Source organism: Xenopus laevis, chromosome 3S, assembly GCF_017654675.1.
Source record: "Xenopus laevis strain J_2021 chromosome 3S, Xenopus_laevis_v10.1, whole genome shotgun sequence".
Lineage (NCBI taxonomy): Eukaryota > Metazoa > Chordata > Amphibia > Anura > Pipidae > Xenopus > Xenopus laevis.
This window is the reverse complement of record NC_054376.1, coordinates 76793115-76865203: the sequence shown is the minus strand read 5'-3', so window position 1 is coordinate 76865203 and position 72089 is coordinate 76793115. Positions and strand designations below refer to the sequence as shown.

Here is a 72089-nt window from a genome sequence, read left to right as displayed (position 1 = left end):
AAAATAAATTTTTTTTTGAAAAAAAAAAAAACTGGTGGCAGGGGCCCCCTTACAAGTTAAAAAAATTTGGGGCCACCAAAAAGAAAATTAATTTTTTTTTTAAAAAAAAAAACCAAAAAAAAACAATGGTGGCAAGGGGCCCCTTACGAGTTAAAAAACAATTTGGGGCCCCAAAAACAAAAGTTTTAAAAAAAAGATTGGTGGCAGGGGCCTATAGAATATTAAAATAATACATTGGTGGCCAGGGGATTAAAAAAAAAAAAAACACAAACTGGTGTTCAGTAGAATTGAACTCATGGCTTCAGTACTTCAACTTCGCCTCCTTTCGTGACTTCGGGTCTTTTCACCGCTTCAGGACTTCGGCTTCGGCTGTTTTCGTGACTTCGGGTCTTTGCGCTGCTTCAGGACTTCGGCTTCGGCTGTTTTCGTGACTTCGGGTCTTTTCGTCGCTTCGTGACTTCGGGACTTCGGCTTCGGCTGTTTTCGTGACTTCGGGTCTTTGCGCTGCTTCAGGACTTCGGCTTCGGCTGTTTCCGTGACTTCGGGTCTTTTCGTCGCATCGGCTTCGGCTTTTCGGCACTTCCGCATTCGGCACTGAAGAGGCAAGACGTACGGCTCGGGCGCTCGTAAGGGGGGCCCGGATCTTCAAAAAAATGCAGCGCTGCCGGGCCCCCCTTCATGCCCGGGCCCGGTACGCTTGTCCCCCCTGTCCCCCCCTGATGGCGGCCCTGCTACTAGGGGTAATAGGGGTAGGGCCTAGGGGTACATAGAAAAGCAATTTACTTTACATTCACATTTTTAGGTTAACCTGATTGGACACAGATGCAGTATATTCAGATAGTTCAAGGCTGATGAACTTGGATTGCAAAATGCTGTGCCCTAGTTTTACATACATGCCTTATACATGTTCTTTAGATTTGGTGGTTTTGTACAAGGTCGTTCAGCACATGGGAGAGGAGAAAACTCAGGGGTGTTTCTGCTATGAGACAAGTTGAGCACCTTTCCTCAGGCAGCAGTTCCCCAGAAGTTACTGTACCTCTTCTGGTAACTTTAAGAGCTGAATTTCCGATTATTAAACCGTAAATTTGGCTTATCTGCCAGCTATTTCTGGCAAGAAATTAGCCATTTATATAGAAACTGTTGATTTCTTGACATTCTTAAAAAACTTTCACAAAAACTTTACTGTTTAAAGTCACACTTTTTGTAGACTTGCACTGTTGGCAATGGAAAACAGCCATTTTGAAAGTAATCAGTATTAGCAACCATGACCACTCTCTTGGGCAGTCCCATTCACTGTGTGTTTTTTAAAGCAATGTAAAACCCAAAATTGTCTTCACAGATTCTAGACAAATACGCAACATGGAAAATCATTTTAGTTCTCTCTTTATGGCCGTGTGAATGCAAAGAACAAATTTAATGTTTCCCAAATAGCAAAGTTGGTACTTTGAAGAAAACTTTAGAATGTTTGTATTGAAGTAAGTAACATTAATTGCCTAGCAACTGTTCCAGAACCTTAGCTCCCATTAATCTCCAAAATAAAGAGATATACTGAGGATAAATGCAGTTATACACTTATTTGAGACCCACATTTTCCATCTTTGTCCAACTCAACTATTAAAAAGCAAAGGCAGAGTGCTAAACAAAAATAAAAACGTGTAAAGTAGAAAGCACCCACAGCTACCATATTTGAAAAAAAAATCACCAATCTTCATTTGTATTGAGTATGAAGAAATAAAGATTGATGATTTTTTTAAATATTTTAGCCATGAGTGCTTGATACTGTGCTTGTATACATTATCAAGCAGTATAGTAGTTTAACAGATTAACAAGTTACAGGTTGGCATGTTGCAGAGAGAAAATGATATAGAGAGAGAGAATGAATAGATTATGTATTATCTGGTCAGCATAGGCTACAACAGATCAGTGTAAAGTATTACCTAGATGGTAATGGCCCCATATTACCTAGTCCCACCAAGTTGATTTATAGCCTTTAAATTTTCCAACTCACATTGTAGCAACATCACAAATGATATAATGAGTGTCTTATTATATATATTGTATTTGTTTTACTGTATTGTATCATGCTCATAGTAATAATACCAAACATTGCATCGTAGCAAAATAAACCCTGGTGTTTTATTTAAATACATAGTAATATACCTGTATCATTCTGGCCATGTCTTCTATAGGACATATATTATTCTGGTATAATACAACAGCATACTGTATATTTACAGCAGTGTAAACGCTTCAAAACCGTTCTCTAACATAAACCTCTGTGTATTACCCATGAGAAAATTATATAGAAGGACAAACCTACTTAGACATGAGATTACCCTTATTCTTGTCAGTAAGAAAAGATACATAAAATTATTTTTTAGTTTTCATATTCAATATTCATAATTGAACATATTTTTTAATGTGACTTGTTTTGATAGCTGTGTACTTGCTTTTGAAAAGTGGGTGCTAGAAGGAATTTGCATTATTTTTAATACAGTAAATTAACGTATGCTAAAGAATAAGGTTAAATTAGGGTGAATGGAAGCCATTAATTCGACTAAGAAGCCCAGGGGAGGACAAAATCGCTACAAATATCACTCTGAAGAATGGGTTGCTGGGAAAAAGAAATCAATGAAAAGGGTTAATAAAATAAATAAAACTAAGAGGCTTAATAAAATAGAGAAAAGCACAGAGGGGGGGGAAATAGATAATTTTTATAGAACATAGAAGACAATAGGTGAGGGTTAACCTGAAAATGCTTCAAATTAAGAAAACCTTCAGCAACAATGTATCCTTTCACGCACTAATAATAAGCTAGGTAACCGAGAAATAAATATAAAATAATACAGATAAATTAAAAATTAAACAACAAGTTGGCTATTTATTGAATTTTAGTGTTTTTAGAGGTTTTTAAAACTACGATTAATCTCTATCAAGTCCATCAAGTTCAAACTTTTAGTTTTTTTTTTTTTCATCTGCCTAACTACCAGTTGATCCAGAGGAAAAAACCCATCTGAAGCCTCTCCAATTTGCCTCAGATGGGGAAAAATTCCTTCCTGACTCCAAAATGGCAATCTGACTAGTCCCTGGATCATTTTATTGCAAAAAGTTCACAAAGTCCATTGCAAATATTAGCAACCATGGGGGGAATGTAATTAAAGTCGCAAAGAGATAAACAATTCGCACCGATAAGAATAAAAATCCACATCTTGCAATGTAATGTAATATTGTTCCATTACATTGCGAATTTTAATTGAGCACTCTTAAAAAGAGCTTGAAGGTGTCGTACTCTTTTGGAGCAAACATTAACGACTTTTTCAGTAAGAAGTTTTAAAACATTTACTGCGCATTGGCGCAAACTATAAAATTCGCAAACGGTCTTCAGCTGTCGGAAGTTGTCGCTAAACAGTTTCTGGGTTCGCAAAAGCTATATTAAATTTGTGCAAAGCAAAATTTGTTCGCGCAAAGGGATAACTTTTCGCATTGCGAATAGTTTTTCTGTTACTGACTTATTGCATTTCCCCCGCATGTCTGCTACCTTTTAACCGATTACAGACCTCAACGACTTCCTCACAAAGTTTGACACCAAGTGGCTTCTGCAAATATTAGCAGTGTATGTAATAAAATTTCAGAAGACCAGGTGTGAACACTATTTTTTGCTTAGCGATGTAATATTCGCCAGCCAATGATTTTACATTGCGAGAAGCGCTAAAAATTTGCATAAACATTTAACATTTTAAATATCTCTTGCGATTTTAAAACCACGACTGCCATGAAAGTTATTAAAAGATCCAAATACAAATTATACAAAAGAAAACAGCCCCCTTAAAACAAAAGCCACGCATTTTTCGAGAAAGAATGAGATTTTTTTAAGACAATGAACGTTTTGATCTCTGAAAACTTCTAAAACCATGAACCAAAGGCTGCTCTTTGCAAGAAAAGAAAGGGAACTTCCTTTGACCTTAATATGATTCAGTGACCTCAAAGTATGAATCAGACGTTCTTCGAACTTTCATAAAATCGGCCCCATATTGTGAAATGCATGCTGTCAACTGAATTATAAAACCAAAACACTCATAAACTAAGCATAATAAGTGTAACATGGTTATCAAGGATTTACTAAGATGTAGAAAAAGGGTTGATTTTGGAAAGGAAAAACTTGAAATTTCTATACATTTATGACACTTTATTGTTAACATTTCTATAAAAGATGAGGCCCATGAACAAATACTGCAGATTTTTCTATTTTTATACTGTATTTTGAGGACAGGACATGCCTTTGGGATTAAATGAATACTTGGAGAACCACAAGAGCCCAGGGCACCAAGTGAATATATCCTGTCTGGTTTGATCTATTTTATCAGCCTGCAAATGTTATTGCTCTCGCAGTCCATCTTCACATAAAAAACACAAATAAAAAGAATAGCAGCTTAAATATGTACTATTTAATTGAGTAACATTAGTCATGCAGAATATACGCAGGAATGCATAAGAATAAAATAAAGGATAGTGCAGAACTTAAGTGAGGCAGGGGTGATGGAGAGGTTAGGTACAATGGCTGAAAATGGAACAGTCACAGTTAACAAAATAAAAAAAAAGCGTTAAAATAATACCACCATGCATATATATTCTAAGGAGGTTATTTACTAAACTCTGAATGCAAAAATCACGAAAAATCTGTGATTTTTTTTAATAAAATCAGACTTGTAAAAAATCAAATCAAATTTTTCTGAATTTATTAAACCCTAAGGATGGAAAAGTCTGAATCTGAAAATCCGGCATCTCAGCCCTGTCGAGGCAGCATATAAGTAAATGGGAGAAGTCCCAATGATTTTTTGATGTGCGCTGGGTTTCGTGCAATACCCCGAAAATTCCAAAAAAAATAGAAATTCGTGAAAATCGGATGAAAAAATTGTGAAAATCAAAGCAGATTCTTGGGAAAATTTTATAATAAATAAGCATAAAAAACCCGAGCGGATTTGATCGGAGTTTGTAGCTGACAATATCAAGATCAATTCGGACTTTGATAAATAACCCCCTTAGTGTATAATAAATGAATATCACTGAAACTGTGCCACAAGCCCAATCCAGTAGTTAAACAAATAAATGAGACCAAAATATATGCTGAGTTTTAAATAGAGCAAATATATCAGTGCCTATATATTTTTAATACTGCAGGAAAAAGAGAAAACCTTTTTTCCAATGCCTATAGGAAGTAACCAGTAATAAAGCATATATAAATTAATTGTCAGAACAAGAAGATTTTACAACTGCGAGTCAATAGAAATATAGGTTTTCCGTTAAAAGGTGAAATTGCCCTTCAGTAACATAATACAGTTAATTTTTTTTGCTTCGTTAATGTTCTTGAGAATAGCACTGCTTAAAAGTCCAGTTTTCCGCAAAGCAATTTAGTAACTTCGCTGCAATGCTAAATAAATGTCAGAAAACCTGAGGCAGTGATACATTCTGGCATTCTGCCATCACCACCAACTTGGTTTAATGGAACAAAAGGTTTATGAGCAGTCCCCTGGCACAATGACAGATTCCTTTTCAGCTTGGAAAAAAACAATATAAATACAACTCACATGAACTGAGCTAAGACTACAAGTGCAGCATAGATCAGAAAACAACTTTCCTTTCCTAGAGATTCAGAAATAACTGATAACATATCAATGCATGTTATGTATATTTGTTGTTTAATTTAAACACTGACAACATGCAGGTACTGTACTTCATTTATTACGCTCTTTCAGTGAATGATTCTGTGAGCAATTTGCACAATATTTTATGGCCTGACAATTTTTAGTAAGAAAAAACGGGAATCAATTGTAAAAATGAACTTTCTAAAATAATAAAATTAAAAAGTATGTACTGTGGTCGTCATTCTTCACTATCCTCTTTTCAGCAATTTCTCTCTCATCAGGCAGGAGTTGGAATCAGATTGCTAGTGATAGGTGAAATGATGTGTGCGCCCACTGTATTAGAGCTAATTGTATCTTAAAATAACCAACTCTGAAACAAAGCTGCATGTAGAGAGACCGAGAGGGGTTGTAAAGATTAACTTGATTATTTTAGAAACAATACAGGTATAGGGCCTGTTGTCCAGAATGCTCAGGACCTGGGGTTTTCTGGATAACAGATCTTTCTGTAATTTGGATTGCCATTCCTTAAGTCTACCAGAAAGTCATGTAAACATTAAATAAACCCACTAGGCTAATTCTGCTTTCAATAAGGATCAAATTATTAGTGGATCACGTAAAATGTACTGTTTTATTATTACAGGGAAAAAGGAAATCTCTATTAAAAATTTGGATGATTTACTTAAAATTGAGTCTATGGGAGGCTGCCTTTCTGTAAATAATGGATTTCTGGATAACAGATCCCATCCCTGTACTGAATTTTTAATTGAATCTATGTAGCTATTTATACATGTCATATTTACCACACAGCTCATGTGATGTGGGGATTGGGAGCCAATTCACAAGAACAGCTTTTCCTTGTTAACATGACGTTTTATAAGGCTTACAAAAATCTTTAAAAAAGTCAAAAATGTTATATCTTTAGTTGCAAAAACTCACTTTTCAGTTCTAATTAATGTCCATAAAAAGAAACTGTTTCCATAAACTGGAAATGATGCAATTCATCTGTCCCCAGTCATACGGATTTGCTGCTTTTTTTTTGTATTGTAGCATAATATCAATCTATTTTGTACATTGAGGTCTATTCATCACAATGCAAAACTAAATTAAAAGAGAAACTTTCATTATCAAGCTTTTATTATTCATTTTAATACTACTGAAAATCAGACCTTTGGGTTTTCTGAAGATTGCTCCAGCAAATAATGATGAGATTTAATTTAAAAAAAAAGCTTTCCCAGAGTATATTTACAGTATCAGCTTAATATTCTTGTGGATGGGTTTCCTGGAATGTTTAATGTGTAGGCGTACTAAATGCTCTTACGTAAGCAAGAGCTGTAAGGTCTACCTCCTCTGCCTACACAGCCAGGGCACGTCACTGGGATCTCCTTTTACTCCTGTACGCACATTTATTCATCTTCTGCTGCAGTTTTTCATAATAGAAAATTATTTAAAGAAGGCGACTTTATTATCCATCCGTGCATGGCGCTTTTTTTTCCCCTTTTGTTATTATATAATATTCTACAAAAAACTTTTTTTCTCAATGATGGAAAATTAGGTACTTCATAATTAAATTTGATGGTAAGAAAGGGTGACAGAGGGAGATTAAGACGTGTCGTAGAGGCACAATGCATGACTTCAGGCACTTTTGCATTAAATTCCAATCATTGCACATCATTTTTTTTTTCAGAGAGATAAAGATGTTTCATTTCCTTCAAAGGGAATTCACATGTGATATCTGAAAGTGCTTTGTGTGCTGAAGATGCTGCATTAGGAACATTGTGTTCTGATAACAACGGAAAACGACAGTGAATGATAATCAGCTCTCAAGTGCTCCAAAGTGTTCTTGTTAATAATAGAAGGTAGAATATAAATGGCACTAAAGGACTGGTTCTTATATTATTAGAACAATGTAACTTTCAATCTAGCATTACAATAGATAGAAAATATTGCTTAAGCTCCATGTGACCCACAGGTTATCCTATTGAAAATGAAATTTCACTTCACTTCACTTTATCTTTTACAATGCACAATTTACTTGTATATTCTTACAATGAATACTAACTATTCTGTCAGACATACACAAATACAATATGAACCCCCTCTCCTCTGTGTAAGCTTGAAGTCCCCATAAATCCCATTCATCTATTAAATCAACTAATGCTTTTGGCAATGCATTACTAAAATAGCTGTGCTATATTATCAAGGTCTTGGATTATGATGCTTTTCTGAACAAGGGGATCTAAGGGACACATGTACTATTGGTTGTTAATTAAGCCTCGATATTCGACCCCCGAAGTTAAATCCTTCGACTTCGAATATCGAAGTCGAAGGATTTAGCGCAATTCATTCGATCAAAGTTTCGGTAGGTTTTAGGTGGCGAAGTAGGTGGTCGAAGTTTTTTTTAAAGAGACAGTACTTCGACTGTTGAATGGTCGAATAGTCGAACGATTTTTAGTTCGAATCGTTCGATTCGAAGTCGAAGGTCGAAGTAGCCAAAAAAATACTTTGAAATTCAAAGTGTTTTTTATTCTAATCCTTCACTCGAGTTTAGTAAATGTGCCCCTAAGAGTCTTTCATTGTTCTGTAGTGAGACAAGGGGTACTTAAAGGGATTTTTTCATGATTTTTATGGTGTAGTTTTTATTTCTAAATTACACTGTTTGCACTGTTAATAATTCACTCTACAATATAAAATTTAATTCCTGAACCAGCAAGTTGTAATATTGGTGTGTAGGCAGCCATCTTCTGTCAATTTGCCTGGTCTTGTGCTTTTAGAAAGAGTTAGCACTTTAGGATGGAACTGCTTTCTGGCAGGCTGTTGTTTCTCTTACTCAATGTAACTGAATGTGTCACAGTGGGACCTGGATTTTACTTTTGAGTGCTGTTCTTATATCAACCAGGGAGCTGTTACCTTGTGTTAGGGAGCTGCTATCTGGTTACCTTCCCATTGTTCTGTTGTTAGGCTGCTGGGGGGGGTGAGTTGGTTAATATCACTCCAACTTGCAGTGTAGCAGTAAAGAGTGACTGGGGAGCACATGTCATGACTGGGGGCAGCTGGGAAACTGGCAATATGTCAAGCCCCTTGTCAGATTTTAAAATCAAATATAAAAAAATCAGTTTGCTCTTTTGAAAAACAGATTTCAGTGCAGAAGTCTGATGGAGCAGCACTATTAACTGATGCATTTGAAAAAAAAATTCCCATGACGGTATCCCTTTAAAGGAAACAGTAACACCAAAATACAAAAGTGGTTTAAATTAATAAAATATAAGTTCATGTTGCCCTGCACTGGTAAAACTGTTGTGTTTGGTTCAAAAACACTGCTATAGTTGATATAAACATGCTGCTGTGTAACCATGGGGGCCCCATTCAAAGCTGAAAAATGAGAAAAGGCACAGGATACAGATAACAGATACATTCTGTAGTAGTACAAGGGTATTCTTCAGAATCTACTGTGCATCCTGTGCTTGAATGGCTGCCCCCATGGCTACAAAGCAGCTTGTTTATATAAACTATAGTTGTGTTTCTGAAGCAAACATGCCAGTTTTACCAGTGCAGGGCAACTGTACATTATATTGTCATTCCTTTAAAACACTTTAATTTTTTTATGTTACCGTTCCTTTAACTGGCAGGTGATGGTTTCCCTGAGATATGTGATATTGGCAAAACATTGGATTAGAGCCTATTTGGAAGTGACTGGATTGGGCAAAAAACACATTATGTAGGATGCTTCTGATTGAAAATGTCTCCTTGATAAAGAGTTTGCCCTGAGTCACAGGTCCTGCAGTAACTGAGCTTATAACCAATGTTCCCAATGTTGTGTATGCTGGCCTCAAAATTGTCTTGCGCACAAACGTGTGAAAACATAAATTTTGACTTGAGCACACAGCTTTTAAAAACTGCACACAAAGGTTTGAAATGTGCACACAAAATATTTTTGAAAATCTGATTTTTTCCTGCAAATTTTCAGGAAAATGTAATAATAAATAAGCGTAAAAACCCCAAGCGGATTTGATTGGATTTTGTAGCAGAAAATATTGAGATAAATTCGAACTTCAAATACATGCACAAAACTTTTACCCGCGGCTTTATTCTAGAAACATAGTGGTAAAATTATAGTAGTGGGTGTGCTACAATGCCAACGCGTTTCGTGCCTCTACAACCGGGCACTTGGTTTTGTAGCACACCCACTACTATAATTTTACCACTATGTATGTCTAGAATAAAGCCGCATTGTTATTAAAAACACTTGCCTCCCATGGATATATTGATCAGCACTGATAGCGGGTAAAAGTTTTGTGCTTTTATAAATAACCCCATTAAAGTTCATAGTTATTCTAAAAATGTCTTGTAAAATACTCAGGAAAGGTTCCTAATGAAATGCAGATGATTAGGTTTTCTCCATTTGTTGAGGCTACGGTGTATGGGAATATTTAATCACTCCAGTTTCCTTGGAAAATTATTTTCAGCACACCAATTAAATGCATATTTTGTTTGGCCCCGTTGGCCTCCTATTTGAGTAAATTTTTAGTATTGGCAAGTCAGCGAATTCTTTTCTGTAGCTTCCAGCAACCCATATATAGGGTGGGGAACTAGGGGTAGGCAGAAGAGGCACGTGCCTAGGGCGCAAAATTGGAGGGGCGGCAGGCACGGTACCTCTTCTGCCGAATTCCGGACCCTTGTGCCCCTACCTGCCGCAGTAATTCCAGCCACTCGCATTCCTCCATGCATGTGTATGCACGCACGTACGCATCTCCGGCGTGTGCGCTGGTCCGCACATGTGCACACACTTGTTTGTGCGCACGCTTGTGGAGGGGGGCAACATAGTTGGCTGCGTTACTTAGAGCGCCCAGCCGACTCGGCCCTGCTATCTATCCGTCTGTCTGTCTGTCTATCTATCTATCTATCTATCTATCTATCTGACAGTCTGTGTATCTATCTTCCAGCCCCATGGTTTTTATCTACAGTATTCTGTGACATGGGCACAATTTCATATCAATACTATCATATCAGCAGAGCTCTTCACAGTTCAGTATTATCATTTATAAGGAAAAAAAACAAAGACCTGTAGGGGGCTCTCACAGTCCATTTAAAAACGAATCATAATACAGTATTTCTTAACCTAGTTTCACAAGGCTCAGCTGGAGGTTGAATAAGGTCACCTAGTTGCCGCTATAAAATAAATATTGCGGTATTCTGTCCAATAGTTAGTAGTGATGAGCGAATTTGTCCTGAAAAAATTGCGAAACTGGAAAAAATTAGTCAAACAGTGAAAAATTTGCGAAATGCATTAGAGTCAATGGGCGTCAAAAGAATTTTCCACAGTTTTTTGATATGCGCGTCAATATTTTTCGCTCCAAAGGCATTCAAGTCAATGGGTATTTTTTTCTTAAGGTGACTTTTTTGTCCAAATGCATTAAAGTCAATGCCATGATTTTTTTGTTGCAGCAAATTTTTCACTGCAAATCTTTGCCACAGTTTTGAAAAAAGGTCTTTTTTCTTTTGTAAAGTTGTTACACAAACTAGTGTTGTTTAGAAGGAATTGTAAAGTAAGTAACTCTGATACCATTTTTTAAAAAAATAATGACCACATATATTGTATTGCATCCTAATGTTGAAATTTAATCTCTTCCCATGATGGAACCTTATAATCTTGTTGCAGCATGAATTGTCAGGAAACATGTGACCTGGCAAAGATAAAAAAAGAATTCTAGAGATATCAAATCTAGGAGTCTGCTACATTCATTGCAGCACTGGAGATTCTCCATTGCATGGCAGATTAAGGGTTAAAGGGGAGAATGTGCTCATTAAAATACAGATTTCAGATTTTACAGGCTCTATTAAATTCAATTAAAACATAAATGTGGTCTTTGGCAAAATAGTGACTAAAAGGTGATTTGCTAAAATGCTTTAATTTATAGCTTCTAATACTTTTGAAGTATTTCAATGATTGTAACCCTGGGTTCCACAATTCAAATTCTAATCCAGGTTGGGGGTGAGTGCTTCTGTTTATACGAGAACAACGTATATATGTGTGTTCGTCTGTCACAGCTGAAAGAAGCAAAGGAACATTGCACAGAGGGAGATTGTCATGATACAACATATCCATTCATGGCATTGTTGCTTTATTCAGTGGCTGCAGCTAAAAGGGCTATGGATTTGATTTTATTGTAGCAAAGTAAATGTCATCTTATTGACACTACTTAAATTATTAGACAATAATTGTGAGCTATTGTTACCAGTTTATCTAGTAGTAATAATAAATGATCTAGCCTTTTCCCTAATCATTAAGTTAATGTTTGTAACCTTTTTAAAAATGACAACACACTGTTCTTCAGGTAGAAATGTTAATATTTCCCAGGAGCTAAAGTCTAAAACAGCTGGGGGGCAGCCAATATGACCCCTGGGCATCATATCCCTTAACTCCACAGGTACACAATTCCCTCAATGCTAATTAACTAGCCAAAGGCCATGAAACTTCCAAATACCCTTTAAATGCATCAAATAGCTGAGGTGTGGTACTTACAATTGAAATCTTCTAGCAATACAGTCCTGGGGTCATTTTGAATCAGTGTGCTATTAGCAAGGAGTTTTTATGTTCGCCCTGTACCTGCACAGGGGGCTCAGGTTTTCGCCCACATACACACTGAAACTGATTATGGTAGAGACTTTAAACCAGTGACCCCCAACCAGTGGCTTTGAGCAACATGTTGTTCTCCACTCCCACTGATGTTGCTTCCAGTGGCCTCATGATAAATGCCCATTTTAAAACTATTGACCTAAATTCAAATTTTGGCGCCATGAAGAGTCTCAACAACTGGAAAGAGTCCCAAATATGAATACCATTCATGGAAAGGGGCAGTAGACATGAAGAAAGGAAAACACAGAAAGAAATTGTCAGCGCTCGGTCTAACTCACACTGTGGCGTTGGCCAGCTGCCGTAGACAACATTGTCCCAGCGCTCGGACTAACCCACATTCTGCAGTTGACCAGCTGCCGAAAACGTTAAAAGCCAATATTTGTACACAAAGAGAAAATTTGCCAGCACTCGATTTGCCTTTAAAAAATAATTACTACAAATGAGGTAGCAATACATTCAAATGGACAATCATTTAATTGAAAAGTCACAATAACAAACGTAAACTCATCTTAGCAGTGACAACACAAGTTCATCCAAAGAATACATACTGTATAGAAAAACATATAATTCATGAGTATACACAGCAGCACAATAATAATTAATAACATTTAAAAAAGACATATATATATATATATGGACAAACAATCCCTGTTTTGTTTAAAGGGTAAGGCATTTTTCAGTAGCAGTATGCACAAAATGTCGCTGTCTTAAATATATTGATAATGGGTTGAGTGCAGAGGAATCTTGTATTTGTCTATATATATATATATATATGTAAAAAAAGTATTTTCTTACAAAATACAATTATATAAAGCAATTCAATTCCGATTCTCTATTAAGACCCTTCAGTGTTATTGTATCCAGCATAAATATCCAACATGCCTCCCTTTTCACTCTACACTCACACCTCCACCTGTGATTTCTCAGGTATGGAATGTACAAAAAATGTATAAGTGACAGGGTAAATTTGAACATGACCATGGCAAAAGAAAGACTACATTCTTTTTAAAGTGCTTAGTGCTTTATCTGCTAAAAGTAAATTATCGTTTTTTCCTACAGTATAAAAATTTAGCATGATTATATTTTTGCAAAATCTGTTCTTACAGTATATCATCAACATTCATTTTGCACAATCGACAGAAGGTGTCTCCTGCATTACCCACAGAATAATAAATTCTGGTGCTGACCCCTGTCATCAGTCTTATGCTGCATCGATTTTGCTGTAGCTGCTGAAATAGTTTCTTGCTGAAGAAAACAGTAGTTCTCAAGCGTTATTAAGTCACATGTCATGCAAGGTTTCTGCTAGTCTTCATGAGCATAATATAATATATACAGGAATAGGATCCCTTATCCGGAAACTCGATATCCAGAAAGCTCCGAATTACAGAACGGCTGTCTCCCATAGACTCCATTTTATCCAAATAATCCAAATTTTTTAAAATGATTTCCTTTTTCTCTGTAATAATAAAATAGTAGCTTGTACTTGATCTCAGCTAAGGTATAATTAATCCTTATTGGAAGCAAAACCAGATAATTGAGTTTATTTAATGTTTAAATGAATTTCTAGTAGACTTAAGGCATGAAGACTACGGAAAGATCCCTTATCCGGAAAACCCCAGGTCCCGAACATTCTGGATAACAGGTCCCATACCTGTATATATAACGGCACATCCACAGGAAAAAACACATACCCCATAAAAATAAAATAGTAGCTTGTACTTGATCTCAGCTAAGGTATAATTAATCCTTATTGGAAGCAAAACCAGACAATTGAGTTTATTTAATGTTTAAATGAATTTCTAGTAGACTTAAGGCATGAAGACTACGGAAAGATCCCTTATCCGGAAAACCCCAGGTCCCGAACATTCTGGATAACAGGTCCCATACCTGTATATATAACGGCACATCCACAGGAAAAAACACATACCCCATAGGATACAACAATTATTAGTTTTAGTATTTATAAGGTTACCCTGCATAAAATTGACACAGCACAATTCCCTTCTGCTAGAATATCACAGAGCTAAATATTTGTATTGGTTTGTCAGACATTATGTTTATGTGCATACAACACCCTCCCGTATACGTATGTGATTATTTAAACATGTATTAAATATATATTAAATGAAACATTTGGTGACAGTGTTTTATTACAGTACTTTCTCTATGTGTTTTTTTGTCAGCAAGCGGTTTAAATAAAGTCTTGAAATGGCCAGTGGTATCTTTATTTCCTCTTTCAGGAAGAATGAAATGCATTAAAAGAGAGCAGAAATTGGTGTATATAGCCTCAATAGTCTCATTGTAGGGAAAAGAAAATAAATAATTAAACAAGGCTTCATTATCAAGAACAAGATTGCTTTCCTTGAGCCCACTGTGATTTGTGAGACAAAATGTCTCCATGTTTAGTTTACAAATCAGTATACTTGTCACATTTAGGTCTTGAATTCATTGAAAGGAAAAAAATGGCTCAGATAACTGGGAATTATTCTTTAAAATTATGTCACCATTACCTAAGAGTAAATGTCTGCAGTGTTTTGTTGTTTTGCTAAATAGCTTTTTGTGTTGCCCGAGTTTAAGCCTTGCTGGAACTCTGTCAATTCCTGACACTATTTTTTTATTATTCATTTGTAAGTAAAGGGAAATTCACAGCTGATTGTAAGAGCTCCTTGTTACCATCACAATAGAGCCCCTTTCTTTAAGGAAAAAAAACAAATTTCCGTTATGAGATCATCAGATTTAAGTAAAGCAGTTTTTTTTACAGCAGACAGTGGAACTAACAACTGGTCATTTTTTGGCATCTAGTCAGTGTGTCATTCATAGCAAAGCTCTAGTAAACCTGCTGCTGTACAGCAGCTTAAAGGGATATTGTCAAAAGCATTAGTTAATAGTGCTGCTCCAGCAGAATTCAGCATTGTAATCAATTTCTCAAAAGAGCAAACAGATTTTTTTATATTTAATTTAATCTGAAATGAGGCTAGGCATATTGTTAGTTTCCCAGCTGCCCCAGACATGTGACTTATTGTCAAACTTACCGAACAGGAGGGAACCACTGGCGTTGAGGAAGACAACCCTTACAGCCCCTCCTCCAACACACCCTCAACTAGGTACAGAGGGAAGTTAGTGAAGGTGAGGTATGGGAGCTCGTAAGTCTTTAAGAGAGAACACCGACCTCGTGAAGTACTTCCAGTGTTGAGTCTTGTGGCTGCAAATGAGTACAGGAAAAGGGTGAATTAATGGTGTAAACAGCTACGGCAAGAAACTGTAGAACTGTACGTGGATTTCGGCAATCCTGTCGGTCGCAGGCAGGTATAAACTTAATGGAGTGAAGACCAGTGCAGACAGACAGGAATGGTCACAATCACAGCAACACACACGAGCCAGATGGGTGTCCCAGTAGACGACAGAAGATATTCAGGAACAGGATCCACAAGGGTTAATCTGAAACGTAGTCGGTAGGCAAGCAGGATTGGCAGCAATAATCAAGTCCATGCAAAGTTTCAGGGGTTAATGCAGTAGAGAGTAACAGTGACAAGCAGAATCGGCAACAGGGAATCAAATCCAGGCAGAGGTTTCAAGGGTTAATACAGGAGAGTAGTCAAGGCAATAGCAGGGTCGGCAACAGGGAATCAAAGTCCAAGCAAGGGTTCCAAGGATTAGGATGAGGAGAAGTCGAGGCAATAGCTGAGTCAAAACCAGTATATCAATAGGAAATAAGTTACTCACTCAGAGTTTAAGCCAAGGAAACGATGTTCGAGCACTGGGGAGATCTCTGCACCGAAAGAAGTAGGATCGCCTACGTCATCACGCTGCGTCAATCGAAACCCCTGCGCCAGCGTCATGACGCACACGTCGTGACGTTACTGAACCGCATCAGTGGAGCGCATAGTGCAGAAGACCAACATCGCACGGATTTCAGGCAGCGGTGAGCTCCTGACATTTATACTCTGATAAAATTCAGTCACTCTTTACTCTTTATCGCTACTGTTGGAGTGATATTACCCTACTCACCCCCACCCAGCAGCCTAACAATAGAACAATTGAAAGATAATTTAGATAGCAGATCCCTAACACAAGATAACAGCTGCCTGATAGATCTAAGAACAGCACTCAATAGTAAAATCCAGGTCCCACTGTGACACTTTAAGTTACATTGAGTAGGAGAAACAACAGCCTGCCAGAAAGCAGTTCCATGCTGGCTGTTTCTGAAAGCACATGACCAGGCAAAATTACCTGAGATTGCTGCCTACACACCAATATTACAACTAAAAAAATACACTTGCTGGTTCAGGAATGAAATGTTATATTGTAGAGTGAATTATTTGGAGTGTCAACAGTGTCATTTAGGAATATAGTCTACATCTTAAAAATCATGACAGAAGTGTGCAATTTAATAGTGAGCACATATTCACATATTCATAGCCAGATGCCTTACCAAAGGGTAAAGGATAACATTTAGATTGCAAAATAAAAGGGGACAATTTTTTTTTTTTGATTCTATATTTTTAAACAGGTATATAATCCTTTATCTGGAAAGCCTTTATCCAAAAAAACTCCAAATTATGGGAAAGCCATCTCCCATAGATTCTATTTAAAGGTAATACACGATTCTACTTTTTAAAAGTGATTTCCTTTTTCTTTGTACAAACATATTGGTGGCAAAACAAAACTATTAATTTTATGTAATGTTCAAATGATTTCTACCAGGCTTAAAGTATGGAAATCTAAATTACAGAAAGATCCCTTATCTGGAATACCCCAGGTCCCCAGCATTCTACTGTATATAATCCTATACCTGTACTGACAAGATTATAGGGGTCATTTATGGGGATGCACCGAATCCACGATTCGGGTTCGGGATTCGGCCTTTTTCAGCAGGATTCGGATTCAGACAAATACTTCTGCTAGGCCAAACCGAATCAAAACTCTAATTTGCATATGCAAATTATGGGCGGGTAGGGAAATCAAGTGACTTTTTGTCACAAAACAAGGAAGTAAAAAATGTTTCCCCTTCCCACCCCTAATTTGCATATGCAAATTAGGATTCGGTTTGGTATTCGGGCGAATCTTTTACAAAGGATTCGGGGGTTCGGCCAAATCTAAAATAGTGGATTCGTTGCATCCCTAGTCATTTATGACCCTCAAGTGCAGTTGTAGTCCTGCACGTTTGCAACAGTTCAATTTTCATTCTGCAAAGGTACTTGCATCTAAAGCCATTCCTTGTACCTTTTTTTGCTAGTGCCTTCATCACCCATGGGAACCCTGAAGTTATCACCAACTGTGAAGGTGTGAAAGCTCCAGAATTCCCACAGTGACCTGTGACAGTAGTACACCAAAGGAATTGGGCCCACAGATCATCTTTACAGCAAGCATTGGAAGGGACACCATCCAGACATCTGATCTGTATTTAATGTCATCATGTGCATCTCCCCTTGGCAGGCATAATGATGGGAAAACTGCATTGCTGATAAAAATTGCACTTTCAATACTGAACTTGCAGGTCATAAATGACCCTATGTTGTAATACTGTTCCATTTATAGGACACTACTATACAATTCTGAATTCTGACCAAAGAAATGTATAACTGCTGTCTGTATAAACAGGTTTGAACTTGGTCAGTATTGTTGTACTTCATATACAGTATTTAGTATATTACTGAGTAGAGGTTTATAGCACAAACTGCATTTTCATTGCTGCTAATTATGGTAATGATCAAACACTGCCACTTACTCCTTACTGCTTCCCATTAACTTGAATGAGAAGAGACTACTAGATTTACTCAATCAAGTAATGGTAATGAGAACACTGCATGAGCTATAGACCTTAGGCTTGCACACCAGTGAATTCTCTGCTGGTGTATTTCCAAAGGCAGAAACAAGGCTGTCAGTGGGTTGCCTGCTATTTACCCGAATTGAAACTGCCATTAACCAACTGTAATATTGACCTAAAAAACCCCAAATGCAGATTATTGAGTCAAAATATACCTGTTGTCGCTGGTGACGAGTGGTTGTCATAATTATTATACAATAACAGGCAGCATGGGCATGACAGGAATTTCTCTGATGGCAGAAATAAGCCAGCAGAGCAAACACTACATGTGCCATTAACCTAGTTGATGTTGAATAAGAAGATTATGCCTATTTTGTATCAGTTCTCTCTGTATGCAGCTTTAACAAGACTATCTTTCACTGCTGCTAAAAAAGTTTTAATCAATTAGTGATGGATTGAAAGCATAGAGCAATTCCTAAAGAACAATTAGCTGATGGCAGAAACTACTGGTGTCCTAACAGGCCCATCTGCCCGAAGTGATATTAATTCATGAATTAACTGAAAATAAGTATGAGAAATGTCTGAGTTCCTTATTACAACAGACCATGTAAATTCTTACTTTTTCCACATACTCAGACTTCTAGTGATGTCCAGAGATTCTCAACTTTTTCCATACACATATGGGGGAATGTAACATTTGCAAACACATTTGCAAATGTTAGTGAAAATTTGCGTCCTTTTTGACCGATGACAGACCTCAACAACTTCCTTGCAATGTTTAAGAACAAATGGATTTTGTGAACAGGCTCAGTGTATGTGATAAAATTTCAGCATTGCAAATGGAATTTTTTTTGCGGCAAATTATTTATCGAAACGTCAGAGCCCGTGTTAATGCTAACCTTTGCTTAGCGATAATGTTGTAATATTTGCCAGTGAATGATTTTACATTGAAACCAGTGATAAACATTCAGAATTTTTAAATAACACTTGCGAGTTCAACTGATGTCCAGAGAGTCTTAAACACCTTCACTAAGCTGGAGTCCCTTGTGTCTATTGCTTATCCATAAATACCTTATTGTACTGTGCTCCTCACAGAGCCAACACATTCCATATCAGCCACTAATAACTCTGGAATACTGTAACCACACATTTAATTACTTAAAGGAAAAGGTCCAATCAATGGGGGTGCCAAATGTAAGGGCAACCCCAGGGGTTGTAATAACTTACCTGATACCATGGGTGGTGCACCTGTTAGCAGAAAACTTCATTGTCCCAGGGTTTTTGTGTGGGTGCACATGCACAGTAGAGTGAAAAGCTGAACCAAGAGAGGTGTAGAGTGCTTATGTTAAAAGTAATGGAGCTGAAGTATAAGTTGCTAGTCCAACCTGTGATTACCAGATCCACTAAATAGAGCCATAAATATCAATCAATATTAATATATTTGGCTATTTGCAACACCTGGAAGGCTTTAGTAGAATCTAAGTAGATCACATTGACTGCAACTCCAAGGTTTAGTTTACGCTCACCTTTTCATAGTTAACAACAGTCCAAGATCTGGTATAATTCCTTCCAAATTGGGAAAAAAATTGTCCAGATCATGAAGCACTTGATTTTGATAGGTGTTAATATAGTGATATACCTGTATGTACTATGGCCCAAAGCAGTCAGACCCCTTGTCAGGTATCAACATTCAATGATGTATCAATTTATTAACACTTTCCTGAAGTCAGAAAATTGTTCTTGACCACCAGAAAGGTATTGGTAAATTGTAAAATTGATCAAATTGAAGGAAAACCTTCACTTTATAATATAGCATCCACATAGTATTGTGATCTGAAAAGTATTCCACTACAGTGAAACCTCAATTTTACATCCCTTGATTTTAAGTTTTCCCTCATTTTACATTGTTGTGTTGTGGTCCCACTTTTAAATTATGCTTAATACATTTTCCTGATTTTACATTTTCCTGGATTTTACACCATTTTTTTCTGGTCCCCTGAAAAACTTAAAATGGGGGTTCAACTGTATTTTATACCTTAATACCACTCCAAAATCTTTCCTACAACAGATGTTAAACTAACAGACCTATAGTTATCAGGCTGAGAAAGGGATCTTTTTTGAATAATTGCCACATAATGACAAAGTAACAATTCACCAATCTCTTGCACCATGCAAACCAATGATCATACAATGATGAAAGAATAGATTTAAAAAGGTGTTGGCAACCACAGAGCTACGCCAATCTAGTACCCTTAGGTGCATACCATCTGGTACTGGACTGTTTATTTTCACATGTTTAAGTGTATGTATTATAAACTTCTGCCTGAGTCACCCAGTAACCTTGACTTAAATGTATTGGGTTATTTTTAAAATGAAACATTTATTTACTGGTTTCTCAACAGTGTAAACAAAAGACCTATACCCCCTACTTTATTTTTTCTTATTTATATATTTAAAACATAATATAAGATTTGTTTTGCTTCTCAGGGATGTCCTTTCTTTTTATATTTTTGCTTGCCTGATTGCTTTTTTACATGCTTCATTGGTCTCTCTGTATGAACATTTTTTGCTAATAAACTGTAAAGGGTTTTTTTTATATGCAAGGCTTTGTATTTTCTTGTTTCTATGGGGAATATACAGACATGTATATTTGTCAAGTAGCATTTTGCATCTTTTATTTTGGATTGTAAGGACCACTGGGGTGGATATTGATACGAATTGTGTAAAAACACTACAGAATATGTTGTAAAAATAAAGGATAATGCTAGTTAGCATATTGACAAATCCATGTGATTGTTCTTGCTTGGCTAGCCCATTACTCCATTGCCTATAATTACAAGCAGACCTATTTGAGAAACTTTTGTAAATTTATAATTATTGCCGAGCCTCATCCTAGTCATTTATAATTTGAGATTTGTAGCATATACCAATACCAATCATTTTTTAAATCAATCCTAAATCCAGCTGAAATCTCCCTACACAACCCCAGTACTATCCTTGCTGATTTCTTAAGTGCATAGCTGTCATTCTAGTATTAAGTAAAAACAACCAATTCCACCATTAGTAATCCCTTGCTGAGACCTACAAGCAACAGTATACTTTATTTTTAGTTTTTATTTCACCATTGCACGGGAAAATAAACTACTAGAAAAATTAACTATTTATTCTGTACTAAGCAATTGGGATGTTCAGTAAGCCAAGCCCAAGAACTTCAGGAAGGAAACCTTTATCAAAGCTTTAAAAAAAATCAGTTTAACATTTTAATGTTCCATTTATATCAGATTTGATCAACTATTCATCATTTACTACTTAACTGCAATTAGCAATTAATATTGGAAGCTGTATATCTTCTACATTTCTACAGATTTCAAAAGGCTAGCAGTCATCTGCTGCTTCTTCATTAAAAACACAAACACCGGCAGCTACAATAAAACACCCTGTTCTTTGACCCCCATCTGTTCCCTGCTGACAATAAAATCCTTTTTCATATAAACTGGCATCAAATTCTTCATATATAAAAAGGCATCTGTTAACACTATTTGGAAAACAAACACTCAACTTACTTTGTGTATTCTGTTTAGCATTTTAAACAGCTATATTTCTTCCTTGATAAATTATGAGAGAAAAATGTAAGCACCATCCTCTATTGATTAATAGAATTCTGCATTTTATAAAACAGGAAATTACTGATTTTTAATAGAAAAAAAATTCAGGTTTTTTTTTTCCCTTTTAACTGCAACAGGAAAAAGGAAGATCGACAGATACTGTATCCAAATGAGCTTTTCAACCAGCTGTCATTTCCTTGTTTCCTTATGACCCCATGCTCAGCAGTACTTGTATTGTTTACATATGATGGAAAGCTAAATCGAATCATTAGCTTAATCATTTATTAGATTTTCTCACCATAGTTTTTAAGATCTGCTTCAAACAAAACAACATACAAACCTGAACGTTGTTACTGCCTTCCCAAGAAAAATTACATATATGAAATGCTTTATTAAAGTATTAATTAAAACCAGTATATCAACTGAGCAAGATTACATGATTTGATATAGAGTTCTGCATATATTAAATTCAATAGATCAATAAGTTGTTTCTATTATAGTATATTGCAGTGAATCTATAAGAGAATTGTATAACTAACGGCACAAAGGTGATGTGTTATTTTATGGTTTATCACTTGAAAATTTATGGGCAAGATTCTATTTGAGGAGAAAAACCACTGATACAATGTTAACTGTTTGTATTCCCACAGTGAAAACAATGCACTGGTATGCTAGCACATTGTCTGGAAAGGCATTTGTCTCATAGAATGCTCTGTGAGACACAACTGATTGAGAAAAATAACAGGGAATGTGTTCAGTCAGGTTGGGGGAGCCAGTGTTAGCGCTGTAATTTGCTGTAATTAATGGGGGGAAAGTGGACTGAATGTTTAACTGTAGTTTTAAAGAGCAATAGTATCTTGGCTGCTGAGGTCATTGATGACCCTCACTTACATCTGTAAAGAGAAAAGGAGAAAAATAATTTAAAAACTATAAAAAAAATAACTATAAAGAAATATAAAAAATTAAAGGGCACCAATCATAACAAATCATTTACAAGAAATCTGATTTTTAAAACAGTTAGAATTTTTTGTATTATGTAAATCATCAGCTCACTATACCTTCTGCAAGATCTCCCCTATTTCCACTGCAGTTCTAGTTAAGGCAGGCATCTTGGATTTCATTGCCTCCTCCTACCTATATCTTAGCCAACTGCAGCTCTGAAATCTTGTACATACTCAGTTGAAATTCCTTGGTTGCGTAGCAACCCTTCTAAGCTATTTTCAAATGAGCCAAACCTCTGTGTTAGCTGCTGTTCAGTAGTGCTGCCACCTCTGGACGTTAGTGTGTGCCCTTCATTTGCATGATGACATCACCAGCAGGGGACAAAATAGGGAAATCTTGTGATACTTATAGTGGAGGAGTTTACTAAAGCTGGCATTCTGGGTAGAATACTCAGCACAGTGCTACAATCTGAGCATGCTCGTGAGCTCATTTGCATGTTATAGTCACAGTATGGACTCATACCCATTTGACAAAAATTTAGGTTGTAGTGGTCAGATTGTTTATATGTGTTTGATTTTGGCTGTGATAGGTGCCCTTTAAGACTATACTTGCTACAGATAGTACATTATATAATAATAAGCAAATTAATATACATGATAAAGTGCATTTAAGCCACAGATCATCTCACTCAAGGTTTGTGGGGTCTTAAATGGTTTTGTTGTTGGTCCCAGAAACTCCAGTTATGCTACGAGCCTGGAGTTTGACTAGTTTCTCACCAGGATTCCCCATATGAACCCAAAAATTAACAAAAGCCTGGACCTGCTATTAATTCCTGGGTTTCCTTGTATCCATAACCAAAAATGATTTGCTTTGAGTGAGTGATACCACCAGAAATCATACCATTTGCACACATGGAGTTAAAAAAACATTGCAGCAAAATGAATGCTAATTTGTGGGCCTATTGGTACAGCATGTACAAGCAGCAAATGGTAATTAGAGGGCATCTGCTATTATGAGGAGAAATGCTGCGTTGTGGCAGAAAACATGGCAACTTCAGGCTGAGGTGAGCCCTATAATGTAATGAATTCCATGCTTAGCCTTTTTTAAACATTATTTCTATTTTGACATGTTGGTAAATTTGTGCAACCTATTGGCTCATGTATATGATCATTGACTAATATTTGACCTGGTTTGGTTGTTCAGAAATAGCTGAAATATTGCTGTGTTTGTATTGCTCGGCTCCACAATTTTTTTCAAACTGTTTAAAGAACTGCATAGGATAAGTAGAAGCAGGGCTGATCGGCACTCAAATGGATCCACAGGGCCAGAGAGGATTAGTTAAAAAATATTTTTATGTATACAAATTTAAAAAATGTGTATCACCTCCATCCGCCCTACGAGTTTCGCACCCACTTAGGGCACTTAGTCATGGGCTCTGTCAGCCACAGGATATGAGCATTTATATAGGGGACAACCAATCAAAACACAAATAAGGAAAAAGAGAAAAAAAACAAAACAATCCATAAAAAACAATATATGAACATGTATAATAGCAATATAGAATGCGCCAGATGTAAATAGATGAAGTATATATGTACCTAATCGATCAAAAGAGTTTTTCTTTATATCATTAAGTCATATTTTAAAAAAACCTCTTTTGATCGATTAGGTACATATGTACTTCATCTATTTACATTTGGTGCATTATATATTGCTATTATACATGTTTATATATTGTTTTTTTATGGATTATTTTGTGCCTTCGCCACCTCAGACCATGCAAAGTGCTATAAAGCAGCAAGATCTTCCTCAATCTTCTGACACATACATCATATTCTATGTGCTGAAAATGCATTAAAGTTCAAAAAAGCTGGCAACTTTCCTTTTTTTAAGCGAGATTGGCTGCAAAAGTCCTAACTTAATTTTTTGGGTAAGCAGTTTTCTCAACACATTATTATTTATGCAACATTAATTTTACATAATCCTACATGTGTAGGACATTATATTAACTCTCTTGTCTTTATTAAGGTTCCCGGGACATGTGTAATATAAAACGGTAACTCAACCATTTGCAGTAACATTTATAATAAATTTATAATAAAGACCTCCATACACTAGCGAAGAATGCTAGTGCATCTTCGATATGAAATGCTCGCACAGCCGAAGTAACACTAGTAAAAGTCGCCAGCGTTCAAAGCCCGGGACGAAACGTCACATTTAAGTTAATTAGTGTATTTGCGCCTGGTGCGATGGGTGCGAAGCTGATGCTGCCGAAAATTCGCCCGTTAGTGAATCTGCCCCCACCTGTTTGTGAAACACCAAAGCACCAGACTTAATTCTGAATGTAGGAACTAGAACTACTACAATCAAAACAACTTCATAGGAAATATTGTGGAAATAAAGCTGCTAGAATCAGGAAAAACAAACCATAACACAAGTGTAAACAGCATGCAGTCAGCTTCCTGTCATTAAAATACTGGGGTCCCAATGTCCCATAGGAAATAAATTAGGAAAACAGAATTTTTAATCAAGGCAATCTCTTCCTGTTTTTTTTTATTATTAGGTTCACTGACAAATAATATGGTCATATTATGAATGAACAAAACATTTCTCTTTTGCCAAAACAGTAACTGTGTATCCTTATATGGAACTGTGTAGTGAGTCCTCAAAACAGAAATTTAACACAATAAGGATTTGCTCTCTCAAGGGACTTCTATTAACTACGCTGAACTATAAGGATTCCAGAAGTCCCATTTACTGTACATGCACTGTAAGTGTAATTTCCTCAATTTCAGCCCATAGTATATGATCAGTATGAGGGTGCAAATAATGTTGGGAAAGGTGGGAAGAAATATCACCCCTTGAAGTCATTTAGGGCAGTAATCAATTACATGTAAATAGGTACTGACAGTACGACAGCCTGACGACTAAAGTTCTTCAAGCAGCCAAACAGTTTCACGTATTCATTCATCCATTCATATTTAGTCAATTGGCAGGTATCATGATGACACACAATGAACATTGTTCTGGTTATCAAACCACCCATGTACCCTTTTACCATATCTGTAGATGGCCAAAAATAATCTATTTAATCAAGCAATGGCCAGACTGAATGGGACACAACAGAAATGTTAGAAGATTGCGGTCCCTGTCTCTTATCAGTCTACCTACGGTAACACCATAACACACGACATTTCTCTCCCAAGATATAGACTGTGATAACATCAAATCAGAGGATGGAATATTGCTTAAGCAAAAATAATTTTTTTGGCACTTGGCCAATAATGCATAAAATTGTGGCATGAATAGCTAGTTTGGTTTCTGCAAATGGCACTGATCTATTCATATTTCTGAGATAAATACAGGCAGTCCCGGTTTATGTACGAGATAGGGTCTGTAGGTTTGTTCTTAAGTTGAATATGTATGTAAATTACAACATTGACATTTACACGGGAGATCCTCCAGTGCTCTTACCTCCTGGCGCGTTTCTTCCGGGTTGCGGCGAAGTGTCCGGCGCTGACATCACGAATCTTCCAACTGTCGCCGGCATCACGCTTGCGTCATGACATCATTCGGACCAAAATTCGAATTTTGGTACCAAAGATTCCCTTTAAAAAGACAAATTGCCATTTTAACAGTGCCCAAGCTGGCTTCTGTTTTCAGATCCTGCCTAAGCGTTATTCTGTGTTTGAATTCCTGGTTTTGACTCCTGCCTGACTTTTTGACTTTGAATCCTGCCACCTGCTTTGACCGGTTTTACATGTTCTTTGACTACATCTTGCCTAAATCCTTGCCGGTATCGTGTTTTCGGACTTATTACTTTATTACGCACTACTCCTTGTAGATTCCACAGCAGAAAGCCCGGGCCCCAAAAGGGCATCAGTGAACACCGGAATTCACAGGGGTGCCCTGTGCATCTGAGTGTACCCAACACTGTTCAAGGTTCCAAATAACGTGATCTTTTCAGCAACTTAGACAGACGTTTGTCTTAATATAATATTTATTTTTACCTTTCTGTGAATATTTATTTGTACCTTTCTGTGCTCTGCAGTAGACAACACACACCAGAAGGGGTTGGGCTAGGTGGTTTATTAAAGCTAAATGCTAATAAAGTCCAAGCAAACCACAGTACATTACTGTAATAGCCTCTGTTTGTAAGTATGAGTTCTATGTAAGTTGGATGTTTGTAACCCGGAGACTCCCTTTACACTGTTATTTTAAAGTCAGAAAGAAAAGATGGGAAAAAAATTCTTGGTACTTAGAATGATAAATATTTCCTTCCACTGATTAGGTAAAATAAATGAATAGAAGTAGTCATGAATACCAGCACGAGTACATCAGTTCTCAAACATACTGTAAATTCTACCTGACTATAATGATGAACCTTACAAAGTAACTACCATTATACTGATGGGTTTACATAAGGAATGCTTAATTAGCTGCATGGAAGTGAATGCTAAGCACAGTTTCATGGAAAAAGCCCTGTTGCCAGCATAATCCAAAATCAATTATTTAAGCCGCCAAAGAATATTGAGATATATGAAGATGTGGTACAGTGTATGGAGTATGTTCATTAAACAGCACATATTAGAGGCTTTGAGGTTGGAATGTATAATGGAGCTAGATGTAAAAATCTCTGCAACCACAGCATATCACTCTGTGGTACATTCAGAAGGGTTGGGGGTATGGGTACTCAGCATATTATAAATATTCCAATGAGCAACCAGGTCCCAGCTACCCCTTTAGTAGTAGTTGAATAATGCACCACCTATTTTACTAGGTATGCAACATATAATATCCGTTTACAACGTTTGGCATGTATCCCAGCAAGTGTTCCAGCATAAAAATACCTATACTTGCTGTCACATATGGGATCTGCTGAGCAGGCTGTCACATAGACAGTGGCAACTTATTGCCTTGAAAATATTTGTAACTGAATACATTTCCAGCGAACTTGAAAAATATGTTTTTCTATGGAAATACCTTGACAAATATTCAGAATGGTTAAAATAGATTTTACCCTCTGCTTAAGCATCCTTTTTCCTTGCAAAACAAAAGCAGCATTAACAATACAGTCCACTGGTGAGCATTATTCAGCAAACATTGTTAGAACATTGAGAACTTTGATCATTTTTCCTGTTTTTAATAGAGAATACCATTTCAGAGCCTATTATTTTCTAGCTGTCAAATAGGCTTCCCTGAAAGCTGACACAATCTTGTTTTTTGCATTCACAGGAATTGAAAGTATTCACTTTGCCTATTTCTAATAGAAAAAAAACATCAGGATTCCACAAATATACACAAAAGACTTTCTTTAATTCTAAAATTGCATTAGGTTAAAAATACAATAGATATATTAGATTTTACACATTTTTATCATAGAATACTTGCGTTTGTATTATCTAAATATGTACAATAATAATGTTATTATCTGCTTTAATGCAAATTGGTTGCAGTAGCAACAAATAATACAAGTAGGGGACAAAATCCTGTTAACAGAACAAATATTTTATTTTAATATTTTAATTTGCAAAATTAGTAAGTAGAAGGTAAACCAAATTCACTAAAGCATCTAAAACCTCCAGTGGTGATTTAAAAATAAAAAATGTAAAATAAAAGATTGGTTTTATTTTATTGGTTTATTTTTTTCAATACATAGGTGTAAAGCTACAACTAAGCAGTAACTCATAACCATTATTCAAACAATTTTATTACACTTTCATTAACTTAACTTCACTAGAATGATGATTAGTATGTAGTTGTAAGGCATCAGATCATTTCAAACAGGGGCACTTCTATAAAAAGCTTTTCACTGGAGTGAAGTGATTGCAATACATTTAAATGCAATTCACTTGAAATTGCACAGCCCAACAAGCAGCATTGTTTGCAATGTCCATGATTATTAAATCATTATACTAGTAGTTTACAAATACGTGGCCTTACCCTACTTTGGGACCTAGAGCAGTGGCAGAGGCAGCTCAGCAAGAAGGTGCATTTGGTTTCAAAAATGCCAGCTTGGGGGTTCAGTTTGGGTAATATGAACTTTTTAGACCTCCATGGGAGACTTGAATCAAAAAGTCAGTCAACCATTGCCTATACCAGTGATCCCCAACTAGTGGCTCACAAGCAACATGTTGCTCACCATCCGCTTGATGTTGCTCTCAGTTGTCTCAAAGCAGGTGCTTATTTATGAATTCCAGGCTTGGAAATAAGTTTGAATTGCATAAAAACGAAATGTACTGACAAATAGAGCCTCCTGTATGCTGGCAGTCCACACAGGGGCTACCAAATAACTAATCGCAGCCCTTATTTGACATCCCCAGGGACTTTTTTCATGCTTGTGTTGTCCCCATTTCTTTTAACATTTGAATGTGGGTCACAAATAAAAAAGGTTGAAGACCCCTGGTCAGTACTATGGATTATTAAAACTGAGGATCAAATTGCACCTGTTAGCAAATAAGGCTAGATGAAACTAGGATGTGCCCCATGATTTACAATGACAAATGACAAAATGATGACAATTGTTTTTCATATAGTACAAATCAAGCAATAAGAAAACAGCAGGAAACACACAACCTGAAAGTACGTGTTGCAAAATGTTCTAATTTTCTATATAAGTATCTGTTTAATCAATATATGCTGGCAAAACCACCAAGCCATTCAGCAGATGCTACAAGTAAGTAATTAGTGACATTAATAAGCTAAAGGAAACTAGGTCATGTGACCCGAGTATTCTTTAATACAGATGTGCTTGTTGTCATGACAGCACAATTAAGAACATTATTGAATCTGCTTGGTATTGCATTTCCTACAACTGAAAATGCACAAAATTATACAGCAGTGTCCTCCTTGCAAAGCAACCAATTGCTGATATCAAGTAAACATAATAGTAGATCCAGTGTTCCTTTTAGGACTCATTATTTTACTTATTGATCTTTATATATCTGACTTCCCGTTAACCCAGCTGGAATGATGATCAGTATAACATCCAGTCATTTTAGTGATGATGACAAACTTCTGGCAGAATGTGACCTTGCATTTTTTTTAATTTACTTATTTTACATAACTTCATGCAATCAGACTTAGTATTAGTTAGTTGTTGTTAGTATTCCCCACTGACCCGCTGGCCCAGTCTGACACTGTATTTCTAATAAAGGTTTGTTGAGTAGGGATGGGCGAATTTGACCCGTTTTGTTTCGCCAAAAATTTGCCGCCGGCAAAATGTCACAGATACCCATTAAAGTCTATGGGCGTCAAAAAAAATTGTCACGCGGCGAAATTTCTTTGTCTTTTTTTTTTTTAACGCACGCCATACAAGTCTATGGGCGTCATTTCCGTGGCAAAACAAGGTGAAAAAATTTGCCCATCCCTATTGCTGAGCATTACCAGCTGAATTGTGCTCATAAATGGGCTGAACCCTCCACAAAGTGTAAATGAACATTTATAATTATACTTGCACTTATACTTATCAACAGCAAATTTATAAAGATAAGTGCAAATTTGCACAACTGCAATAACCATTGGTAATAAAAAATTTACATTCATTTTCTTCTAGACCAGGTAAATCGTATTGCTTATAAACTATTACCCTATTGCACAGATATTGTAGGATATAGTTAATTTTAAACTGTCTTTCTTTTTCACCTTGGAATAGTTTGTAGATGAAACTGAAAGATGATTATTCTAAAAAATTATTACAGTAATTATAATTTATTATTATAATAGGATTCTAGGATTTTATTCAGTCTCCACAAAATGTGATAATGTAACCAGATGGCCTGGCCAAGAATGAATTCAGCAAGGTTGTAAAGGCAAATTATTTAATATATTGTACAGGTGTGTTTATGGGTTTCTGAGGTTTTGATCTGACAAAATAAAATGGAGACAACAGAATGGCGATTGTATGAAACTGCCATGTTAAAAAAACAGTCTAAATTGCGGCGTCATTTGCGAAGAGAAGATTGATAACCGTTTTTGCTCAAAACGAAAACCAAGAAAATACAATGCTGCTAAGTTAAATGCTTCTCACATTCACTAAATTCCATATCGCAATCAATTGAATTAGGAACAATATCACATTTTTTATCGCAGATGAACATATCTTTTCTCTCACATTTTCTTTTTACATTTAGTGCATTGAATCAAGCCCATTAAAATTCCATATAAATATTAAATTGCAGTGGAGATTGGAAGGTTCTTTTTTTGTAGATACAGTGATCTGTAGCCATGAATGGGTTCCTAATCTATACTCAAAACTATTTATTTTTTGCCTTAGTGTGATACATTCATAAACTAAATCTGGATATGTAAGTGATTTGCAATATTTCTTAACACTTTTATTTCTTATCCATACAAAACTTTACAGATAACACATTGCATATAAGAATTGCAAATTAACTACAGCAAATTTCTTAAACAGATAATATATAGAGCAGAGTAGTCAGTGTTGGACTGGGCCGGTTGGACATGGAAAAAAAACCTGGAGGTTCTTCATGGACCCCGCCAGATCAGACCTGCTCCCCTGCCCAGAACATCCCCTCTCTTCTCACCTGGCTGCCCAAGATGGTAGGAGGGAAGAACGCGGCATGCAAGGGGGAGGGGCTGAGATTGATGCAAGGTTGGGTGCCCGGAGGATGACCCTTTAGTTCTCATAGAGGGCCTGACAGTCACACTGCTGGTGGGCCCAAGACGCAACAGTCCAACTCTTAAAGTACAGGTATGGGACCTGGTGTTTTCTGGATAATGGATCTTCTGTAATTTGGATCTTTATACCTTAAACCTACTAAAAAAAACAACCCCAATAATCCAATAGGCTCATTTTGCCCCCAAACCAAGCAAACCATGCATTTTACTGTAGGTCAAATGAGCCAATTAACAGCACAGAGCCCATCACAATATGGTGGTTCAAGGCAAGAGATGTAAAAGGGCAATATTTACTTAAATATATATACCAGTTTGGGAAGATTCTTTAAAGGGGTTGTTCACCTTCCAAACACTTTTTTCAATTTAGTTGTTTTTAGATTGTTCCCTAGAAAATGACTTTTTTCCAATTACTTTCCATAATTAATTTTTTACGTTTTTTCCAAAATCTAAGTTTAAAGTTGAATGTTCGTGTCTCTGGTGTTTGAGTCTGGCAGCTCAGTAATTCAGGTGCAGACTCTAAACTGTTACAATTTTGCAACATTTAGTTGATACATTTCTCAGCAGCATCTCTGGAGTATTAGCAACAATTGTATCAATTCTAACAGCTGCCTGTAATGTAACCCAGAGATTCTGCTCAGCAGGGACAAAGATAAGAAATGTATCAACTAAATGTGTCCATTTAGAACAGTTTACAGGATCGGCGACCCCCCCTCCCAGAGCTGCTTCAGAAGGAGAGAAATGACACTTTACACTTCAATATTAGAAAAACCATGACACATAGAAAATAGAAAGTCATTGGAAAAAGTCGTTATTTCTGGTGATCTATCTAATAACAACTAGTTGTTTGAAGGTGAACAACCCCTTTAATTTGATTTAAACTATATGTTGCTTAAGTATTCATTCTGGTGGTATAATTTTCCTTTATGGTATGAGTTAGTACTGTACCTGGTAGAAAAGGAAAACTGCCAGCCAGGCGTAGTTTCGCCAGCGCTTCTCAAATTCACTAAAATCCGAAGTTGCGCTCAGGGGTAGCGTAAGGTTGCGAAGTTGCGCTAGCGTTGATTCGCTAAGTAAAGCGAAGTTACGCTAACGAAGGCTAATTTGCATACGGCACCAAATTCAAATTTCAATGGAGGAATACGTATCAGCACTACAAATGGCTAGAAAAGCTTCAAAACATCAAATAAAAATTTTATTTTGCCCTACACATGTGCCCACTGTCTAGGTAAGTTGCCATGAGTCAGGAAATGTAGGGGGGAAGGAGGGGAGCCCCAAAAAAATTTTGATCTTTTTCAGCCTATCACCCATAATGTAGAAAACACGCCAGCGTTTTTTGGGACTTAGAAAAAATTTTAACTTTTTTTGAAGCAATCCCTATGTACTCTATTGCGCTTCGCCTGGTCTGAGGTAGCGAAGGAAGTCTGGCGTAAAAGGTAGCGTTCACTGCGCGCGTTAGTGAATTTGCGTAGTTACGTCCGTAGCGAAAATTCGCCAGGCGTAAGGGTGCGAAGTAACACTAGCGAAAATACGCCAGCGTTCGTTAGTGAATTTGCGCAGTAACTCTAGCGTTCGGCGCTTAGTGAATTTGCCCCTAGAGTCATCTTGCATTAGCACCTTATTCAGCAGCTCTCTAGTTTGCAGTTTTGGTAATCTGGTTGCTAGGGTCCAAATTACCCTAGCGTTGCAATATTGTCTCTAAGCTATGTGCTTGGTCGTGTGCACACAAATTTTAAGGCCAATGCACACAATAAATGATGGTACGCATAAAGAATTTAGTGTGATAACACATAATTGTTGACCTGCGCACACTATTTTTTTAAAGGTGGCGTGGAATTGGCCATTCTATAACACGCCAAAAGTTAACGTAAAGGTGAACCACCCCTTTAATTGTCCAAATTGGAAAATACGACCATTTGGTCAATCAGCAAGATTTTCACTAATCCACACACAAAATTTCCTGCAGTTGGCGAGCTTACCCCTTTTATTATATCAGCAAATTTACCTGCAGTAAAAACAAAATTTCAATTGGAAAAATAATTAGGGGCAGATTTATCAAAGGTCAAAGTGAAAATTCGAAATTTTGAATTTTCGAGTTTATTTTAAGTGTAATTTGACTAGGGAGTTTAAAAAATTTAAATTCTGTACTGGCCCTTTAAGAATTCAAATTAGACTATACGCCACCGTAAACCTGCCGAATTGCTGTTTTAGCCTATGGGGAGGGGCGTCCTGGAATCAATTTGGAGTTGTTTGGAGACATCCTGAAAATCTTGTTTTTTTTTTGGTGAAAAAACTTGAATCGAATTTGATTCAAAATCAATTAAAGTTGAAAAAAAAAGTTGAAAAAAGAAAGTCGAACTTTCGAGTTCATGGGAGTTTTTACAAACTCCCATGAACTCGAAATTCAGTCCTTGATAAATCTGCCCCTTAGTCTAACACTGTGCATTAATACTTTGAACAAACTAATACTTTTTCTATCTTTCTATACCTATGTCTTATTAGTTTTGTAATGTCTGCAGTATAGTACCATTTTACATAAGATGACTTTGCATTTGCTAGTAGCAAAATCTTGGTAAGCTGCCAGCCTTCTTCGTGGTCATGCTGCCCTGCAAATGCTTTTCCATTACATGATACCCATTTTTCTGACAGCTTTAGGAATATATGTATTGCCAAGTTGTTCTGCACTGCATACTTTAATGAAAGAAAGTGTCAAGATATCCCTGACTAAAGTAAATAGAATAGAACACTAATTTTCTTTAAAACAGGATCAGCCAGAATATCTCCTTCTATAGTAACCGAGTGGTATTCAATAAAAGCATTCAGATTTCAGCTAAACTGATATTATTACAAACTCTTGCCATTATACACTCATACTATAGAGAAGGACAGAACTTTTCTTTCTCATTAAGCGGCAAGACTGTTCCATCTTGATGGAGTTGATGACTTATACAACTTTGCCTCACTGAATTTGTGTTGTGTCTTTTTTAGATTGGGGTAATAAACTTTAAATAAACTGAGATAATTAGACAAAGGGATTCGATCTATGTTTTAAATGAACACAGTGTGAAGAGAACTTTCCTACTGCTATACTGTATTTCTTCTGCAGATTATATCTGCAAATGTGGGAATATAATGCTGAGCCCTCATTCAGGTAAAATATTGTCAAAGAACTTGGATACCTGATGGGGTAGAATATATTTTCTTTACTCTTTTAGCTACCAGAAACCCCAAACCAACTGTTTTGCTTTCATATAACTAATTAAACAGATAATAAAGAACATGTTGAAATAGCTTGTCCAGGGACACCACACTCTATGGGGTTAATTAATCAAATCCAAATTTATCTACTATTTTTGGAAAGCCACTCCGACCAAATCTGCACATACTCCCCCCCCAATTAATCATTAAATTTCCCCAAAAAATTCTTGTAAGGGAAAAGTCTCGATAAGATTGTAAAAAAAAAAAAATCAGAATCTGCAACTTTTTTGCATTTGACGCCTGAATACTGCAACCTTTTCGGACTTAATACCTGAATACCTCTACTTTTTTGGAAACCCAGTGCAAATCAGGATATCTTCGGGACGTCTGTCATTGACTTCTACATGATCTCGGCAGGTGTAAGTTGGCGTACTTTTTTATTTGGACTTTTAACACCATCGGACTTAAAAGATAGAGTTTTTTTTCTCCAAAAAATTGTGTTTTCCCCTTTAATAAATAACCCACTAAGAGGCTGATTTATTAAACGCTGACTTTTTCTGGTTGGGCTTTTTGACATCAAAAATCTGAAAAGTTGTGGGGAAAAGTTATTTATCGTGCAACAAAACTGAGACAATTCTGAATCTGAAAATACTCTAACAAAAACTGAAAGCATGTAGAAATCAATGGCAGATGTCCATTTTACAACTGGAAGATCTTTCTTTGATTTGTGGTTTTAGAGGTTTTTGGGTGTTTTTGACTCCGGCTTTTGTGTTTTTGTGACTTTTCTCGTTCGTACTTTTTCAGTCTGAATATTTTAATAAATTTCATGACATCTGTAGTTTTATAGAAAGTGAGTTTAGTCATGGTTTCTAAAACCACTAAAATTTTCAGATTTCAGCACATAAATGGAGACTGACCACCTTAAAGAGTTCAAATTGCCGCTTTGCTGGCTTTTATTTGCAAGAAACACAAACTCTTCAGCCCACTGGCTTCACATGGGGAATCATCACATATGCTTCACATCATAGCAATAACAGTCCCGCTTCACACCCTCACTGGGGTTCACCTTACTTACAGTGGAGTTTAGCCCTCAATGGCTTTCAGCAGACCACAAATCCCAGAATCCTCTCTGGGCACACTCTGGGAGTGGTTTCTCTGGTCCTCTCTCCAGCTCAGGGGAATCACTCTTGTTCCCTGGTGCTCACAAGCACATGTAGCCCCTCACCCTCTTTCACTCCAGGAGGTCTCTATCAGGAAGCAGCAGCAGCAGCTCTGAAGTGTTGCTCCACACCTCCTTTTAACTATCCTTAATTAACACTAACTGCCTTTAGCTTGGCAGCTGCAAAACCCTTACATGGAGCAAGGGATGGAAGCCCACCCTGCTCTCTTCCATCCACTCCAGGGACCCTTAATCCAGCTTTTACCAAGCTGGTGCAGAATTAAGCAGCATTACATGCTGCAGCAACACAGTTTTCCCTGGAGTTTTGATTTCACCAGCTTAATGCTGGTGAAATACACACAATATCGTGTCCTTTAGACACCCATATCTTACAATATATATATATATATATATATATATATATATATATATATATATATATATATATATATATATATATATATATATATATATATATATATATATATATATATATAGTCAAACACAAGAGTCCTCTGCACTCAACCCATTATCAATATATTTAAGACAGCGACATTTTGTGCATACTGCTACTAAAAAATGCCTTACCCTTTAAACAAAACAGGGATTGTTTGTCCATATATTGCAATATATTTAAGCTGGCCAACTACGTCAAAGTCATCCTATATCTGGCCAGTCCTACGCTTAATTTTCATCTGATTCATTAAGAATTCTATTGCTTCATTATACATTTTACAAAGGGACTAGGTTTTACCTGCAACTTACTAGCTGCTTTCAAAGTAAACCTCCATACTTGGCTGCCCTTTTATTAGACACCAGTGGGATCACCTGACTATAGCTGGGAAGGGTGGGAGCTACAACATGGAGCTGGTCACTGCTCCTGTATAAACTATAACAAACAAAGGAAAGTTGTGCTCACCACTATTTTTTAAAACCCTTCCCAGCTATAGTCAGGAAATAGTGGTGAGCACAACTTTCCTTTGTTTGTATATATATATATATATATATATATATATATATATTCCCAAAAAGCAAGAGGCCCTTCAACAATAAAAGTTGAAGTTATTTTCATTCCAAGAACTAAACAACAATTGGAAGCATTAATATTCTGCCAGATAGAAAACAGATACTGAGAAATGTCATATATGTTCTTTTTTTATTCCCTCAGTAAATTGGTTCAGTGTTGTAAAGACAGAACACAAAGAACATCATGTAAAGAGGCACATTTAGCCCTGGACAGCTTCCTTTGATCTTTTCTTTCTTAGAATTAAGAAAGGAGCATCGTGACATTCTGTAAGAAGGCAGAATAACATGGTAAAAGTATTTTATAATGTATTGTATCCCATTCCAAGTGAAAGATGAGACTGCACTGTTCTATAATGAGGGTCAGGTTCTAAAGAAATAGTTATTAATTATGTGGTTATATTTTGTTTCGTTATATCTTTGTCACGGTGCTTCTTCAATATATATACTCAGACATTCCAGTATAAGTGATAAATACCTTTACATTATGAGTGTGAAGATTCTCATTCATCCAGGTCATGGTATATCTGTAGAAATAAGTCAAATTAACTGGACTTGCTGTGTTTTCCTTGAAGACGTTTCACCAGTCATCCAACTGGCTTTCATAACTCAGAAGTTCATTTACTGAATAAAAAAGCCAGTTGGATGACTGGTTTAATGTCTTCAAGAAAAACACAGCAAGTCCAGTTTATTTGACTTATTTCTACCGATATACCTTTATATTATTTCTAACGTTATAAATAAGCAACAGCTTAGAGTTTTTGCGGTAGTGGCTTTATCACTGTTCTGGACCGAATTTAGCTAAACCTCAGGCAGATTTTCTCAAGGTTTTTAAAATTTAAATTATGTTTGAGCACCACAGTTTTTCAATAGTGTCACAGATTCTCAGTTAGATTGATATCAGGGCTTTAGCTAACCCACTGAACTTTTTGTTGAGTGGCTCCACCACTGACCTATTGTTTGGGATAATTGTCCTGCTGAAAGAAGAACATTAGCCCAAGCTTGGTTTATTTTGAACAGACTGAAACAGGTGATGCATAGTGATGGGCGAATTTGCGCCGTTTCGCTTCGCCGAAAAATTCGCGAATTTCGCGCGAAATTCGCGAAACGGCGAAAAATTCGCGAAACGACGCCGGCGCCCGTTTTTGACGCCGGCGCCCGTTTTTCCGACGCCGGCGCCCGTTTTTTACGCCGGCGTCCGTTTTTCGAAAAAAAAAATTTTGACGCCGGCGAATTTTTTCCGCGAATTTTCGCGGGAGTTTTGCGAATTTATTCGCTGGCGGCGAATCGCGCAAATTCGCCCATCACTAGTGATGCAAAAACCATGTTTTATTGTAAGTATGGTGTACTTTGAGGTGTGGAAAGTGTTAGCTTTGCACCACACTTACAGCAATAAACCTTAACCAACACTGGCCAAAAAGCCCTATCTAGACAAAATTTGGCCAGAAAATTTGTCACCACTTTGCATACTGGTAAGTGTGATTCTACATGATTCGTTTTCAGCAAAGACTTTTATTACTGAACGTTGTCACTCCTTCAAAGTGATTGTTGGTCTCTTTGAGGAACAATATTTTGTAAGCAGTGTCTGATAGGTTTAAGGAAGCCACCACTTTATTTACAACTGTGCCCAGTGGAATATGCAAATACTTTAGGGCAAAAAAACCCATAAAACTGTGACAAAACTCGATCATGGTTCTTACTATTGCTATTTGATAATCCTAGGAAAAACATCTTTCCACATAACTTTGATGTAACATATACAAAGGGCTTCTCAGACACAGCTGATTTGTATTGACTATGATTGCCCTGTTTAGTGCAATAATTAACAATAGGTAAAAACTATATTCAGTAGAAGCCCTATTTTATTGCAATTATGTCGAAAGGGGGCTATAATTCCTGGGGGGTAGTGCTGGGTGAAAAAATTCACCTTAGTTAAATTTGCGGCAAATCCTTGGGTTTCGCCGCAGACTAAATTTTTTGTGAATCTGCATCAAAAATTTGCCACGCAACTGTCATATAACTGCAGAGAACAAGTCAATTTGGTTAACTGTCCTCCATCACTGATACACCTCAGTGAAGTGTGGTCTCACACGGTCTCTCCTGCCCACTGATACTCCTCACTGGGAATTTATTGGGAACTTTAACATGTCCAACTTGGCCCAATAAACAAACAGGCACTTTTACGGCCTTAACCAGGTAGCCCATTTTGTAGTGGTAACAAAGAGTCTTGGCAGTCTCTAGATCATCTTATGAAACCACACTTTGGTGTCTCTGAAGGAGTCATAATACTCGGGGTCCAGTTTTTCTGTTTTCCTTCCCCCATCCAGCCTGACGTCCACGCTGAAAAAGCGTAGTGTGGCTCTCTTTCCGACACTCTTAACTAAGTGTCGCAAAATGGTGCGACCCCCACCACCACGTCGGGAGTGCTTCACTCACTTTTTGCTGGGCCCACTGCCGCCTATCCTTTGCAGAATGCTGTAACACGAACCAGGTTTTGGTCACCCAAAATGTCCTTCTGGATCCAGGCGTCTAGATGATAATCCACCTCCTGGTAAATCCAGAGAGGGGCGTACGGCATATAGTATCCATACTCCTTGAACACTTCCCTATTGATGACCTTTTGCTCCCCGACTCCACAGCTTCCTCACGGGGCTCCTTGGGTACTCTCCCTGCTGCTGATGTCCCTGGTACCACAGTCTCCCTTTGTGCAGGGGTCGGGCTAGCTGGCTTTACTACTTCCTCCTTCAGCTGAGGGGCCTCCGTCACCGTCATGACCTCCCTGCCTGGTTCCTCCTGGCCGTCTACAACCACCATGCGGTTGGTTTTCTGGTAGGGAATAATGGACCCGCAGCTTCGCCTATACCACTGGGTCTTGCTGAAGCCCTTTTAACACGGCCTCCACCTCTGGCAGTATTATGCCACGGTACTCCATAGTCTGCAGTGCCTCCACGCACTTTACCCAGGTCTCGGGGGCAGAAAATCCACCAGGCGTTTATGAAAAGGTCCCTAATAGCACGGCTGGTGGCACTTAACACAACTTGCGTTGTAATACTGCAGTGCCCATCCAACTGGTAGGGTCTGAAGAATTGGCAATCATGGGCGCTCTGCTCATTGCGTTCCTGATGTCTCCCTACTCTTGCCCTTTGCACTTAATAACCTGACATGTTGTTAACTGCAGGTCTCTCCATGCAGCTCTGTGTCACCGTGGCAGCCCTCACACTGGTGTATCGCAGCAGGGCTATTGTCCACAATAACTCTCCCTCTGATTCACTGCTGCTCAAAATGGCTGCCGCGGATCCTGTTCAGGGCGTAGACTGCTTTCTGTGAAAGACCCTCCTCCTGACCTGCCCCTCTGCTGGGATGAGCTGTCCCACTGGAGCAGTCTGCCCATATTGCTGCACACTTCCTGTAGTCTAACTTTTTGGCCTCACAGGGTCCTAGCCACTCTGACAGGGACTCCTCGCTCTCACCGTCTCCCCTTTCTGCTTCTAGTGGCAGTCAGCCCGCACACGGTGCCTCACACTAGTTGTTACTCCAGGGCATCAGCAGCTCAGCCCGGTTTCCACAGCCCGTCTTGGGATGTACTCCCTTTCAACCATCAGAGCCTCCCTCAGTATTGATTGGTAAGATCCTGACGACTTCACCAAGTGTGGTAGTGGTAACCGACCTTTAGAGTGAGGGAGCCCTTCCAGTAATGATGCAGGATACAGAGAGAGAAAGTTATCATTGAACAGTGTTGAAAAGTACACATCTTCTTTATTTTATCAAAGCCTGTGTCAATTATGCATCAAAATTATTTAGACGTGCAATGAAATCGCAGCGTGCATCAAAAGCTTTTCGCAATTTTTTTTTCCGGCAAATTGAAACGCCACAGATGCGACCATCACTACTGGGGGAGCTATAACAGTTGGTACCTGGGTAAAAATGTGAAAGGATATATATGTTACCTTAGTTTCTCTCCTACTTACTTGTGTATTAATGATAGAAAGAGGGTTAATTCTCCTGTATTCCCTCACCTAGGGGATGGTTAGTAGGTAGTGATCTAACAAGTCTAGAGAGAGTGGGAGCAGAGAGCTGTGAGGAAAGGAATAGGCTAGAATGCTGCTGACTTTCCAGAAAAAGACTCTGAAAAATATATATTTTTGTCTAGCAATGGTACATTGACCATTGTAGTTGTATTTTGGTTTTCCAGCCATGAATCCCAGTAAGGGGTCAGTTCTAGAAAGGGTCAAGTGTTTTGTTTATTTTTGCAAAAGATACTGGAACATTATGCAATAAAGTAGACATTTTAATTTCAAAGAGCTTTCTCCTCACAGTTGGTTGAGGTATGCCATAGGCAAATAGTTCATATGTAAATAGTGAATACAAAGAGGCAGACATAATGTTAAAGGTGAAGTCTGTCACAACAGGTAAAAATGTAGGAAATGGTAAAAGTCATGCTGCAAACCCAGCAGTAAACCACCAAGAAGCAATGAGAGCCCAGCAACAAATCCACCAAGAGGCCATGAGAATTCAACACCAGGCTTCTAATTACACAAATCACAGAAAGAAGCCAGTAAGGCTGCTTTGGGGCAACATCTTCAAATAAGCTTGCAGTTACAGCAAGCAATCCAGGCTGTAGCAGAGAAACTAAAGAGTATTTTGCATTAGAGCAATTGAGTATAGGTCTGGAGCATTGCAAGGAACGCGGATACCCTCTTAGAGGCTCTTTGTCAGGTGGCACATTGTGCTCACTCCTATGGGCTGAAACAGAGGGGAGTATGTGAGATGGTAATTGTGGAATAATCTAAAAAGAAATCTATTTGACCCTGGTGTCTCAGCTACTCCCTCATCAATTATGATTCTAACAAGGTTCATTCTCCTGGACAGTCTCACCTGGAGGTTGATTAGGAGGCAGTGCTTTGCTAGCAAGTCCAGAGAAGATGGGAGTTAAGAACTATGTGGAAAGTGAGCAGCATTGTGCTAGTTGAAAAGTAATATGAAAAGGGAACATTGAGTCTAGCAAAGGTACAGAGTCCCTTGTTCTACAACTGTGAATTATAGTAGGAGACCAGTTCTAGAGAGGGTCATATCTTGTGTTATAGTTATAGCCGAAGTGTGGAAAGAGTTTTGTTTTGATTTACTCATTGTCATTTTGCTAGAGATTTGAACATTATGTAATGAAAAGAACAATTTAATTCCAAAGAGCTTTCTGTCCATCTGGTCCTCTTCGCAGCCTAAAGAGGACTCTGCATCATTAAAGATAAACACAATGCTATTCACAGTGATGAGTTTAAACACAGAAGGAAAAAGATATTTAGGAAACATCATACTTGGCTGACTTTTCTCTTGGCCAACAAAAGTAAAAATCATCCAGTAGTGGAATAAAAAGATTGACTGCTCTTCAATTCCACTGTAAAGGACTGACAAAGAAGAGGTTGGTTTACTACGCAAAATTTTCATATAGATTGATTTTAGTAATATTCAGACAGATGAACAATAACAAACAAAGTTCTGAATTCTAATGAGGATCACATATGAGAGATGCTTGTTATATTGTTAACCCTAAAGAGCATTCTTAATATGAAGGCTTAAATTGATTTGTGTGCAACATACTGTTGCCCTGTACTGTTAACAATGTTGTATTTGCTTCAGAAAGACTACTATAGTTTATATAAACAAGTTGTTGTGTAGCTATGGGGGGTAGCCATTCAAGCTGCAAAAAGAAGAAAAGGCACAGGTTACACAGCAGAAAAGAGATTAGCACTGCAGAATACAATGGGATTCCACAGAACTATTCTGCTATCTGTCCGTTTTTTTAGATTGAATGGCTGCCTCCATGGCTACACAGCAGCTTGTTTATATAAACTATAGTAGTCTATCTGAAGCAAACACACCAATTTTACCAGTGCAGGGCAACAGTAAATTATATTTTATTTACTTTAACACATTTTCAGTTTTTGGTGTTACCGTTCCTTTAAGTCAGTCCGGGGCAGGGAACAGGCCCGTGACATCATTGTGCTTGCTCAATGATGTTGTGGGATGGGTTGAAGACATGACAATTGGAAATTGGTCAATCTCCATGTCAATCTAGGACAATCCTAGACAGGCAGTGTTGGCCCAGGCAGCCTGGGTCAAAACCAGACAAATGGCAGCCCTAGTTAGGTCACATGAGCCAGTTAACAGACAAAGTTCTGTCTTTTGCTTCCACACTTCTTCCTGTTACAATTAGAGATGCAGTATTTCTGATCAGGTGATCTCTGAGGCAGTATACAGCATATCCTAAAATGGTGTCTCAAAGGGAAAAGATATAAAAAGGCAAAAGAGGAATAAAGCTTAGAGCCCCCCCTTTCCTTTTTTTAGGCTAGGGAACCCTGGCAGGTATCCAAAACACCTCCTCCTAACATTTTCACCTTTTGGTTTATAGCACAATTGTTGCTTCTTTTTTAACAATTATGCTAATACCTATATGTATTATTCCTACTCAATGAATTTTTTTGTCCAGCACAAGAGGTCAGAATATAGTTTGCATATGCAAATGTTACAAGTGCTAGCTACTGAGCCTTAGCCTACATTGAGTATGAATACAATGCTATTTATAATGCCACATTGAAAACAATGAAACCTAATTATAGCCACAATTAACATTTACTAATTTCCCAGTCAAGCACTTTTACTAACATTTGGCAAATTGACCCTAGTCCAGTAACCCAAAGCAACCCAATATTTAAAGCAAACTGCTAACTGGGTGCTATGGGTTAGTAAACTGGGGTAGATGAGCCTCAGTGGTCTATAGAATTGTTTTGCATAATAAAATCATCCTGACAAAAAAAAATGCAGCTTACTGTAAATAAAGATGAGTCCTCGTGAGTCAAGTAATTCTCTACTAAATATTTATAGGTTTTACAGTTAAAATAATAATTATAGATCTCAGCAACGGAACAAGTTATCTAATTGTATTAGAAGCACCAAAAATCAATGTTGATTACACTGATTTCACAAAATGATAAGTGCTTTGTATATCTCAAGAGTCTAATACAAGAAGGCATTTTATATAGAGTAAAATATTGTTTGGTCTAGAAAAATAACAATTCATAAAATGTGTGTATTCATCTTGTGATATACTGTACATTTTTATCACTTTGTATTATAAGCGATATAGAAAGATGATCAAAATTTTAAACATGATTTAATACATTATGCTAGATAGTAGGTATCTGTAGTTTACTTATACATTCTCTCAAGGCGATGTATGAACAAGCATATGTTAGGGTTTGTAGTTAAATTTGATCATTTGCTGCCAAGTATGTTTCCAGGTTCTACACAGTGCAAAAAAATAAATGTTGCCTAGCAACATGTGGTTTTAAAAGAACTGTGGCTATCTGACAAGGAAAAGGTTAAATGGGGGAGCATTTATTTGCAATCTAACATTACATTAGGGACCACTGATCTCTTTGTGGTTCCGTACAGAAGAAGATGCTTCTGCAGGGCAAATATGTAATAGAATGAAAGACAACTTGATGAAGCTTGATGACAGCCATCAAGAGATGGAAAAAAAACCTGAAGTAAAGTTCTCTGCAGTAATTTATAGAGAAAGTACCTTTCACAGGTAAATGGGCCCAGATAATCCACAGTGAACTTCTCCTAATACTGGTACATATTTTAAATGCAGAGTTTTACTGCTTTGCAATACTGATGAACTCAAAACTGATTCTAAACACAGAATTGCACAAAGTGAGTATAATTGACCACCATTTCTGTGGGTTTCCACTGCTAGAAACTGATTGGTTTAGTGATATGTGGGCAGACCCAAAACCCCAGGGATCAGCGGGTTGGGCAGTTTGGCCTGAATTCCGCACAAGATTGCCAGGTAGTGAGTGGTTTTCAGATGAGCTTTTCCTTTCTCTCTCCTCGCTCGCAACCATTCTCTGTCAGCTACTGTCGCCTCGATTTATAGGCGTATGCCTGCCCCCTCCCCTTTTGTGACATCAGAGATGGGCTGGTCAGGTGTGGGTCTATAAACAGAGCGGCCATGTTGGGTCTGAATCGTGGGCTTGGGTTAGTGCCTGGTGATGGTCAATTATTTGTCGACCCACTCATCTCTAGACTGGACTTTTTAGAGATTTTCCTGACACAGATGGAGCAAACATTTCCTAGGTATTTGACTTTGATAACTCACCAGTTTCAACCGAATCACTAAATTTTAATAAATCATTGTTAGACATTTTTTCCTTGGAAATGCTTAGGCATGTTATACCACAGTACGCCATGTGTTTTGTCTGATGTCAGAACAAAGTTTGCTCCATCTGTATGTTGGAGTTATCTAATCTAAGAATGGAAGCTCACCTTAAAAAGGAAACCAATATATGCATTGTGAATGCAAACAGATATTAATGCAAATAGTGCTTGATTTCAGTGTGACTTCATGCAGAACTCTGTCTGAGACCAAGCCAACTGGGCACCCAATCTGGCAGGCCAACATGACCCCCCCCCACTGTGTGCTTGCAACCACACAATCGCTGTGGCAGAGGGGAAGGAGGGGGGAGTGACAGATGGGAGGGAAAGTTAGGGGAGCAAACATGCACTAGGTGTAGGCAGAAGACACTTTAACAGGTACCTGCCAAGCTTCCCCCTATCATTGCGCCCTAGGCAGGTGCCTCTTCTGCCTACTCCTAGTTTCGACCCTGCCCATACTGTTGCCCAGTTGCTAGGGCCAGAAACCCCCAAAGCATTTTTTCAAAGCATTTGTCATAAAATAATGATTATATTAGTCTCTAGATGCGGGTGTTTTCTTTACTGCTAGAGGACGTTTAGAAATAAGTATTTGTGTATCCTATATCAAAGTTTACAATTGTGTCTGTTTTATCTGCAATGTTCACTGATCAAAACAATTAATGTACATAATAAAAATTGGGAACACTTGCTTTTTTGCCATTGATAATAGATTTCTTCTGTTTCCTAGCTTGTCCACAGAGAGCAGGTAAGTCAAGTGCAATTGCTTGAGGTTAACATTTGATGCTCATTGATTTTATGAACAGCTCAGAGTGCTGATCCAGAGTAGGTTTGTCTGACATGCTCAGAGCTTTGATCAAAACTGACAGGGCTGAATGACTCCTTGTTGCTTCAATGTAAAGGAAAATTGGAGAATTGATGCACTAATAAATACTGACCTACAAGATTAAAATGCATTTCTCAGCTACTTCCAACCATTGCTCGGAGACCAAAACACCATTATTATTACTATCACAATTACTTATTTGTAGAACAAAGGCCTGGATTTTATCACTGTGTCAATAGCAAGCAGTGAACGTTCAGATTTTAAAGATCTGATATACAATTATATTAATGACAATGTAAGGTGTGATTTGTATATAAGGCATTCCCAAATGACAGTTCAGCAACTCTGGTACAGGTGTTTATTTTAATATGCAAATTCTGTGTATAACTTCCCATTTGTTTGTACAGCTTTGGGATCCATTATCCGGAAACTGGTTATCCAAAAAGATCCGAATTTCGGGAAGGCCATCTCAAATAGAACTCCATTATAATCAAACAAAACAGTACCTTGTACTTGATCCAAACTAAGATATATTTACTCCTTACTGGAAGCTAAACGAGATAATTGTGTTTATTTAATGTTTACATGATTTTCTAGTAGACTTAAGGTATGAAGATCCAAATTACCGAAAGATCCCTTATCCGGAATACTGCAGGTCCCAAAATTCTGGATAACAGGTCCCATACCTGTATTGTCCAGCAGCCTTTTAAGCCATCTTTGAGTAGGTGTAAAGGAATGTAAATCATGTGATACAGTAATTTTGTTTTAGAACTCAAATCCTAAAGACAGAATAAGTTCAATAACTTTTATATATATCCAAATTAGGTGCCATATAGGTATATTGTTTTAGTGTACCTACAAATCCCTTGATATCCCATTGGACGATGCATGACAGAGACTGGACTACAAATAAAGATTGTATACTGTTTATTCATTTTATATTCTGTGGAATTATTGGGACCAGTGATTCCTATTTTACTGGCACTGATGTTTAAAATAAACTATAAGGTCTACTCATAACCCCCCAAACAGTGTTTAGTTGGCCGTTTTTTTTATTGCAGACCTCTGAGCTCTGTTTTAGTGCCCTGTCTTTACCACCTACCGAACAAGGCAGAGCTGTGCCTTTCAACACTGCACTCTTCACTGAGCATTCGATTTTTCTTGCTAAATCACTTCTTATAAGCACAATGTTTAGGAACAGAGGTTGAAAGAAAAATAAGCTGCTTGTACCCAAACCGTTGTGATTTTAGATGATGTAATACAAAATTATAATGTCACATATACTGTAAATTAGCATGGTCATTATATCCAAGGAGTTCACAAATTCATTACTCTTGTTTTGTTCCTTACTAATTTGCGTGAATTACATTTTTCTGCATAGTGCTTTTTTAGGGCAAATTTAAAATTTGTTCAGCATAAAAAAATGTAAACATGTCCACTGTAATCTCAATAGGGTTGATATGGGATTCACTACAATCTTAAAGCGACTATTGTCAGCTTTGTTATAACCTGCTTCAAATGCCTGTCCATATTTTCTTAAAATACACATAGAAGTGTCCACAAAACAATCTGGACTGGATTGACAGCCCAGTGATTTGTATGGACCCACACAACGACATCCTTGATTGATTTATTACAACACACAGTTATAAGAAACAGTCTGCTTTCATCTTCATTATTTACTTTAATTAACTTTCACAATTATCCCCTACTGTGTGTTTTGTTATGTGTGTGGGGAAAGCCAGTGACCAAATGCCAAACACTGTATTACTTCCAAAATCTTAGGTAATTATAAACGTGCAAAGTACAGATTTTAAAGCTTAGTCTAAAATAAGAACTTGGCAGGATAAAAGAAGATCTGACACACCTAATTAAAATCCCTTGCTAGTGCACTCTGTTGACATTGCTTTACAATCCTACATTTAATGTGGTACATACTGTACATTATAGTTTTGAAAATGCTGCACACTGTTTCCAGTCACACACAAGTGGCCATACATTCTCATAAACACATGTTTTGTGTAAAGAGTACAGTGTGATAAAACCTACATTTTCTTATTAAAAATACATATAATATATGCTTTTATTTCTAAATATTGTTACAAGCTGGATGCATGTACACAGTTTTTAGGGAAAAATAGCTATGGTACATCACGTCTTCAAGTACACCACGTGTAAAAAACACAGCTTTATTCAGGCAAACTCTTTCCAGCATAAAGTCACAAGGACAGAGTTCCTTAGCACTTTAATATCATACATTCAAAACTTTTCCGTTCTCTAGATTCTCAACATACAGGATGGCTTCCACACTCTTCTGACAGACCCACAACCCCATCCAACACAAGGAGTTGTCTGGAGAGCCTCACACAACAGAAACGTTAGTGAGTCTAAAATAAAAATGTTGTTTTTTCATAAGACCTGAGAGTGTGGCTTCTTCACTGGAATCTATCTATCTATCTATCTATCTATCTATCTATCTATCTATCTATCTATCAATCTATCTATCTATATACAGTATGCAATAAATCAGACCAGCAACACTGGGTTTTCTTATTCAAGACAACTGTATTAAAAAGTGCATGTACAGCCGACATGACGTTTCTGTTCCCATCAGGGACCTTTCTCAAGGCAACCATGTCTGTGTTACAATCACATATATATACTTTAAGTGAACCAATCTGTGAGTAGTGACATCATCAACATGTGTAATTAGCATAATGATACTATAAAGGTGACATGTGCTATAAGTTAATTGGTGCTCATTAGAGCATAAAGTGAATTTGTGCTGTTTTAAATGTAAAACAGTAAAAAAGGTAAAAGGTTAAAACATACAAATAGTGATAATAAGTTATTCATGATGACTATTAATAACCCCATCTTATTGATGCAGTATGAACGTGAACCCAGTTCCATTGTGCTCACTTACGGTTTGTCTAAACATACTAAAGGAATTCTTTTACACTTTATTATATATATTCTCAAAAATCTCACGTATCACCTTTTAGTTAAAAACAAATATCAGGTCATAATTACAGTGGCGTCCTTTTCAATTATGCTATATAATATTCCCTTAACTCTATCTACGACAGTACTACTATTCTGTACTTCACTTCAGATCTCCTCCAACAATGGTGAGTTGAATAAATATCATGAATCAATGGGAAAAAACTGAAAAACAATGTTCCAAAAAAACTGTTCCTTTTCACAAAAAACTGTTCAGGGATAATGAGCTGTTGAGGCCCCTGGGGGTCACACACTTAAGTTCGTAGGTCCAGAATGCCTCCCTAATATATTTAGTACATAGTAGTTACATAGTTAAGTTGGGTTGAAAAAAGGCCAAAGTCCCTCAAGTTCTGCCCCTCCAAATGAAACCCTGCACTCCTACATACACAGGCTCACCCCCCTCCATACACTCACATAAATTATATATATATATTTATATATATATATATATATATATATATATATACCTGTATATATATATATATATATATATATATATATATATATATATATATATATAAATATATATATATATATAAATATATATATATATATATATATATATATATATATATATATATATAAATAAATATATATATATATATATATATATATATATATATATATATATATATATATATATATATATATATCCTGTACTGTACATTTTAGTACATATCACTATAGCCTTGGATATTATGCTTTTTCAAGAAATCATCCAAGTCTTAAAGGCATTAACAGAATCAGCCATCGCAACAACATCCGGCACAGCATTCTACAACCTCACTGCCTTCACTGTGAAGAACCACCTACGTTGTTTCAAATACATTAAAATACATTCAAGTACATAAAAATATTTTTAAAAACTCTAGTTTTCATTCAGTATATGCAGTAGTTTCTTGATTTTGTTGAATTTCTCCTGTACAGCAAAGCTTATTTTTTTAATGACCCACATTATTCAATTCAGTAATGTTCTTGTGATTTAAATAACTATGCAAATATGTTCCTTACATTGATTTGTATGTCTGTATCCTGAGATGAACTCTCCATGGCTGCAGTAGAGAGGAGTTTATTGTTGCCAAGGAAACAAGCTTTTCATAGTAAATGCTTCTAAAAATGAAATCAATAAAAGGACAAATTCCAACACACAGGGTAGACTGAGCACTTAAAAGCATGGCTACAAAACATATTATTTGAGATTCTTCATCAAACATTTATTGGGTGTCTTATGGAATATTTAGTGTTAAAATGTTAGTCATAAACACTAACAAACATCATAGAAATTGTCAAAACATATCTATAGTATATGTTTTTAAAAAACAGACAATTAGACATCAAGTAAAATTACAAATGAGCATTTTATCATGCAGGGTTATGATAGACTAGAGTTATCAAAGGTCTTTGAAAATATGGTCAGATCATTAGCTGTTGCAGACTCTAAAATTAGCTTAGTACACTGTCACAGCTCTCCAGTGTCTTTGTATTCTGCTCAGTTATTTTGCAGGAATACAGGCCAAGCTTTGTGCATTAGAAGCAATCAACTTTCTCTTCCCGTTAATGGCCATCTTAGACTCTTAATAATAACTGTCCTTCTATTTTAAAAAAAAAAACCCAGCTGGGGGCATACAGTATTAGTTGGAACTAAACAGGAATGAGAAACTGTTGCCAAAACTTTCTTATACCATGAAGCTATAAGGCTCATTTTGGGGAGGAGGGGTGGGAATAAGTAAATGATTTCCAATGGGTCAGTCTACAGTATATTGTGTAAACCCCATTTGTTGATAAAGTGGTATTAAATGTTAACTGTACCAGATTTTGAATGTTTTTTCCTGGCATAAGTTGTTACATGTTAAATATTACAAGCCATAACAGAACCACCTGTACCACTGACTAGAGCTGATCCCTTGTTTTGATAAGCCTTTAAAATAACCTTAGTGCTAGTTTAGGTATCTGTGCTTCATGCAAGCTTTTTTTGGCCTTGATAACATTCATTTTCTATTTTTTATACATTAGTTCTCTTAGGGACAAATTAGATCTACTAAGGGACTCTATCTACCCTAACAGTTTGATTGAACAGACCTTTGTTTACAAAGCTGAGTTTTATGTTTAACTATGTACAGTATGTGAAGTTGGCTCTGATAAAAGGGGATATTTTAGTTTAATGTGTGCAAACTGTGTGTTTTCTTTTCTTATTTTAAGTTGTGTTTCCTTAAGCAGTGTGCTACAGTGGTCATCCGTGCCACTTTATTTTGCTTCCTTTTATACTGATTTTCTGTGCCTTTTGATCAATTTACACCAGTCCTGCAGCCTATTGGGTCTTTCACCTGCACCTAAGCCAAAATGTCAATGCGACAAGTGATGCCAGAGACTGACACAGGTGAGTTGCAGGGGCTTGGGGAGGCATAATATTTGCTTTAACACATTAGATTAATGCCAGGAAGTTTTTTTGAAGTAATACTCATACTCATACAAAGTAAAAATATGTAATGCTAAAATTCCAGCATTTCCATAATACTTTAAGAGAAATACAATTTATTTCTTATTAAACCTGTATACTTTTCTATCAATGTAGTGTTAGTACTACAGTTTGGATGTCAAAGTCCCTCCTTATACACTATTGGTATACTAAATCTTTAGGTGCATTTCAAGTTGTTAATCCCCTCAGTAACACTGTGCATTAATGTATAATCTTATTTAGAAGCTCTAGCAAAGCAGCTTACAAACCACAGCTAGATAACATGCACTAGTTAATACTTATTCTTCTACATGAAGATGATTGTTTTAGTTTTCCAATGTAAAATGACACAGGAAGTCATTTGCGGGGTTATTTAAAGGAACAGTTCAGTGTAAAAATAAAAATTGGGTAAATAGATAGGCTTTGCAAATTAAAAAAATGTTTATATAGTTGGTTAATAGTAATGAGCAAATTTAATCGGCAGGCATCGATTCACTGAGAAATTCCGCACCTGCAATTTTTTTTTCTGAAATTGCAGCAAGCATTTGCCGGCAAAAATTTTGCCACAACAAAAGAGTCGCAATTGTCACTAAGACAAAAAAAGTCTCCATAGGAAAAAACACCATTAACTTTAATTCTTTTGGAGTGAGAAGAAATTGTCCCATGTGTACAAAATTGTTGCATGTAAAAAAGTTTTTGCATGTAAACATTTTTTGATGCCCATTGACTTCAATGCATTTTGTGAATTTTTCGACATTTCGCTAATTTTTTTGGAGTTTTGTTGATTTTCCGGAGAAACAGAACAGATTCACTCATTAGTTAGTCAAAAATGTAATCTATAAAGGCTAGAATGAGTGAATGTTCAACAAAACAGAACACAACTTACTGCTTTTCAGTTCTCTAACTGCTAAAAGTCAAAATAAAAAAATACTCCATCTTACACCTCCCGAGGTCATGTAGAAGTCAATGGCAGATGTCCCTTTTACAATTGGAAGATATCATGATCTGCACTGGGTTTCTCACAATAATCCGAATACTTTGTGGTTTTCAGGCAATAATCCTGGGCGTCAAATCTGAAAAAATAGTACTTTTTATTGTTAAAAAAGGTAAAAATGTGGAGTTTGGTTGAAGTGGTTTTAATAAAATAATGAAACATTTTGGGATTTTACTAAATAACCCTCCTAGTCTTTTTTTTTTTAAAGAAAACATAGGCAGAATGAGGCTCAGGTATGATTTAGACATAATGACCTTTAACAAGGCAACTTGCTTTAAAGGAACTTAAAGGCAACTTGTTTTAAAGGAATGACAATATAATGTACGTGTGCCCTGCACTGGCAAAACTGGTGTGTTTGCTTCAGAAAAACAACTATTGTTTATATTAACAAGCTGCTGTGTAGCCATGGGGTAGTCATTTAAGTACAGGACACATAGTTGATAACAGATTCTGAAGCTCTGAAGACTTCCTTTATATACTACTTAGGAGAGTATACAGCTTATCTGTTACCTGCTGTATATCTTGTGCCTTTTGTCATTTTTCAACTCGGAATTGATGCCCCCATGGCTAAGCAGCAGTTTGCTTACATCAACTATAGTTGTGTTTCTGAAGCAAAAACACCAGTTTGCCAGTTCAGCACAACAGTAAATTATATTTCTATTGCTTTAGGACATTTTCATTTTTTGGCACTGTTCCTTTAAGAGAGAACATTGTATTTTTAAAAATTTTAAATTAACAAAAAATGTGTTCTCAAATTTTCAAAACTATGATAGAGATTAATACAAAATGTTAAAAATAGGATCACCTATTGGCTCATTTTCAGTTAAAAAATGTGTATCAGTTTATCTCTTAAAATTCATTAGACGTCTAATGAGAAATTTGAGTTGAATTAGAAAATAAGTTTTGAATCTGTTTCGAGTTACCAAAAATGCACAGCACGGTAGTGCTCTATATAGTGCTCTAGACATATATCCTTACATACAGGCTTGTTAAGAAATGAACAATTGATGGTGTGGGATGCACAAGGTGAGCCTGCCTAGCTTAATGCTGAAAGCTTTTGCAATCAAGAAGATGATTTTTGTCCATAAACTTCTAGCAATTTCTTTACACTTTATGAACTTCCTCTTAAACATATTAATTTTGTATTTATAATATCAGGAAAAAGAAAGTACAAAAGAGTGTACTATATACAGTAATCTGCAAGGTGGGTTTTGACCTGCTTCTCAGATAAAGATCATTTCAAGGAGGCCAGTGCCAAAGGACAATGCTCCCATGACAGTTTTCTGTTTAGGATTATCCTAAACAGAAATAATATTTTTATGAAAACAATTAGTTAGATGAAACAGTGTTTACATATGGGCTGTTTATATAGAGACCTGCAATTTTCAGCAGTACAATTTGCCTTTAAGCAAAGCTACAACAAATTGTAATAGTCACATGCCAAATAATGCATTATGGATGTGATATATTAAAGAAAATAGCAAGTACTACAAGGTTATAGGCACAATTACACTCTTCTGCCTAGGGTGCAACGATTGGGGGGCACTGGGCAGCTGCCTCTTCTGCCTACCCCTAGACCGGACACACCTGCCACTCAGCTTGCGTGCTTCTCTACCAGCATGTACGCACGTGCAACGTCACCACTCATGTGCACGACATCATGAGCTATAGGGGAAGGAGGGGGCAAGGTGGCCGGCTGGGTTGCCTAGGGTGCCCAGCAGGCCAGGCCCTCCTCTGCCACATTTTTTCTGCATGTCTTGGTTTTGCCTCAGAAACATAATTTTTTATGTCACCCCACAAATTTTATGTTGGTGACATTTTTTTGACCACTTCCATTTTTGTGGCCACATCCCCTAATTACCATGTCCATTTTACAAAATTTGGCAGGTTATGAAAGTTCAAATACATTTCTGTGGTTTTAATGTGTTATTACAATTTTGCTAATGAAGGTGAATTGCCTTTTAAGCTGCAAATTAGTTTCCCCAGAAGACTTGATTATCTTACAATTGCTTCTTGGCTTATCTTAAATTGTTAAAAAAAGTATCTATCCTGGGCTCTCTGACAAGAAACTTTGTATCTTTTTCTGGCTGTTTAGTGCAGGAGTTCAAAGAGAAAGTCGGGACATTTCAGTAACAATCTGGGACTGCAGTTTGAGCTGTAAAAATAGGGACTTGCTTTTCTCTACACACTGAGAGGCACATTTATCAAAGGTCGAATTTCGAATTCATTTGAGTTTTTTTTTAACTCTAATAAATTGAATATACTTGAAATTTGATTGGGGACTACTTAAAAAAAAAATATCTAAAACTTGAACGAATATTACCGACCCGAAAACTCAAATCTAATTTGAATTTGACTAAACTCAAATTGTTTTTTCTCTGAAACAAATTCAAATGTTAGGTAGGCTCGAAACAGCTTCAAAATGGTCACTGAACCTCCCCCACTGACTTATACATGAACTCGACAGGTTTAAGGTGGCCAATAGTCAAATTCGAATTTTTAAAGGGCCAAGGTTTGATAAAACTCGAAATTCGAATTCAGATTAAAATTCGAATTGAGTTTGGATTATTCACAATTCGAAATTGAAAGTTTTGACCATAAAAAAAATTTAAAAATTTACATTTTCAATTCAACCCTTAATAAATCTGCCCCTGAGTGTTTGGCCAGTACATCTTAACACTGAGGTATATTTTTCTACAAAGTAATGAAGCATTTAGTTGTCAGATACTTTTAAAATGAACATTTTGCTAAAGTAACTTCTGAAGTGGATATAAAACTTATTATACTTTAAGAACACAATCCATATATCTTCCACTGCTCTTGCATTGGAATGTATTTTAACTTTAACCAGCTGGAACAACTGACCTATATAGTAAAGGGTAGTGCTCCTCCTTGTCCATATATATATATATATATATATATATATATATATATATATATATATATATATATATATATATATATATATATATATATATATATACTGTGTAGCTGGTGCACACGGCAAATAGTCCAATGCCTGTGTGCTGGTTTACAACAATCACATAGTCCGCTCAAAAAAAACCGCATCAACCAGGTCTTAGTATGAAAAATCAAATATTCAAAATTTTATTGTCAACTTTTCGGCTCCATAGATTGAGCCGTCTATATATATATACATATATACGGCTTGCAATGTAGAAAGTACTGTATGAAGTAGAAAAGATGATACAGATGTAGAAGATGGACTGGAATATAGTTTAGTTACATAATGCTGAGACAGGTTGTTTTACTAAGCCTATTTCGTATTAAGTCATGCTGCTTTTCTATTATGTTAACAAGATTTAGAATTTGCTTAATTTCAGTTTTATATATAGTAGAAATATGACAAATTCTAAATAGATTTTTTCCTGATTCATCTATTTATTTTAGTAATGTGAGACTATTTTATTTATATCTTGGTACATTTATAATAGAACAAGCATCATGGGATTCCTTTTCTATTTCAAATATACTTATTTAACGCTGCTTTTTAATCCCTGAACATTCAGTTGCCTACCTAATATAAAAAGTTGGTTTTACAACTGTGTTGACAACTTAAGATAAAGTAGGATTTAAAGTAAGTTGCTATAAATATAGGAGTATAAGATATATTTTCTTCACTGTAAGCCCATTATTAGAAATAAGTATAGTTTTTATTTGGCAGGTATTTTTTGGGCATGTCATAAATATGCATTATCTAAGACTCTGAGCAAAGGAGTGGCCATATCTAGTCATCAGATAAGTTATGCCCACTAACCCAACAATTCAACTGCCTTTTCTGACTATTTCTCCAGAAAAAATAACTTTGGGTGAAGTGGATGCCCTGAAGGATACTCAGCACTTGCTTATACAGTAGTTAGAGATTGTGGAGGTCAAGATGATCACTAAAGAGTCACTAAGAGTGTAAGGGAACCCTACAAATTCATTAGACCGGGAATCCTTAACCTTATTTACCTGAGCAACATTCAAATGTAAAAACAAGCATGCAAAAATTCATATGGGTGCCAAATATGGGCTGTGCTTGGCTATTGCTGGGCCCTGTGTGTACTGGCAGCCTACAGGAGGCTCTGCTTGGTAGTACACATGTTGCAAAATCAGTGCCTACATTAAAAGCCATTGGGGTCATTTATCAACACTGGGCAAATTTGCCCATGGGTGGTATCCCATGGCAACCAATCAAATTGCTGCATTCCTTGTTCATTGCAGCTGACTTTAAAAAGCTAATCACTGATTGGTTTCTATAGGTAACTGCCCATGAGCACATCTGCCCAGTGTTGATAAATGAGCCTCACTGGGAGCAACATCCATGGGTGGTGAGCAACACACTGCTTGCAAGTCACTGGTTGGTGATCACTGCACTAGAATATCACTGAATCTGTTGCTGGGCATACAGGTGAGTAATAAAAGCACTCTTCTCTTTTCTGGTAGGTCTTAAGCAGGGATCCCCAACCTTTTGAACCTGTGAGCAACATTCAGATGTAAAAGGAGTTGGGGAGCAACACTAGTATGAAAAATGTTCTTGGGGTGCCAAATAAGTGCTGTGATTGGCCATTTAGTAGCCCCTATGTGGATTGTCAACCTACATTGAGGCTCTGTTCGGCAATGCACCTGGTTTTTATACAACCAACACTTGCCTCCAAGCCTTGAATTAAAAAATAAGCACCTGTTTGAGGCCACTGGGAGCAACATCCAAGGGGTTGGAGAGCAACATGTTGCTCACAAACTACTGGTTGGGGATAACTGGTCTTAAGGGAGCATTTTAAGGTGTGGAGTGAAGGAGAGACTCTGATAGGCTGTGGGAAGAAACTGAAAGTAGTCTTGCAATTGGTAACAGGAATTGAAGGTCAAAAGCAGCAAGTAGGGTGCATAAATTATTGTATTTGAGAGATTTGACTTGAGATATAGGCAAGGCTTCATTATAAAGGCCATGAAGTTCAGGAGGCAGTTACATTTGGATTGGGGTGTGTAATTATGGGAAATAATAATAGACTGAATAAGTGTTTTGGTAGATGTTTGAAAACTAAGGCAACAGTATATTGTTCCACAGATAAAAGAGATAGGAGTGGGCAAAGATTTGGATGTGTGGCATGAAAGACAGATGAGAGTAAAGAATAGCTAACACGTAGATAACCTGTGACACAGAATGAAAGATAATATTGACTTTAACCGTTTATGCTCTTTGATTTCAAGCTTGCCTTGATACAGTTTCTTTCTTTTCAATAGTTTGTATTAACATTTTCAAAAATACAAATGAATAGCAAAAGGATATACTTTTCCAGTAATCCACAAGAAAGAAGGATAAGGAAAAAAGAGTAGGAAAGGTAATAAGGAAGAAGGAAAAAAGAGTAGGAAAGGTAATAAGGAAGAAGGAAAAAAGAAGTAGAAAAGGCAGTAAACGAGAGGCTAGTAGTTTATTATAGTTCAATGTTCTTACCTTTCAGCATTCTCCTGGAAAAGGATGGCTTCCTAGCGCTCACTTCTGCACATCACTTCTTTGTTTGCTTTATTGGTTCTCACTCCTTAAATGATTGCTTTAAGGCACTCAACACTATTAGTCTCGTCTCTTCATGACTTTACTCAGCCCTTCCGGGTCGGCAATATGCGTCAATCAGGATGCCCTCCAGCGGCCTTTACACTCACATTTCGAAGCAGGACCGCTTTTGGTTGTGCAAATTGACGCGTGTACATTTTTGACGCATGCATCCATTTTGTCCCACGCACGTGTATGCTGCATAAACAAATTCTGGGGTGTGCAAGTGCTCTCGCCTTAAATAGATGCCGAGGCCTATGCTCAGTGCTCAGTGCTCATCTTTGGCTGACATTGAGGGATGCCTAATATTTGGCACCCCCAAGTGGAAGAAAACTTTTCTTCTCCTTTAATTGGCCTTCCCCGCCAGAGACTGTCACCTGTGCAGTCCATAATGAACACTGCAGCCAGGCTTATACACCTCAGCAACCGCTCCTCCTCTGCCATGCCACTCTGCCAATCCCTGCACTGGCTTCCGCTACCCTTCAGAATAAAATTCAAACTAATGACCCTTACATTCAAAGCACTTAATAACTCTGCCCCTCCCTACATCATTATTTAGTCGGGTTAGGGCAGTTTCAGTGGAGTGTTGTTGCTTAAAGCCAGATTGTAGGGGGTCCAGCAGGTGATTGTCAGAAAGGAATGAGGTTAGTCGGTTGTAGACTAGGCACTCAAGTAGTTTAGAGATGAAAGGTAGCAGAGAGATAGGTCAGAGGTTGTCAAGATTGGAGGGATCAAGAGAGGGTGTTTTTAGAATGGGGTGACAAGAGCATGTTTTAGTTGAGAAGGAAAGATTCTTGTTAAATAGATGAGTTAAGGTTTTGATTAGACAGGGATTGTGTGTTGAAGTTTTGAAGGAATAAGATCAAGCAGGCAGGTGGCAGGTGAGAAGAGGCCAACAGTTTTGAGACTTCCTCATCAGTGACAGGGGTGAAGGAGCACAGGAGAGACTGGGAAGTATGGAGGGAGGGTGGTGGAAGTCTAGGGGGGTTGAGTAGTGTAATGTAACTTCTGAGTGTAAATTTTGTTTTTGAAGTGCTCGACAATATCTTGAGCAGAGACAGATGGGCATGGAGGGGGTGGAGAAGGGGAAAGGAGAGTCTTAAAGGTGGAGAAAAGTTGTGCCGGTTTTTTTAGAAAGGGATTTAATGAGTGAATTAAAGTATGTTTGTTTGCCTTGGGAAAGGCTGGTGTTATAGGAGCGTTTTGTAGCTCCAAAAGTCTGATTCTAATCTGGATTTGTGCCAGCGACGTTCAAGTGCATGTGAGTGTCTTTGGAGCACTTTTGTATGAGCAGTATGCCATGGTTGAAGTGGCTTGGGTCTAGCACGTTTAGTTTTTGCAGGAGCAAGCTCATTAAGGGCAGTGGTGAGAGTGCTGTAGTAGACAGGGGTAGCCACATTAGGACAAGAGATGGCCAAGATATTAGAGTGAAGAGAGTCAAAGGAAAAAGAGAGATGCGACACGTCTACAGCTTGCAAGTCACTGTAGGTATGTGTTTGGGGGAGGAGGGAGTAAGTGAGAGTTGAAATGTGAGCATATTGTGATCAGAGAGGGGAAACAGTGAGTTAGTAAAATTGGTGGTTGAACAGAGTCTGGTAAATATGAGATCCAGAGCATTACCATTGGAGTGAGAGGGGGAGTCTGAGCACAGAGATAAGTCTAGGGAGGATGTTAGCAAAAGAAGTTTAGAGACAGAAGGGTTGTTAATGTTGTTAACGGGTATATTAAAGTCACCTAGTGTCAGACTTACCGAACCGGGAGGGACCACGGATGTTGAGGAAGACAACCCTTACAGCTCCTCTACCAATACACCCTCGACTGGATACAGAGGGAGATTAGTGAAGGTGTAGTATGGGAGCCTGTGATTCCTGGCAGGATGCGCCGATCTGTGAAGTAGTGGGTCTTGTGTCTGTAAAAGTACAGGAAGACGCAGAGTTAGCTGTGAGGGTAGCTATGAGTAGGGAGGACATCCCAGGATACTGGTGTGGCAATCACCTTAGCGTCAACTGCAGGCAATTGTTGAAGAGTAATCAGCAGATATGACGGTCAGAGCAGATGATACAATTAACCGCTTCATCTAGTAGCACTGGTGGAACAGACGGCGTCACGTTGATGGAAGTATTCACAGGAAGAGGGTTCTAGGTACTGTACTAGGTCCCTTGCTTTTCAACTTGTTTATTAATGACCTGGAGGTGGGCATTGAAAGTACTGTTTCTATTTTTGCAGATGATACTAAATTGTGCAGAACTATAGGTTCCATGCAGGATGCTGCCACTTTGCAGAGTGATTTGTCTAAGTTGGGAAACTGGGCAGCAAACTGCAAAATGAGGTTCAATGTTGATAAATGCAAGGTTATACACTTTGGCAAAAATAATATAAATGCAAGTTATACACTAAATGGCAGTGTGTTGGGAGTTTCCTTAAATGAGAAGGATCTAGGGGTCTTTGTAGATAACACATTGTCTAATTCTGGGCAGTGTCATTCTGTGGCTACTAAAGCAAATAAAGTTCTGTCTTGCATAAAAAAGGGCATTAACTCAAGGGATGAAAACATAATTATGCCTCTTTATAGGTCCCTGGCAAGGCCTCACCTGGAATATGCAGTTCAGTTTTGGACTCCAGTCCTTAAGAGGGATATAAATGAGCTGGAGAGAGTGCAGAGACGTGCAACTAAATTGGTTAGAGGGACGGAAGACTTAATTTATGAGGGTAGACTGTCAAGGTTGGGGTTGTTTTCTCTGGAAAAAAGGCGCTTGCGAGGGGACATGATTACACTTTACAAGTACATTAGAGGACATTATAGACAAATGGCAGGGGACCTTTTTACCCATAAAGTGGATCACCGTACCATAGGCCACCCCTTTAGACTAGAAGAAAAGAACTTTCATTTGAAGCAACGTAGGGGGTTCTTCACAGTCAGGACAGTGAGGTTGTGGAATGCACTGCCGGGTGATGTTGTGATGGCTGATTCAGTTAATGCCTTTAAGAATGGCTTGGATGATTTTTTGGACAGACATAATATCAAAGGCTATTCTGATACTAAGCTCTATAGTTAGTATAGGTATGGGTATATAGAATTTATTTAAAAGTAGGGATGGGTGTATGTATGGGTGCTGGGTTTTCATTTGGAGGGGTTGAACTTGATGGACTTTGTCTTTTTTCAACCCAATTTAACTATGTAACTATGTAACTATGTAACCTACTCAGTTTAGCTAGGAAAACGATGTCCGAGCACTGGAAGAAACTCTGCGCCGAAAGAAATAATGTTGCCTGCGTCAATACGCTGCGCCCAGGGAATCTCCTGCGCCGGCGTCACGGCCCACACATGGTGACGTCATTGGAACGCATCGCTGGAATGGATCGCACCGAAGAGCCGCATCTCCCTGAAGATTGGTGAGTACCTGACACCTAGGGGCAGATTTACTAAGCTTGAGTGAAGAATATGAATAAAAAAAAATTTGAATTTCAAAGTATTTTTTTGGGTACTTCAACCATCGAATGGGTCAAATTCGATCAAATTCGATCGAATTGAATGATTCGAAGTAAAAATCGTTCAACTGTTCACCATTCGATAGTCGAAGTACTGTCTCTTTAAAAAAATACTTTGACTTCATACTTCGCCACTTTGAACCTACCGAGCTGCAATGTTAGCCTATGGGGAACTTCCCCAGCACTTTGCTAACCTTTTTTCGATAGAATAAAAATCCTCCAATCGATCGCTTAAAATAGTTTGAATCGTTAGATTCGTTTGAATCGTTAGATTCGTTTGAATCGTTCGATCGAAGCATTTGCGGTAAATCCTTCTAATTCGATATTCAAAGGATTTTACTTCGAGGGTCGAATTCGAGGGTTTATTAACCCTTGATAAATCTGCCCCTTAGTATGATGGATGGGGTGAAAGAAAGTAAGGAAGCCAGACACCAAAATTGTCCAAAAATTGTGCGGTTGGTCCTGGAGGTCGATATATGACAGCAATGCAGAGTGAAACAGGAGAAAAGAGCCTAATGCAATGAGCCTCAAATGAGGAGAATGATAAGGAAGAAACAGGCAGAAGAACTTTAAATGTACAGCGGGGAGAGAGAAGCAAACCTACCCCACCCCCAGGTCTGTTTCCAGGCCTGGGAGTATGAGTAAGGTGTAGCTCCCCATAGGACAGGGCAGCAAGTGAAGCAGTGTCAGTAGGATAAAGCCAGGTTGAAGGAGTTGGCAATGAAATGGTTGTGTATAGCGGTGAGTTTGTTGCAGATGGATCTGGCTTTCCAGAGAGCACTGAAAAGATTAAGGGGCCGATTCATGAAGCTCGAGTGAAGGATTCGAATGAAAAAAATTCGAATTTCGAAGTATTTTTTTGGTACTTCGACCATCGAATTGGTTAAATTCGTTCGAATTCGAACGAAATCGAACGAATCGAACGAAAAATCGTTCGACTATTCGACCATTCGATAGTCGAAGTACTTCCCCTTTAAAAAAAACTTCGACCCTCTACTTCGGCAGGTAAAACCTACCGAAGTCAATGTTAGCCTATGGGGAAGGTCCCCATAGGCTTGCCTGTGATTTTTTGATCGAAGGATTTTCCTTCGATCGTTGGATTAAAATCCTTCGAATCGTTCGATTCGAAGGATTTAATCGTTCGATCGAACGAAAAATCCTTCGATCGATCGATCGCAGGATTAGCGCTAAATCCTTCGACTTCGATATTCGAAGTCGAAGGATTTCAATTCGAGGGTCGAATTTCGAAGTATTTTTAACTTCGAAATTCGACCCTTAATGAATGTGCCCCTAAATGTGTATTTTGGGTACAGGGATAAGAGTTCTGTACTGTTGGAATTTGCACCGAAGAGAAGGAGCCCGTGGCCGTGATATAACTGGGATGGGGTAGGGGCCAGGGTAGCTGCCAGCAATAGAAAGGAGAGATAGACTAATGGTGGCCATACGTGGAGAGATCCGCTCATTTGGCGATGTTGCCAAACGAGCGGATCTCCCTCCGATATGCCCACCTTGAGCGAACGGGAACGGGCGGTCGGTCGAACGCGAATGGGCGGTCGGATCGCGGGACCGCATCAACGAACAGATGCGGCCGCGATCCGATGGGATTTTTAGCCCCATCCGATCGAGATCTGGCCGACTTTTGGCCAGATCTCGATCGGGGAAGCCCGTCGGGAGCCCCCATACACGGGCCAATAAGCTGCAACTTGGTCTGTCGGCAGCTTTTATCGGCCCGTGTATGGCCACCGTGAGAGTGGGATTTGTAAGTTCTTAGTTTGTATGAAAAGGAGATGTTTCTTGGAATAGCTAGACAGAATACTTTATAAACTTAATTTGTGGAGAGGGAAGGAGAGGAAAGCAGAGAGGCTGAGATTTGTATAGATTTGTGACTTGGTGGAGGTGATGAAAAATGTTTTAGGAAGCATGAGAGTGAAAGGATAAAGCATTTTTGGAGTAAGAAGTAAACTAGCAGGTACAAGTCTGTTTTCTTATCCCAGCTGGTTCACTGTTGATTGCAGGGGAATCCTTGAGCCTTGTCAATGCCTGTATAACTGCCATTTCTAAGCACTTAACCCCTATACTGGGCCTGAATTTATATATAGTTGGTTTAAAAAAGAGAGTAGGCCTGACAGACAAAAGTTATTGGGGTTAACAGATACAAGTATATGGATAAGATGAATTACCAGAATAAGCAGTATATAGCAGTTGCAAGTATATGGATAAACTTTACCAGAATAAGCAGTATATATCAGTTGCAAGTAAATGGATACACTGAATTACCAGAATAAGTTACATGAGTGCTTATAAAAATAAGCCAAATATAATGTGGATTTGGAAGGTTCATGCACATCCTATTGTACATCTGTGTTCCCCAGCAGTGTATTTGAAGGGATTCTGTCACAGGAAAACATGTTTTTTTCATAACACATCAGTTAATAGTGCTGTTCCAGCAGAAATCTGCGCTGAAATCAGTTTTTCAAAAAAAGCAGTTCCATCCTAAAGTGCTGTCTCTTTCTGAAAGTACAGGATCCGGTAAAATCACATGAAATGGCTGCCTACACACCAATATTTCAACTAAAAAAAATATATTTGTTGGTTCAGGAATAACATTTTATATGGTAGAGTTAATTATTTGCAGTGTAAATTAGTAGTAATTTACACTAGCAATTTAGAAATAAAAACTACACCATTACAATCATTACAGTATCCCTATAAAGCCTGTCTTTGAAGTCCTTGTGGTATTTCAAAGGAGAAAACATTTTCCCCGGGGTAAATTGTCTTACAGAATTAACCTGTAACATTTACTCCCTGTGGAATAAACTATCCTCTTTCTTTTCCTCAGAATCAGGCCATGAAAATGTTCCTCTATAAGAACCTAGTCAAGGTCTTCAGAAACCTTCCTCATGAGCAGGATTTCTCTTTGTGTAAACGATATTCACATAAACTGACCTAGCTTTCCATAGGTGCAGTAAGTTTGGTGCAGCAAAGGACATCTCTGTCTTTTCTGAAGGTGCTAGACTCCTGTGAAAGTTAGCCCCTATCCTGGGTCCAAACATAATAGTGAATTACAATAACCCAATGCACACAGCAGAAAACAACAACAAATATACCATGTTTTAAACGTAATCACATACTGTTTGCGAATCATTGTTACTGCTGCACTTGAAAGTTCACCACCAGCAATTAGGGGGGAATTAGCATTTTATTTCTACAAAACTTGTACAAAAACTTACTAATTCAAATTATATTTTCAAAAACTTGAATGTTTGGTATTTATTAAGTAAAAAAACTTGAAAAACTTGAATGCAAAACTTTAGCATCTTAAAGCTTACGAGTTCATGTAGAAGTCAATGGGAGTTGACCAAAAATTCAAGCTATTTTCTAAATTTGAGATATTCAAAGTTTTTTTGAGCTTGTAAACTTACAAATTTAAATTTTCTATTTTTTCATAATTATATTCAATCAAGGGTTTTATATTTGGATTTTTTAATAAATAAACAAACATTCTATTTTATATACAGTATGGGGCACATTTACTTAGCTCGAGTGAAGGAATAGAAGAAAAAATACTTCGAATTTCGAACGTTTTTTTTGGCTACTTCGACCTTCGACTTCGTATCGAACGATTCAAACTAAAAATCGTTCGACTATTTGACCATTCGATAGTCAAAGTACTGTCTCTTTAAAAAAAACTTCGACCCCCTACTTCGCCATGTAAAACCTACCGAACCTCAATGTTAGCCTATGGGAAAGGTCCCCATAGGCTTTCTAAAGCTTTTTTTGATCGAAGGAATTTCGTTAGATCGATGGATTAAAATCCTTCGATGGTCGTCGGAATGAATAGTGCTAAATCCTTCCACTACGATATTCGTAGTAGAAGAATTTAACTTCGACAGTCGAATATCGAGGGTTAATTAACCCTCGATATTCGACGCTAAGTAAATCTGCCCCTATATGTATTATAGAGACTAAGCTATGCCTTTTATTTCTGCCTCCTTTAAACATGAAATTAAATATCCCTAAGAAAAGGAAAGCATCTATTGTAAAGATTTTCTTTACATTTTCATTATTTATCTTTTTCTCCTATTCATCTTTCATATTCAATTCCCCGCCTGGCTTGTAGGACCAGTCAGACCTGTGTAAACAGTTTGAATTAAAAAAATAAAAGCAGGAAGAAGAAAAAAATGGAGAGTGTTAGGGCAATTGCAAGTCGTTTTACAATGCACTGTTTATATTATTTTGAAAATTAGTTTTACAAAGGCCTGAGGTGGTCGCTTTTACTGAGTAAAAGGGCAATAGTTTGATTATTCAGACTTTTGGCATTTCCTAAGTAAGAGTGCAATAGCTATATATACTCATTTACTCACTTGTGGATTTGGGTAATTGATTCCAGGGCAAACTCAAGTAAGAACCGAATGCATGAAATGCACTGGGCCTATGAGTATACTTCATTTAAGTAAACACAGTATTTTTTATTTTTATTGTGAATTTCTTGTGCCTTCAGTGCTTATCCAAATTCTTAGCTGTTTTTCAAGAGAGAAAAGCTTATGACTGCAGCCCATAATATCCATCTCTTATTAAAATCTAACGCTAAATAAGGCCTGAGATTTTTATGTTAAGAATGAGATTGGCAAGTGATTTTATCATAGACAGACCCATATCTTTGTTCTCTGCAGTTTTGGGAATGATCACCTTGTTCTTGGGCATGGTTTTAAATAAAACTGGTGGTTCACTTTGTTCAAATTTTATGAGTGCAGTATGTGATAAAGGCTATAAATACCCTTCTGGAATAATTATAGCTCATAAAACACTTCTGCGATCCCACGTGAAAATGTTCTGCTTGCTGCATTGCTCTGCTTTAAAAATAACTTCATGTCATTTTAAGACATACTGTATAGTTGATCATAAGTAGGCAGCTAAAAATGGTTGGTGGGAATTGTTGTAGCAATATTTCTATCTAGGGGAATATATGTTTGCCCCTCCAACTCAATATGGATAACGACAGTGCTGCAGATTTGCTGTCAGTAAGCAACCACAGAGGAAAGAGAAAAAGAGAATAAAAGTGTTTCAGTTTGAAGCATTTCATACAGTGCCCCATTTGTTTTATCAGTCTCTTTTATTGGTTTGTGCAATGGAATCTTTGATGTTGCTGTGATTGTAAATAGAGTGAGATGAGTAGGTTGGTGAGGCAGAAAAACAGAGGTATGCAGTACTATATTCCTCTGAATGAATCAGTGGCTCAAGGACAAGTGGAGTATTTTACAACTTCACCTAGTATAATACATGCATTTTTCTTTTTGAACCATTATAAACACAACCTTTTTAAAAACAATTGCACATGTCTGGGTAATGGAGAATTTGAAGCGAACATGTCAGTTTCAAAAGGAAGCTTCTATAAATGCAAGTGAAAGAATGATGAGAAATTATTTTTCAGGTTTTGAGATGTTTCAGTTATGACTAAGTGCAGGAAGCATTTCCAATTTACTCAAGGTGTAGTTCCTGTTAGACCTGTTGTGACATCTTAAAGCCTGAATTGTACAAAGGCACTGAAAATTTTCCAAAGCTCTTTCATAAAAATGACAGTGAAATAGCTATTGAATGGCTGCCCACACTTAAACACACTAAAGCCTTCCTTTCCTCAAAGCAAAGCAAAGATATTCTTGTGTTTTCACTAAATGGCTATGAATTTTCCAGAGCTGAATCACTGCATTCAGTATCAAAGTAGGGTAAAGGCGACAGTGGGAAGCTGCTCACATTGTGTAGGAAGTGGTCAAATATTACAGGGAAATCTACCAGAAATATAACACATTCAGAATTAATTATTGAGGCAAAATATTTAAGAAAAAAAATTAAGAAATATACATTAGAGAACAAACATCAATATTGGGTTCATTTAGGGAGGCATGTGCTGTTTCGGATGCAATTCACCCTGATCTTTACAAATTATGCATGGTTTTTCCACCACAATACCACCTATGTGTCTGTTGCTCGACTCTTCAGCTCCAAATCTGCCCTCCTATAGACACAGACCGCACTGGGAGCCATCAGGTGGTGTCAGTTTGTATACTTGTGAGTAATTCATCAGAACAGAGTAGGCAGATACAATAGGGCAGATTTACTAGGACGAACTGTCGCCAGTGACCGCTTCGCACACTTCACACCACTTCACCAGGAGCAAATTCGTTACCACTATGCTAATTCACTAAAATGCAAAGTTGCGTCCTGGGTGCTGAACACTGGCGACTTTTCGCTAGCAATACTTCTTCAGTGCGAGCATTTCATAGCGAAAATTCACTAGCGTTCGTTTATGCCTAGCAAAAAGTCGCTAGTGGTCTTACGCTTAGGTCAATTTGAATAGGGTGGGTACATTAAAGTTGTATGGACGTCTTTATTAGAGATGCTAATGCAAATGCTTTTTATTACAAATGTCCAAGGAACCTTAATAAAGACAAAAGAGATCAGATAATGCCCTGGATATGAGCCCACTGTAAAATGAATGTTCCATGGCCCTCAAATATCTAGGGAAAAATGTTAACCCAAAAAAGTTCAAGTCAGGACTTTTGCAGGCAATCTCACTGAAAAAAAGGAAAAGTCGTCAGCGTTTTTTCAACTTTAATGCATTTCCGCAGACAGCATATAATGTAAATGACAGAAGATTGAGGAAGATCTAGCTTAATTTTAGCAGTTTGCCTGGTGAGAGGTGGCAAAGTCAACTCTCGCGAAAGAGATAAAGTTCAGTAAAATCCGCACTTGAGTGAATTTGAGGAGCAACGACCATTTGCCTGAGCGAAAAGTCGCCTGGCAATAGAGTGCGAATGAACACTAGCTATGGTCTCTTCCTTTAGCGAATTGTCATCTGCGCCTTAGTAAATTGGCGATGTCCCTGCGGATGTGATTTCTGGCAAAAAGTCGCTAGCATCAAGCTTTAATGAATGGTGTCAATAGACATCCATTTTTGTATGACTAATAACTTCAGTGTGTGAATAATTGTAAATCTTCATGATATATGTAAAGAAAGAAAATTACATAAATGTGACCTTTCTCTTTAAATTGAAAATAGCTAATTGTCTATTTAACAGTTGTGATGGCTGAATCTGTATTAGGCAGATTTCACCCACAGAATCATATCCCCCCAAGAGTTGTTAGTGCTGTCTCAACTTGTATACAGTGTAAAAATTCTGCCGCACACCTGTACTCCACTTCCACTGCAATGGTGCTGCTGGTCATCCGTAGGCCTGCCTGGGTCACCTATTAACAGCAATTGTTTGAGCCAGATCCGCACACACTCAATTGAATGCAGTTGGGGAATATACCCCTTTTATTATGCCACCAGTAATTCAAAAAAGGGGGTATATTCCCTGACTGCATTCAATTGAGTGCGTGTGGATCTGTTTCCAAACAATCGCCAGTGCTGTCTCAAGACATTCATGGGTCAGTTTAACCATGTCCTTTGGTTCAGAGCTACAATGTAACATTCAGGGAGCAGTTTGTTACAAGGTTGTCTTTGAGTGCTGTGACCATGAATTGTGCTTAAACACCCTGCGATTCCCTTGTCTGGGGTTCTGATTCTTCAGAATTCACAGAGCTTGTGTCAAATAAACTTTATCTCTTTACCTCAAGTGGTCTCCGAGAAGTGAGTTTCCACAATACAGTATATTACTTGCCTCTATGTTCTGTTTTGATTACTATGTTCATTTAAAAACTGGTTGGTCTATTCAAGGTTATTCATTACATTTTTGAAATATAAAATAGATATAGGAAGCAGTAACAGAGAATGTGAAAATAGTCATTCTTTTCTGTTCGTTTTATGAGCATGGCTGAAAATGAAAACATTTTGGTACAGGTTAATGAATTGGTCCTTTGTTTAAAATATTTTATCAGTGTGATGTAACGGAGTCATTATTCTGTCTCTGCTACATACAAACACAATCTAATCCCTTTTACTTAAGGAAATATGTGTACAAAATATGCCATTGAGGCATTTATAACCATGAAGTGGGATGCCTAAGCGGGCTTGTCATGCACATTCCAAGCATTTCAGGAGGTTTCTTTTAACTGTCCACAAATGGTTTGCAGATTAAAAAGAAAAAAATATATTCTGTTGTTTTGTCAACTAAGCTTTATGACCAGGCACTGCTTTTTTTTTCAGCTCAAGCATATTTTCCAGTATAACTTTATTTTTTGTCACATTTTACGAGAGTTCTAAAAGTCATATTTTAAAAACTATTTGAGATAAATGCTATATTGCTCGAGTGATGTTAGGTGGAAAACAGTGGTTACATATAGGGGCATATTTATCAAGAATCTAATTTGTGAGTTGCGTGAGGTTTTTTTTTTACCTCGGATAAACTAGAATTTCCAATGTTTGGGTATTTGTGAAAAAATACAAATGTTAAAAACTCAAATGAAAAATGACGGGAAAAAACTATAATCATCGAGTTCATGTCACAAAAAAACTTGAATCGCTTGAATTGATTGGGTTTACGTCCCAAAGTAAATACATGTTAAAAGTTTTCTAATTTTTCAGAAAACCAACCCACATTAGCACACTAAGACACTAGGAACTATCAAAGCTATTAAAGGGTGGGCTTCAGGCCTCATGTACAATTACCAGGCACAGCCCTAAGGTACATAGTGGTGCCCATATAAATACTATCTCTGTGTGCCAACTTGCCAGTTGCGTCATTTCAGTGAATAAGGTGAAAGAAGGAGATTGACTGGTACAAGGAAGCTATATACCTAGAACCTCCCCAATCAGATGGTAAGTAAACAGTTCTTTTTGCATACTGCACCTTTAGGCTATTGGATCACTATATTTATTATGATTTATATAGCACCATTGTAATACACAGCACTCTATAGAGTTAAGATGTACCAAGTATACAAACATTTCACAGTTACAGCTGGATATGGTTAGGAGGTTAATATGGGCAGAATCCTGCTCACGGGAGCTTACATTCTAACAGTGAGACATACAGTGAGAGTAATCAGTGTGATTGTTCCTGTTGGTTATGATAGTGATGGTAAGTATATAGTACAGAGTATGAGATGAATACCAGTAGTGAGCATGTCTCAATGATAATAACACATAATTGATTATCTCTGGTTATATTTTACATGCAAGATGGCCCAGGAAGTTCTGTAAATTAGAAGCGATCTGCTAAAATCCCTACAACAACAACTGAAAGACTCTCAGCTGGATATAAGCTGTAATCTGTGTCAAATGGGGTGATACTAAATATTAATTTACCATGTGAAATAAAATGTAAATATGCATTAAAGTTCACTAAAATGTTTTTTTAACACACAGATGTCTACAGTAATTAATGAAAAAAAAAATTTGTACAGGGGAACCCAGACTAATGCTTTATTGTTCTTTATTTGAAAGCATTTGTTATATACAGTACATACTGTATATACAAGAAAACAGAGATTACTATAATAACCTAAAGTAATCTCTTGTCAAACATAAAATCGGCCAACATGGGTGTTACCAAGTTACTCCTTTAAAACCTAGATCCTATATGACTAAGTTTTAAGGTTTTTATCTACTATTAGTCATCAAAAGTTAATGTCAAACAAATGCCAACCAATTGTCTTCTTTTCAATATCTATGTTAAAATATTGACTGAAAATATCAGGCTAGTTTGACTTTGTGTATTCTATTGATTCCATTTTTATTGTTCCTATGTGTTGGCACTTTGCATTGATACTGTATTTTCCCATGGACATAAATAATGTACGTATAAATGTACCTAATTATACATACTGTATATACAGCATGTGTGTTTTTTATGCTCTAGAAAATCTAAGAATTTTTCATTACATTCTGGATGCTGGTGTCATTTGTTGATCTGTGTTTTCACCCTGCAAGCATTCACACAGTGCACTCTAAAGGTGGCCATAGACGTTACAGTAACAATCTTTTGAAAGATGGTTCGTTTTCAATACAGACATGTTGGCGCTTAGTTGTCAGATATACAGGTATAAAAAATAACATTCTACCTCTATTTGATGATTCAGGAGACATTTTCAGACCTGTCCGATTGACGAGCCAGCCAATAACCAAGTCTTCTGCTGATATTGGTCAGCTTGTCTCCTGCCATATACTGTATGCAACGAATATTGTACAAAAGGAAGTTTCGTATGATATATTCTCTATGCATCTAATGCCACCTTTAAAAAAAGTGCATTGAAGTATTGAAGAAAATCTACACTCTTAGGTCTTATCTTGATTAAAAAAAATGTATTGCAAATATCTGCATTACATTTTTTGACCAACATAAGATGAGTGTGGATTTCTCTTAAATACATTGGCATCTGTTATTATGAGACTGCATCCTGGCAACAGTGTTTCTGGTACAGGTGAGTGCTTGCATTCTTTTGTATATCTTTCTCCTTTAAATGCCCCATGTTAGTTGTCAAATGTACCTATTTACAGGGTGGTGTACTCTTTGGTACCTGGGACCTACCATAGTCGTAACCAACTTGAACTCAGCCTGCAGAGCACGGAACTCTCTCTCTCAGGTGGGCCCTTACTGTATTGGTGAAGGAAGGAGTAACCAAGCTGAATTACATATAGAGGTGTCAATGGTTCTTGGAACGAAATATTAACTTTTTATTTACAAGATCTCAAACAATCTCCTTGGTGGTAATGCTCAGATGATACAATAAGCATTCACTTAGAGGTGAACTAGTCCCCATTGCTATATTGTAGAAAGGTGCTCACAGCGGTGAATTACTTGTGGAGTCTCTTATTTCTGAGTCTAACTGCTTGAGTCACCCTGCTGGTGGGTACACTGCAGGGTTCTAAACCTCCTGGTCTCATTGTTGGATCCTCTGGCTTTTCAACTAGCTTCCCTGATCTAGTGATCATTCCTTGAGTAATCTTTTACAGATTTTTCCTAACACTACTCCTAATCTACTAATACACTACTGCTTATCTACTACCTA

General features: G+C 37.3%; 1 long non-coding RNA gene across 1 annotated transcript; it reads right to left on the bottom strand.

The window, feature by feature from the left end:
• Window positions 1-22118: 22118 nt before the first annotated feature.
• On the bottom strand, window positions 22119-35730 carry LOC108712483. Its single transcript, XR_001934990.2, has 3 exons — window positions 35504-35730; window positions 26065-26198; window positions 22119-22541 (listed from the first exon to the last, which is right to left on the bottom strand). It is a non-coding gene; the product is annotated as an uncharacterized LOC108712483 (long non-coding RNA).
• Between the last annotated feature and the right edge of the window lie 36359 nt (window positions 35731-72089).